Source organism: Nicotiana tabacum, chromosome 16, assembly GCF_000715075.1.
Source record: "Nicotiana tabacum cultivar K326 chromosome 16, ASM71507v2, whole genome shotgun sequence".
Taxonomy (NCBI): domain Eukaryota; kingdom Viridiplantae; phylum Streptophyta; class Magnoliopsida; order Solanales; family Solanaceae; genus Nicotiana; species Nicotiana tabacum.
In genome coordinates this window covers 158,303,479-158,375,285 of record NC_134095.1, presented here as the reverse complement: position 1 = coordinate 158,375,285, position 71,807 = coordinate 158,303,479, and the positions used below count along the sequence as shown (strand labels likewise).

At 38.2% G+C, this 71,807-nt stretch overlaps 6 protein-coding genes across 8 annotated transcripts in view; 1 reads left to right on the top strand and 5 right to left on the bottom strand.

Moving 5' to 3' along the window:
• Positions 1-190, top strand: part of LOC107820667 (zinc finger BED domain-containing protein RICESLEEPER 2-like) — a 1,021-nt gene extending 831 nt beyond the window's left edge. The window contains exon 2 of the mRNA XM_075232406.1: positions 66-190. Coding sequence (XP_075088507.1) covers positions 66-190 — 125 coding nt within the window. The remainder of the gene's footprint in view (positions 1-65) is intronic.
• A 7,972-nt stretch (positions 191-8,162) lies between these two features.
• LOC107820668 (KH domain-containing protein At1g09660/At1g09670-like) lies at positions 8,163-8,767 on the bottom strand. Its single transcript, XM_016646992.2, has one exon. The coding sequence runs from the start codon at positions 8,676-8,678 to the stop codon at positions 8,163-8,165; it is 516 nt and encodes a 171-aa protein (XP_016502478.2). The 5' UTR covers positions 8,679-8,767.
• An 11,406-nt stretch (positions 8,768-20,173) lies between these two features.
• Positions 20,174-21,869, bottom strand: LOC107820663 (putative membrane-associated kinase regulator 4). The gene has a single exon (XM_016646985.2). The coding sequence runs from the start codon at positions 21,782-21,784 to the stop codon at positions 20,711-20,713; it is 1,074 nt and encodes a 357-aa protein (XP_016502471.1). The 5' UTR covers positions 21,785-21,869; the 3' UTR covers positions 20,174-20,710.
• A 3,457-nt stretch (positions 21,870-25,326) lies between these two features.
• LOC107820666 (uncharacterized) lies at positions 25,327-45,356 on the bottom strand. 3 transcript variants are annotated; one of them, XM_016646989.2, is made up of 18 exons: positions 45,025-45,356; positions 37,377-37,586; positions 36,872-36,967; positions 36,449-36,501; positions 36,221-36,317; positions 34,594-34,667; positions 33,598-33,709; positions 32,571-32,681; positions 31,205-31,281; positions 29,245-29,311; positions 28,825-28,890; positions 27,702-27,809; positions 27,435-27,565; positions 27,201-27,267; positions 27,044-27,111; positions 26,870-26,966; positions 26,260-26,330; positions 25,327-26,169 (listed from the first exon to the last, which is right to left on the bottom strand). In XM_016646989.2, exons 1-18 carry the CDS (start codon positions 45,169-45,171, stop codon positions 25,674-25,676), a joined length of 2,148 nt encoding a protein of 715 aa, XP_016502475.1. In that variant the 5' UTR covers positions 45,172-45,356; the 3' UTR covers positions 25,327-25,673. The 3 variants fall into 3 exon arrangements, with proteins under 3 accessions (XP_016502475.1, XP_016502476.1, XP_075089627.1); XM_016646990.2 differs by having other exon boundaries at positions 26,870-26,963; XM_075233526.1 differs by having other exon boundaries at positions 37,377-37,578; positions 45,025-45,313.
• A 7,718-nt stretch (positions 45,357-53,074) lies between these two features.
• Positions 53,075-54,402, bottom strand: LOC142170484 (uncharacterized). The gene is made up of 3 exons (XM_075232405.1): positions 54,286-54,402; positions 53,810-54,135; positions 53,075-53,393 (listed from the first exon to the last, which is right to left on the bottom strand). Exons 1-3 carry the CDS (start codon positions 54,400-54,402, stop codon positions 53,075-53,077), a joined length of 762 nt encoding a protein of 253 aa, XP_075088506.1.
• A 1,024-nt stretch (positions 54,403-55,426) lies between these two features.
• LOC142170483 (uncharacterized) lies at positions 55,427-56,806 on the bottom strand. Its single transcript, XM_075232404.1, has 2 exons — positions 56,528-56,806; positions 55,427-56,350 (listed from the first exon to the last, which is right to left on the bottom strand). Exons 1-2 carry the CDS (start codon positions 56,804-56,806, stop codon positions 55,427-55,429), a joined length of 1,203 nt encoding a protein of 400 aa, XP_075088505.1.
• Between the last annotated feature and the right edge of the window lie 15,001 nt (positions 56,807-71,807).

The window sequence follows — 71,807 nt, the reverse complement described above, 5'->3', positions numbered from 1 at the left end:
TTTGTAGTTTTGTTTTATTATCATCAAAATATAATATTCTAACTTATGATTTATATTTTTTTTAGGTTCAAGTGCAATCATGCCCCGTGCTCCTGCTCAACGCTCCGATATTTGGGAATACTTTGTGGTGAAAGAAGATAACGGAGAAGTTCGCAAAGTAGAGTGCAAACATTGTGGTATACACAATTGAACCAAAATAAGAAATACCGAACCGTACCGAAATATTTTGGTATGATATTTGGTATACACAATTGATAAACTGAATACCGAACCGAAATTCTTAAATACCGAATGCCCACCCCTACCTGAAACGCTAAAAAATGAGGAACGGTCATGGCGAGACAATGACTATTGTTTCTTAGGTCATTTTTTATGGTGCGGCAAAATTTTTAGGCGATTCGGGTCCGGTCGCGGAGCAGTTTTTACCCGATTTAGGGTCAGGATCGATTTTCACAGAGAGCTAAAATTTGAAATCGAGTATCTATCTAGTGTAGAGTTGCGTAAGTGTTCCAAATTGCACTTTTACTCATTTTTGGGGTTTTCTTTTTTACTTCTATTACTATCAAAATACAAATGGTAAATACAACTAGATTGAGCTAAGAGTTAAACTAAAAAGGGTTGTTCAAATGGTTTAAAAGGCACTAGGGTAATGACTTTCACCTAGATGGTTAATTGACTGGTAATTGAATCTAAGACACGATTGACATAATTAGGGAGTATGATATAACCATTGCATGATATTACCCACTATACACCTCTCGGTGGTTCAAGTGATTTTGCCCGATTTGACTTTCTCAAGACCAATTGGGTATGCAAATATGCACAGGCAACTAGGGTTCAAGTCGGGTATTACTCTCTCGAGGTTTAACCCTTTAATTGAGACTATCAATCTCTTGAGTATGCCCTAATTCCTTGTTGGACCAATTTCGGAGACTTAGGCTCTCTTTCTCAAGAAGAGCCCTAGTCAACTAAACACAAACTAGTGTTTGCAACCACTAGTTCAGCAATTAACCATGAAATTGGTATCAAACACCCATAGTCAATCTAGCCTTAAAATACACGACCCATCAATTACCCACACTAGGGTTGAGCCACAACCCTAGCTTATGGGTCTAGCTACTCATAATTAAAGAAGAAAAGCAAGAAATAGATGAAGAATAACTCATATTAATTAATCACCAAGGTAAATAACAAGATTTATTGATGAAAAGTAGATAAAATTTCCCAAAATGGCTAAAAAAGGCGAACCCACGAGCGCAACTACGTTACAAAACTATCTCATACCCTAAAAATGGGAAAATAAATTATTTATACTAAGCTAAAAGTTCTGGACAAAAATGCCCCTGCGGGGTTAGTGTAGACCGCACAAAATGGTGTGCGGCTGCACTAGAGCTCTGAACTTGAAAATACAGCTCTCTGAACTTAGGCAATGCGGACCGCACATAATGGACTGCAGCCGCATAGGCTTCTAGTGCGGTCCGCATAAAATGGACCGCGAACCGCATATGCTTCAATCCTCAAATATGGCACCTCTCTGATCTTGGGTTCTGCGGACCGCACTAAATCGAGTGCAGCCGCATTGCCTTCAGTGCGGACCGCACAAAACCTAGTGCGTCCGTATTGCAGCTTTGCCTGGAAATCCACCTCTCTGAATCTCCTAATACGGATCGCACAGAATGGTGTGCGACCGCACTGGGCCTGCTTTGCCTGAGCTTGTCTTGTTGTTGGCACTTGTGCAGGTTTCACTCCTTTTGAGCTGATTTTTGACATCTTGTCACTTTGTTGATCAAACCTACAATCAAGCATAACTTGTGATCATTGTAAGAAGCAAGAAGGAGTATAAAATGTATTAAAATCCCTAGTTATCATTACCTCCCAAGAAGCACCTGATTTAACGTCGCGGCACGACGCAGGTTACCATCAATCACTTGAGATGGATCATTGCCACCACGTGGCTGTCATCAAACTTGCCAAGATAGTGCTTGACTCTGTTCCCATTAACTCTGAAGATCTCACCATTTTTTTCTCAAATCAAGAGCACCAAATGGAGTCACAAGCACCACTTCAAAAGGTCTACTCCATTTTGACTTAAGCTTTCCCGGAATCAGTCGTAACCGAGAGTTGAACAAGAGAACCAAATCACCTACTTTGAACTCCTTGCCACGAGCATACTTGTCATGTAAATACTTCATCTTGTCCTTATATAAGGACGAGATGGAATAAGCATGAAACCGGAACTTATCAAGCTCATTATGTTGCTCCACCCGAAGATTTGCTGCAACATCCCATTTAAGATTTAACTTCCTCAAAGCCCACATGGCCTTGTGCTCTAACTCAACCAGTAGATGGAAAGCTTTCCCAAACACCAACCAGTATGGAGACATACCAATCAGAGTCTTGCAAGCAGTCCTGTAAGCCCACAAAGCATCATCTAATTTCTTTGACCAGTCAGTTCTATTTGCATTGACGGTCTTTGACAATATGCTCTTAATCTACCCGTTGAAGAACTCAACTTTCCCACTAGCCTGAGGATAATAAGGGGTTGAAACCTTATGATTGGCACCATACCTTGCAAGCAAAGTATCAAATGCCTTATTGCAGAAATGAGAACCCCCATCACTGATGATTGCTCGAGGAGTGCCAAAGCGAATAAATATACTCTTCTTAAGAAAAGACACAACACTCTGGGCCTCATTATTGGGTAAAGCCACGACCTCAACGCACTTGGAAACATAATCAACGGCCACCAGAATGTATGTGTTACCACATGTACTTACAAAAGGTCCCATGAAGTCGATGCCCCACACATCAAATATGTCAACCTCAAGAATAGTGGTGAGAGACATTTCATCCTTCTTTGAAATTCTACCAGCTCTCTGGCACTCATCACATCTCTTCACAAGATTACCCGTATCCTTGTACAATGTTGGCCAATAAAATCCATAGCTAAGCACCTTTGAAGTCGTCCTTGCCTCACCATGGTGACCATAGTAGGGAGAGGAATGAAAATCATCAAGAATACTCAGTTGCTCCTCTTCTAGAACACATCTTCAGATCATACCATCATTGCAAATTTTGAACAAATAAGGCTCATCCCAGTAGTAGTCCAAGCTATCCCGTTTGAGCTTCTTCCTTTGGTTAGAAGAGAGCTCACACGGAACAATACTAGTCACAAGAAAGTTGGCAACATCCACAAACTAAGGCATGATATTCATAGATACAGAGAGGAGTTGCTCATCAGGGAATGAATCATTAATTTCAAGGCCATCACAAGGCCTCCCCTCTTCCTCCAAGCGGGACAAGTGTTCCGCCACTTGGTTTTCACTCCTTTCCAATCAATAATCTCAAGGTCAAACTCTTGAATTAATAGAACCCATCTCATCAACCTTGCTTTGGAATCCTTCTTTGTCATCAAGTAGCGGAGTGCTTCATGGTCAGTATGAACTATTACCTTGGGCCCCATGAGATAAGGCCTAAATTTCTCCATTGCAAACACAATTTCTAGCAACTCTTTTTCCATCACCGTGTAATTCACTTGAGCATCATTCATTCTCTTGCTTGCATAATACACCGGGTGAAACATCTTGTTGACTCTTTGACCCAAGACAACTCCTACCGTAACGTCACTTGCATCACACATGAGCTCAAAAGGTAAGCTCCAATAGGGTGCGATAATAATGGGAGTGGTGTCAATTTGTACTTGAGAAATTCAAAATCCTTCATGTATTCATCATTAAACACGAACTTGGCATCCTTTTCTAATAACTTGCACAAAGGGTTCACTATCTTAGAAAAGTCTTTGATGAATCTTCGGTAGAACCCCGCATGTCTAAGAAAACTTCTAACCCCCTTGACAGAAGTAGGATGAGGAAGCTTTGAAATCATTTCAATTTTGGCCTTGTCCACCTCTATACCATGCTTTGAAATCTTATGGCCAAGGACAATACCCTCCTCGACCATAAAGTGGCATTTCTCCCAGTTAAGCACTAGATTTGTCTCCTCACATCGGGTCAACACTTTGTCAATGTTCCTCAAACACTCATCAAATGAGTCCCCTACGTCACTGAAATCATCCATAAATACCTCCAAAAAGTCCTCCACCGTGTCGATAAAAATAGCCATCATACATCGCTGGAAGGTAGCTGGTGCATTACACAAACCAAAAGGCATCCTAGAAAATGCAAAGGTGCCATACGGACACGTGAAGGTTGATTTCTCTAGATCTTCCGAAGCAATCAAAATCTGGTTGTAACCTGAGTATCCATCCAAAAAACAGTAGAAGACACGCCCAACAAGTATATCCAGCATCTGGTCAAGAAATGGCAATGGAAACTGATCCTTGCGGGTAACTTTATTCAGCTTCTGGTAGTCCATGCATACCCTCCATCCGGTGACAGTCCTGGTGGGAATCAACTCATTCTGCTCATTGGTAACTACAATCATACCACCCTTTTTTGGCACATATTGCACCGGCAAAGTCCAAGAACTATCTGAGATGGGGTACACAACCCTTTTATCTAGCCACTTGATCACCTCATTTTTGACAACCTCTTGTATAACCTCGTTCAACCTCCTTTGATGTTCCACAGAGGGTTTGGCATCATCTTCAAGTATGATCTTGTGCATGCAAAAGGCAGGGCTTATTCCCTGAATATTAGCTAGAGTCCATCCAATTACCTTCTTTTTTCTTTGGAGCACCTCCAGTGTCGTATCTACCTGCACGTTAGTAAGACAAGACGAAAGAATAACAAGTAAAGTTGAACTAGGGCCTAAGAATTCATACCTAAGATGTGAGGGCAAAGGCTTCAACTCCAAAACGGGAGGTTCCTCAATTGAGGGCTTTGTTGGTGGAGTCTTTCTATTCTCAAGATCCAAAGAGAGCTTTCGAGGCTCATAAGAGTAAGAGCCATTCCATGTAAAGTATTGACACACTCCACCCCGACTTCATCCTTATTGACATCAAGGTTCAACAATACTGCTTCTAGAGGATCCTCCACATTGATAAGTGCACTAGTATCATCAACTATCACTTCCGTGACAAGATCCACAAAAGAGCACACTTCAGTACTGTTGGGCTGCTTCATTGATTTGCACACATGAAAGACCACTTTTTCATCACCCACCCGGAAGGTGAGCTCCCCTGCTTTCACATCAACCAATGGCTTCCCAATTGCAAGGAAAGGTCTTCCTAATATGATCGGAACCTCATAATCAACCTCGCAGTCCAAAATCACAAAGCTAGTAGGTAAAATAAACTTGTCCTCCCGAACAAGGACATCATCAATAATACCAAGAGGCCTCTTTATTATTCTATCCGCCATTTGCAACCTCATTAAAGTGGGTCGCGGTTGACCAATACCCAAATTTTTGAACATGGAGTAAGGCATCAAATTGATGCTCGCTCCTAAGTCACACAATGCCTTTGCAAAATCGGCACTCCCAATGGTACATAGAATGGTGAAAGCGTTGGGATCTTCAAGTTTTGGAGCCATCGAATGCACAATTGCACTTACTTGATGAGTCATTTTGATGGTCTCACAATCCATGAATCTCTTTTTACTCACCAAGTCTTTCATGAATTTGGTGTAACCCGACATTTGATCAAGAGCTTCCATCAAAGGAACATTGATTGACAAGCTTTTTATCATCTCTATGAACTTCTTAAATTGGTTTTCATTCATTTTCTTCGCAAGCCATTGAGGGTAAGGTGGAGGAGGCCTTGGCAAGGGAGCCTTAGCCTTGGGCAACACCGTTTCCGGCATGTCTATCACGTGTTCCCTAGACGGGTTCATAATTATGCCCTGATCCCCTATTAATTGCTTTCCCCGTATTTTTTTCTGCTTTTTTGATTTGTCGGGATGTTTGGTTTTGAGTTTCGGAGAGTTTTGGGACACTTAGTCCCTAAATGAGAGTTTATGTTTTAGAAATTGGATCGAAGTCGGAGCAGTGTAAAGACGGACTTGGAATAGAATTCCGTTGGTTTCGTTAGCTTCGTTGGGTGATTTTGGGCTTAGGGGCGTGTTCGGATTATGTTTTGGAGTTCCGCAGATAATTTAGGCTTGAAATGCCAAAAGTTGAATTTTTTGAAGTTTCCGGTTTGATAGTGAAATTTTGATATTGGGGTCGGAATGAAATTCTGGAAGTTGGAGTAGCTTCATAGTGTTAAATGTGATGTGCTTGCAAAATTTTAGGTCATTCAGACGAGGTTGATAGACTTTTTGATCGAAAACGTTATTTGAGAGTTTTGGAGTTCTTAGGCTTGAATCCTATGTTAAATTGGTATTTTGATGTTGTTTTAAGCGTTTCGAATGTTGGAACAAGTTTGAATTATGTTTTAGGATTGGTTGACATGTTTGGTTGAGGTCCCGGGGGCCTCGGGTATGTTTCGGATGCTCAACGGGTCATTTTGGAACTTAGAGAAATTGTAGAAAATTGCAGCAGCCCAATTCTGGTTTCCTACTTCGCGTTCGCGAGTGGGGTCTCGCGTTCGCGAAAAGGAGCTGGGGCTGGGGCTGAGGGAGGTTTAATGCTTCGCGTTCGCGATGCTTTCCCCGTGTTTGTTTCTACTATTTTGATTTGTCGGGATGTTTGGTTTTGAGTTTCGGAGAGTTTTGGGACACTTAGTACCTAAATGAGAGTTTAAGTTTTAGAAATTGGATCGTAGTCGGAGCAGTGTAAAAACGGCCTCAGAATGAAATTTCCTTGGTTCCGTTAGCTCTGTTGAATGATTTCCACGTTAGGGGCGTGTTTGGACTATGTTTTGGAGGTGTGTAGCTCCGTAGTGTTGAATGTGGTGTGCTTGCAAAATTTCAGGTCATTCGGACGAGGTTTGATAGATTTTCCGATTGAAAGCGTAATTTGAGAGTTTTGGAGTTCTTAGGCTTGAATCCTATGTTAAATTGGTGTATTGATGTTGTTTTGAGCGTTCCAAAGGTTGGAACAAGTTTGAATGATGTTTTAGGATTGGTTGACATGTTTGGTTGAGGTCCCTGGGGCCTCGGGTATATTTCGGATGCTCAACGGGTCATTTTAGAACTTAGAGAAATTGTAGAAATTTGAAGTAGCCCAGTTCTAGTTTCCTTCTTCGCATTCGCAAGTGGGGTCTCGCGTTTGCGAAGAGGAGCTAGGGCTGGGGGAGGTTTAATGCTTCGCGTTTGCGAAGTTTCTCCCGCGTTCGCGAAGTTGAGAGGTCTTATACCTACGCATTCCGATGGTGTTCCCGCGTTCGCGTAGGAGGAGGAGATTGTCCATCCCGTTCGTGACTAGGCATCACATTCGTGATAAAGAAAAGCTGGACCAAGCGAAGTTGTGCTTTGCGAATGCGAGGGTCCTTCCGCGTTCGAGAAGAAGGAAATACCTGGGCAAATTGTTTAAGTTCAAAATTGAGGGTTTAGCCATTTTTGTGAAAACTAGAGCTTGGGAGCTCGGATTTTTTTTTATATCAAGCTTATGTTCTCAATATATTTATTCAGAAGTTAAAGCAGTTAGTCTGCATTAAAATAATACATGAAACAATGTGAGTATTCAATAAGAATGAAATTATTGTAATTGCTTTAACACATTGACCACTAAACCTAGATTAAGACTAAAGGTCAAAACCTCTAGGAAAGATGGTTACAGAAAAAAGCCATTAGACCTATCTAAAGAAGCTGCCTGGGGGATGCCTGCATTCCGTACCAGAAGTAGACTCAGAAGTCGTACTACTCAGGTGGATAAGCTATATTTTGGGCCTATCACTAGACAGGCAATCAACATTCCAGCAATTAGGGGTCCCCTGATGACCAAGAATAGGTGTTATCTTCCCGTCTTTGCTCGTTTCATTCCTGTATTACTAAATGGAGACATGCTAGGGCTCATTCGAGGATTCATGCTCGGGCTTTCTTCCTTTAATGTACCATTTAGCATGGACAATTCCCTTAGTTGTTGTTTCTTATAAACATCCATAGATTCATCCACAGGCTTTAAGAGGTTCTCTAGGATTGAAACTGCATGATCGATACGGGCATCAATGATGTCTTCCGGAAATTCAGCCTCCACCAGGAGATGTAGTGGCTCTTTGAGGTGCTCGTACCCAGGTTTATCTTTCAATTTCTCTTCCTATACGAGGGGGAAGAGAACAATGCAAAATTGCAAAAGACAAAAACAAATACACCATGAGCAATTTAAAAATTCCCACGTGGTCCCAGAATTCGACCGACAAAATTATAATTTGGGAACTTCTCCACTGGAACATCCAGTCTTATGACTTTCTTCACAACAAGAGTGGTTGCAGTTCCCGGCACAACATGCCAATCCAGGGGGGAAGGTTGAAACAGAGCCATTTTCTGGAGGAGTCTGTTTTCCTCAGTTTGCATTGCACTCCATGCCCCTACATTTATCTGACCTCCATTCATCTGTTGACTGATCGATCTATGTGGACTCTCTTGTCCCATCCTTTCCTGATCTACAAACTGATTTGACAACAATGCCGATGCTCGCATGATTTCTTGGTTTAGAAGCCTACTGCATATAGGCAGTATCTGCATGAATGGCCCCAATTTTTGCCTCTCTCCCAATAAATCGGCCAAATATCTTTCACGATCTGTAAGAGAAGAAGACCTCTGAAGTGGATCATGGATTCTAGTAGGAGAGTACTGGAAATAACTCCCAGGGGGTATTCTATTCTCCATATTCATCATCTGATAAAAACCCAACTTTTCCCTAGGAACAGCTGTGTTGATGGTTAAGGAAAAAGATGAAGGTGGGGGAAGAGAAGCTGAAGTCTGCTTCCCCCTTGATTTGAGGGTTTGAGCGAGGTTTTGAGGGATTTTCAGAGATATCGATTGGGTAACAATTCTAAACTCCTTTTTGCTTGTAACCCATTAATCTAAACATGAATTCATCATTTAATTTCAGAATTTGTATGAAAATTGGGGGAAAGTTCTTAGACCAAAAATTCAAGTTTTGATTGAGGATTTGACATTGGATTTGGATAATTTTGGTATGGTTAGACTCGTGAGAGTATGAGGATTCTGAAAATATAAATTTTACCCAATTTCGCGATGTGGGCCCGAGGGGTATTTTGGTCATTTTACCTAATTTCGTGTATTAACTTAGAAGTTATTTGTGGAATCAGTTACTTGAAGTTATATTTACATTATGCAATTGAATTGAATAGATTTGGGCCATTTGGAGTCGAGTACTCGTGGCAAGAACGTGGTTTCGAGTTGATTATTGAGCCAGTTCGAGGTAAGTGGCTTGCCTAAACTTGTGTAGGGGAAACTCCCTTAGGATTTGGTATTATTGATATTTGGAATACCTTGTACGTGAGGTGACGAGTGCGTACTTGTGCTAATTGTTGAAAATCCGATTTTCTTTAAGTAAATTTAATTATGTTCCTTTTCCTGTTTATACTACTTGCAATTTAAGCTTGTTGTTAGCTTAGAGAATCATGCCTAATTGACTTAATTACTTTATTTGCTTAAACTGTCTTATTTGGACTACGTGAAGTATGCTAGGTTAGAAATACCTGTTAATCTTGGTGTAAAATTGAATTAAATTGTGTGTTTCTTCGTGTTGTTACTGCGTGTTTACTTTGGGATTACGGGGCGGACACACACACACACACACACACACACACACACACACACACACACACACACACACACACACACACACACACACACACACACACACACACACACATATATATATATATATATATATATATATATATATATATATATATATATATATATATATATATATATATATATATATATATATATTTGCAACAAATAATAAAACCACTTTGTATTGAGGATACCGAGAGATCCTTAACATAGATATTGAGGATACTAAAAGATCCTCGGGATACTAAGAGATCCTCGGGATACTGAGAGATCCCCGACATCCATATTGAGGATACTAAGAGATCCTCAGTTGTTATCTCTTTGTTGAGCTATACTTCCTTCCGTGATTATTTTGTTCCGTTGTAGTTGTTGTTGTTCTTTCTATTCTATGTTATTTCTTACTGTTGCACTTAATTTTACTGTCTTATTCTACACTGTCATTCCTTATATTTTATTTAATCTTAGTAGGGCCCTGACTTTCCTCGTCACTACCCGACCGAGGTTAGGCTTGACACTTATTGATTACCACTGTGGTGTACTCATGCCCTTTCTGTACATATTTTTCATGTGCAGATCTAGGTACTTCGACTCAGTCCTATCATCCTTGAGGTGAGGTGACTTTCCCAGAGACTTCAAGGTATATCTGCCGCGTCCGCAGACCGAGGAGTCCCTTTCTATTCTCTCTTTAAGTATTAGCCCTTCTGTATTTACTTGTGTTAGACATTCTAGAGTTAGATACTTGTAGACATTCAATTGTACTTACTCCACAAATTGTTTATTTTCCGCATTTGTTAGGCTTACCTAGTCGTAGAGACTAGGTACCGTCACGATAGTTCACGGAGGGCGAACTGGGGTCGTGACAACTTCCTTTTGCTTGGAAGTGTTCACTTTACCACCTCAACCGCTTCTAGTAATCACCGCCATTGCATGCCCGGTATTGTTCCCACCCTTCAGGTTTACTACCATATCACTAGGTAGATCCCCCTTAGGGAGAGTATTCAAAGATTGTGAAATCTGGCCAAGTTGAACCTCCAAGTTTCGGATTGAAATATTATGGGATGCCAACTGAGCATCAGAGTCGGCATTCTGTTTCATCATTTGTTCAAACATCATCTCAATCCTTCCCATCTCATTATTTGACGAGCTCGGACCTTGGGACGAAAATGGAGGCGGGTTGTTTGGTTGTTGATATATCGGAGGTCTTTGAAAACCTTGCCCCCGATTTCCTTGATTGCCATTATTCCAAACCCCTTGGTTGTTGTTTTCTCCCCAATTGTTATTATTGCCACTCCAGTTGCCCTGGTTGTTCTGATTGCCACAATTCTGATTTTTGTTCCCCCAGTTGCTATTGCCTTGTTAGTTTTGATTCCCCCAATTTCCTTGGGATATCTACTGTTATTATTGGTTAGGAGCATTGCCCCTCTGTCTTTGGTAATTTTTTACATACTGCACTTCTTCATTTTGCTCATCATAGCCCCCATCTTGATTGAAACCACCACTACCTTGGTCATATTGATCCGGACTATTTTGACCTTGTTGACCTCTTTGTCGCCTCTTGTTGACAAACATGTTGATACCTTCCATAGAATTTACTTGTCTAGGAGCTTGAACTTGTTGCAATTAAGCTTTTGCCAACTGGTTCATTGTTGTAGTTAACTCTGTTATTGTTTGGCCATGGTCATGGAGCTCTTTGTGCAAGTGAATGACAGTGGGGTCACCCTGTGGCACATTAGCTCGACTTTGCCAAGCTGAAGAAGTATCAGCCATCTCATCAAGACTATCACAGACCTCAGCAGAAGGTAGCTTTATGAAATTATCCCTGCTAACTGGTTCACCATACATTGATTGGTCGTGTTTATACCCCGATAAAATATTTGTTGAATCATTACTTCAGTCATATCATTGTTGGGGCATTCCTTGACCATAGTTCTATATCGATCCCACATTTCATGAAGAGGTTCATTTGGTTCCTGTTTGAATGCTAAGATTTCATCCCTCAATGTCGTCATATATCCTGGTGAGAAAAACTTGGCTATGAACCTATCAGCCAACTCATCCTATGTAGTGATAGAATGGTTGGGAAGCCTCTCGAGCCAGTCCAAAGCTTTCCCTCTAAGTGAGAAAGGGAATAATCTCAATCTCAATGCATCCTCCGACACATTAGTGTGTTTGCTTCCCCAATAGGTATCCACAAAACCTTAAAGATGTTTATATACATTCTGATGGGGAACACATGTGAAATACCATTGCTGCTCTAATGCATTCAGCATCACATTTGTAATTTGAAAATTGCCCGCCTGGATTCGGGGTGAGACAATTGCACTTGCATATCCTTCATTTGGAAGCACCCGAGGAGCGACTCTTGGAGGAGCGGGGAGGGTTCGGAACATTATCATTGGCCTGGAGGCCTCTCCTTTGAGCTTGAGTCACTATGGATACCTCATCATCAATATTAATATCTACCTCCTCCCCCGGAATAACATTTCCAACATTATCGTTGTTTGCAATTTTGTACCTAAATTGATGACATACACAAATTAGTAACACAGAAGGAAAGAAAAACAAAACACAAAACTAGTCAGATAGATAGCCAAAACCGTTTAGCTCCCCGACAACGGCGCCAAAAAGTGATCGGGGCCAACCCTACACCACTATAGAGTGGCAAGAGCGGTCGATGCAACTTTTACACGAGAAGTTCGGGATCGAACACATGGAGCTAGATATATTTGGAGTTGGATTTCTATCTAATCTAGCAATGTGTAGTGCTCTTGATTACACTTCCAATCATTCTTGTTTGTTTTCTATTTCTAATTTTAGACTAATGATGCACGAAATTAAGCTAAGTAGATACGTTTGTAGGGTTTTCTAAATGGTAAAGAGGCACTAGGGAAGTGACTTTCTCCTAGGTGAGTATCTAACGAGATCTAGAACTTAGGGCAATGATGTTATAGTTGGGGTCATGACGCTACTCATTCTATACCTCTCGGTAGTTTGAGTGACTTTGCCCTAATTGGATTTCTCAATCCCAATTGGGTGTTCAATTTGTGCAAGCAATGTTGGCTCAAGTCGGGTATTACTATATCTAGGTTTAACCCTTTAATTGGGGCTATCAATCTCTTGAATACACCCCAATTCCTTGTTGGCCTGAAATTCCTAGACTTAATCTCTCTTTCTCAAGAAGAGCCTAAGTCATAAAGGCACAAATTAGTGTTTCCAACCACTAATTCAACATAGAAAGCATAAATCAAGCCAAATATCAATCATCCATAAACATCTAAGCCCTAAAATAAGAGACCCATTAAATACTCACACTAGGGTTGAGCCACAACCCTAGCTAATGGGTCTAGCTACTCATAATAACTGAAGAAATCAAAGATTGAGATGAAGAATAACCCATAAAAACTAATTGCAAGATAAAACTCTAAGATTCATTGTTAAACAAGCTACAAAATTACTCTAAATAGGTAAAAACGGCGTTCACGTGTTCTACCGAAGATAAGATGACCTAAAAATCTGAAAAGTATTTATACACAGCTAAATTTTTCGGACAAAAATGCCCATGACGGAGATACCACTAACAACGGAAAATGGACCGCTGCAGCGGTGAGGCTACCGCGCCTACATAAAATCAAGCGCGGACCGCGGTCTTCAACATTTGGCTCAATTGCAGGCTCTCCGAACTTCTTCTCTGCGGACCGCGATAAATGGACCGTTGTCACGGTAGAGGCACCGCTGTTGCATAAAAGCACAACGGTCAGCGATGACTTGAAAATCCCCAAATGACAACTCTCTGATCTTTGACACCGAAGACCGTGAGAAAAGGACAGCTGTTGCGGTAGGTCCTTCGCGTCCGCGGTTGATTTTTTGCTATAGCGCTCAGTTGACTCAGCTTTGACTTGTGCAGGTTTTACTCCTTTTTAGCTGATTTTGACTTTCTTGTCTCTTTTTGACCAAACACTGCAAACAAGCACAACAAGTTAGCTTTTGGGAATACTTGTATACACTTTTAATCTAAAACTCAAGCAAAAAGGAGCATAAAATAGACTAGAATCCCTAGTTATCAACTATACCTTTTTTACTTTTCCAACTGGCTCACAAAATCCTATTTTTTTCACCTAGCCCTTAAAAGAATAACATGATTTTGACATTGCAAAAATGGTATCGAAAAGGAAAGATGCTCTTGCAGTACAAAAACAAACCAAGAAAAGGCGAGATAATGGTGAAAGAAAATTTGGTGGAACGAGAAAAGTATATCATCCTGTCAGAACTCACTTTGCGGTTCTTTGGGATTCTCAGAGATTGGTGGAATTCACTTGGAATTCAAGACAAAAACACTTTTCTTACTTCCCAAGACTTTGCCTTCAACATCAGAATCATACATAAAGTTTTCGGTGGAGATACTAGCTAAAGACAAGGAAAGATACGAAGACAACTCTTAAAGATAAAGTGTGTATCATTCGATAGAAATGACATTGACAAGCATTTTCAAAAAATGGCAAAGATATACTTCGAGATCGGTGGAGACATCAATCTAAAGCAAGCCTTTGTCTTTTCCCTTCCAAAGTTGTTGGCAAGCCGAACCATGACCATCATTGAAGAAAAGTTTCAGTCCATAACAATCCCACAAGTTGGCTACATCAGGCAAGATATTTTTGTTGCATTGGATGACATTTGTACAAAGCGCTCTTCCCCAAAACAAATTATCCAACACAATCCATAGCTTGACAAAGCATGCTGCAAATCTGATCTGATCACCGAATCAGGATGTTCCTACCACATATCTAGGCGATGGAGAGGATTTACGAGGTTCAGATGGCCAAGAATTCCATATGGGAAATCAAGGTCCAGGAGGCGTACAAAATATTTCCGACAAAGGAGACCAGGAAATTTTCACAAAAAGAACAGATGCTTTATTTGCCACAAGATTGGACATGTCACAAGAAATTGTCCCCAACCGAGTAAATCTGTCCAACTCTTGCAAGAAATTGAAGATTACACTGGCATACATCTTGGAAAAGAAGAAGACCTCGAGTCCATATTCTCTATGGACGATGAACCCAATGAAGAAACTCTATTCTCTCTTGATATATACGAAGATCATAGTGATACCACTATCAAATTTCCGTACCAGCCGCTAAAGCCCAAGAAGGGATCAATGCTATCACAGTCATCCCTCAAGTGGAACTCAAGGTTTATTCATCCAAACAGGATAAGCCAACTCGAGTCATTGCTCTTATTAACACTGGAGTTGCTTGTTCACTTATGAATCCTGTTGTTCTCCTTGAAGATCAATGGGTTCCCCACTTTAAGGATTTCAACACTGCATCAAATGGAATCTTGACTACCACCGTCATCAGAAAGCACCCAGTCACAATTGAGTTCTTTCCAGGATTGAAGTATATAACCAAACTGATAGGGTCAAATGTGCCAGGGAAAGATCTTATTGTTGGATTCGACATTTTCAAACAACTAAAAGATCAACTCAAGATCAAAGCTAATGGAATAACCTTCAAGAAGCAGTTCAAACCTTATTATGAAATTCCAAGGCTATTCCAAATTACCAACGATGAATAAATCAAGAAGATTGAACAAAATCTCATTGAGCATTCATGTGCTAAACCCCACAAGGATTTTATGAAGAAAAGAAAAAACCCGCTATGGAAGAACGAAGAGTTTTTTGTCAAGTTCCCTTTCAAGAAGAATGACAACATCAATCTAACAAATGCCAGTCATTCATGCATGAATCCAGATCATCTTCAACTTGCAAAGAAAAAATGTGAAGAACTTTTAGAATTTGATCTGATAGAGTTGTCAGATTCACAATGGGCATGCAAAGCATTTTATGTCAACAAAAGAGCTGAGCAGACAAGAGGAAAACTCAGGTTAGTCATTAACTACCAGCCACTTAACCATTTCCTCCAAGATGATAAATTCCTTATCCCACTTAGCCAAGGCCAAATATTTTTCCAAGTTTGATCTTAAATATGGATTTTGGCAATTGGGAATCCACCCCGAAGAAAGAGCCAAAACGGAATTTTGCATCCCCGACCATCACTTCCAATGGAAAGTCATGCTTCCATTGCACCCTCCTTATTCCAATTAAAAATATTTAATTGCACCCTCCTTATTCCAAAAGGCCATGATAAAAATATTCCAGCCCATCCTCCATACCTATTTAGTTTAAATTGACAACATCCTGTTATTTAATGATACATTGGAAGAACATGTCAACTTGCTTTGTCAATTTGAGGCATTGTACACAGTACAGAATCATGCTTTTAGCAAAAAAGATGGTTCTTGCTCAAAAAGAGATTGATTTTCTCGGAATGCATTTTGTCCAAGGTGCATACAGTCCAGGACCCCATATATATCAGGAACTACTCAAATTTCCAGATACCAGCCCCACAACAAAGCAAATCCAACAATTCTTGGGTGTAGTAAAATATGTAAGAGATTTCATCCCAAATATCTCTACATACATTTCTCCGCTCACAGAGATGCTCAAGAAAAATGCTCCATCATGGGGAAAGAAACAAGATGAAGTAGTCAGGGAAATAAAGGAGATATCTAAAAATGTTAAGTCCCTCTACATCCCTTTAGAAGGCAAGAAGATACTACAAACTGATGCCAGCAATGAATATTGGAGTGCCATTCTATTTGAAGAAAAAGATGGACAGAGGAAAATATGCGGATATGCCAGCGGAAAGTTCAAAGATGCCGAGCAACATTATCACTCCACTTTCAAGGAAATTTTTGCAGTAAAGAATATAATCAAGAAATTCAATTTTTTCCTGATTCATACAGAATTTCTGATAGAGATGGATATGAAGGCCTTCCCAAAGATTATCCAGATAAATGCAAAAATTATTCCCAATTCTCAAATTCTCAGATGGGCTCAATGGTTCTCTCCATACAAGTTTCAAATCAAGCACCTGAAAGGAAAAGATAATATTCTCGCAAATTTTCTATCTCGACCGGAAGAATTCTCAAAGAGATTTTCCCTAGCAAAGATGATGTCAAAGCAAAAGTTGATCAGCCACATCTTCATATTTTCAAATGTACCAGGAACAAGTTCATTAAAACTAATGGATCATCCACCGGAGTTATTCAACCTTATGGATCCCTTTGATCTATCAATTTTAATAGAAAGAAGAACTTATTATGAGCTCCAAGTTTTCCAACAATATGGAGGATCCATTCTTAAGCCTTATGGAGTCAACCCAGAATATCCATTCTACCGTATATTCATAGCACAAGCCAAGGATTTTCCCCAAGAACTATTATGATTTTTCTGGTACCTATGACATCAATATTATATTTTCATGGAATTCAAATGCAACATCTTCAAAGATTTTGATAACATTGAACCATCTCTTAAAGTATTTTTACTATGGTTCAAGCCCAGAAGATATTGGATAAAATGTTTCAACAATTCCTACACAACAAAGTTATTTATGTGCTATAGGTCAGTGAAGATTATTAATGGAAAAGTCCATGCGCAAGCAGAGGCATCGTTCTGGTGGAAATTTTCTGTGTCCATTTTATCCATGGAAGAAGAATATAGCGAGGCATAAAGAATTCTTTTCAAACAAAACAGGTGCATCCCGAGAGAGATATGACCAAAAGATTGGGCAAGCTAATTATACCAGCACTCATCCGCTCTGGGAAAGGGTCCGGGAAGTAGTAAAGGAATATCAAACCCCATACGAGGTCATCCGATAAAAGATCACTCACGACATTTCCAGATTAAGGTTTGCGGATGACATCTCAATCCAAAGGAGAAGGAACGCAGTGAAGAAGGACCATCAAGTTCCAGGCGTTACTACAGAAGGTCTTTGAAAAGATGCCTAGAAGACAAACCCAAAAAATTAATGGAAGATAATTATCTAAGTCTCTGCTAATCCCACCATAATCCTACATTACCTACCAAAAAACCCTAAAAAATCATCTACCCATACCAAGATAAATTTTTACATCTTTCTATACTATCCGGACCCCACTTTCACATGCTTTCACATGCTTAGTCACATGCAACACCCTACTTTCACATGCCATCACATGCTCCCGCATACTTTCACATGCTACACCATGTATATTTCACCTCTTTCACTTATTTTGAGGAGCTTTTTAGTTGCTTTGCCTAAGGTCCTTCACATGCCAAAGGGACCCACTTGTAGATACGTTTGCCATGTAAGATAGGTTTATTTTATAATATAGGTTTGTATTGTAATAACCTCCTAGTCCTCTGTAAAGGAGGCCATGTAGTAGTTGTAAGATCATTTGGTAACCTTTGTAAATCCTTTGTGATATATTACATATGGGTTCTTTCTAAATTTTTCTCTTGTTCTTTCTTTCGAATGGATGGAAAGGCCGGTCCATGTATGAAAATAGAGTAAGAATACTCTTTGAAAATTAGCTTATTGTAGTACGAAAGTTTTCTGAGGTATAAACAGCTAATGTTGATTATAGTACAAAAGTTTTTTGAGTTGTGTATCTTGGCAAGCCGTCCCTTATGGGCTGTTGAAGCCAGCTCCTTTGTAGGAAATCATTTGTGACTATAAGCAAATTAACTGTTTGTGTAGCTTGGCAAGTCATCCCTTATGAGTTATTGAAGCCAACCCTTTTCGTAGGAAAACTTTCATATCTATGATTTAATTTGCATACTTGGAGTCTCTTGCTCTGTTCTTTATACCATGGTATCAGAGCCACGGTATAGTTCCATATATCATTTTTATGTGCCGACAAAATTTTAGGCGATTTGGGTCCGGTCTACCGGATGCATGCAGATGGCGTGGACTATAGCACACGAAAATCTAGAAATTGTCCTAAATTCCTTTTTTTGGCCCTAAAATGACAAAAAATGAAGAATGGTCATGGTGAAGCGATGACTATTATTTATCGGATCATTTTTATGATCCCACAAAATTTTAGGCTGTCCGAAGCCAGATACCCGAATTAATGAAGATGACATTAGAAATGACCTATTGTTCATCAGGTCATTTTCATGTGCTATAGTCCATGCCATCTTTATGAATTCAGGCGATGGGTTTCGAATCATCCAAGAGTTTGTGGACCCATCAGAATCGACCTAATGAACAATAGTAATTACTTTGCCATAGCAGTTCCTCTTTTTTTGGGAATTTAAGGGTCATAAACAGGAATTCTGGACGACTTCCTATTTTTCGTGTGCTAATGTCAACATCATCTTCATGAATTCGGGCGACAGGCGACAGGCTTAGAATCGTCTAAGATTTTGTGGGCCTATCAGAAATGACGTAATGAACAATAATCATTTATTCACCACGATCTTTCCTCATTTTTAGTATTTTAGGACCATAAAATAGGAATTCAGGACGATTTCTAATTTTTCATATGCAATTGTACACATTATCTTCGTGAATTCGGCGGCTCCGAATCGCCTAAAATTTTATGGGCTCATAAAAAATGACCTAATGAACAATAATCATCGTTTCACCTTGATCGTTCCTTATTTTTGGTACTTTAGGGTCATAAATTAGGAATTTAGGATGATTTTCAATTTTTCGTGTGCATTTTGTCCACGTCATGTTCATGAATTTGGGCGACAGACTCTGAATCGCCTGTAATTTCTTGGGTCTATTAGAAATGACCTAATGAACAATAGTCATTTCTTCACCACGATCCTTCCTCATTTTTGGTATTTTAGGGTCATACAATAAGAATTCATGATGATTTCAAATTTTTCGTGTGTTAATGTCCACACCATCTTATGAATTCGCGCATCGGGCTTTGAATCGCCTTAAATTTTGTGAGTACATCGGAATTGGCCTAATAAATAATATTCATTACTTCGCCATGTCTGTTCCTAGTTTTTTGGCATTTTAAGGCTATATAGTAGGAATTCAAGATAATTTCTAATTTTTCTGGTGCTAATGTCTATGCCATCTTCATGAATTTGGGCAACGGGCTCTGAATCGCCTAAAATTTTGTGGGCTTATCGAAAATGACTTAATGAACAATAGTCATTGTTTCGCGATGGTTGTTCCTTGCTTTTGCTGTTTTAGGGCCATAAAACATGAATTCAGGACGATTTTCAATTTTCATTTGCTAATATCCATGCCATTTTCATGAATTCGGGCAACGAGCTCCAAATCACCTAAAAGTTTATGGGCCCATTAGGTCGTGACCTAATGAATAATAGTCATTGCTTCGCCATGATCGTTCCTCATATTTTGGTGTTTTAGGGCCATAAAATAAGAATTCAGGACGATTTTTAAATTTTCATGTGTTAATGTTCACGTCATCTTCATGAATTCGGACGACAGAGTACAAATCGCCTTTAAACATATAGTTGAAACTTCAGGTCAAGTTGAAGGGATATTTATGTATTTTTCCTAAAGACAAACCCTCGTTTATTTTTCTTTTGATATTTCAAAGGTAGGATTAATGTGCTTGGAAACTACAATATGCCTTTGCCATGCATATTATGGATTTATATGAGTGCTCAATATAATATACAAATTTATAAAGGAGAAGAAATTGTGAGTAAAGCTCCAACTGAGCTAATTAGCGACAGAGAGAAGAAGGGAAGAAGAGAAATTATTTCTATTATTCTGAAAAAATGTATTGAATACATACCAGTACAAGAATATATATAGGCACATTCCTAATCATCACTTAATTAAGCTAAGTGACCCCAATTAGGTGCAACTAATTCTGACAAATGTAACTAATAGTGACAGCTGGCTAACCGTCTCCTAAACACAGTTAACTATTCTCACAGAAATATACCATAAGACGACAAGTTAGACTATAACAATTATTACATCTCAAACCCAATTGCTCATTAGTTATGTTCCTCGTTTAAATTCATCTCAGGTCAAAAACACAACATGAGGCAACTATAAAAAATTTAATTTGTCCCCCCCCCCCCTCTCCTCCCCCATAAAAAATATACGATATTATTTTCCCAACTCACAGATATAAGCGCTATGGTATAGTATTGATTGGCATGCTTTGGTGTAATGGGGGGCTGGAACCAAAGAAAGACTTTTCTAATCGTCGAAATTATCTCCCCCAAAAAAATCCAAATTTAAAAAAGAAAATGAAAAGAAAGGTTTCTAACCCCTGCAAAGTCCTGATCTTTCTTGTTCTTGAAAGATCAACTTGGAAGCTGACACTGAGCTGCCAAGTCCAAGCTCACTTCCATTACTCTTTCTTGAATGGAACTTCTGTTGTTGAGAATTTTTACAGTGAGCAATTGCAGCCTGAATTGGATTCTCATCTTCAACCTCGGAATAATACACATTTCTCCTCCTCATTAACAAATTATGCACATCTTGATTAATCCCATTTGAGTTATTTGAGGAGCCACAAGAAGAAGAAGAAGAAGATTTAGATGTCAAGAACCTTTTAATAGCTCCTGAGAATGATGACTTTCTTTGATTATATGCACCTTTATTATGAATAATTTTCCCAAATATTTCATTCTTGGCTACTAATTTAACACTATTATTAATCAAACACTTGAGATAACCTTTTGAAGACTTAATTTTTGAATCAAATGAGAGGTTCTTGATAAGCCTAAGCTTTCTTGAAGTCCACTTTGATTTTCTTGAAATAATTTCATCATCTGTTGAGTAGCCAAACAAGTAATCTTGTGGATTATTGAGTTCACAACTAACATTACAAGATTGGAAAAATGGGGTGTTAAAAGATTGTTCAAGATCATCAAAACTTTTGCTAATATGAAGAGATTTGTTTTTGCTTGAATTGCGAAGGATATTGCTTACACGAGCTGAGGGTCTTTCAGAAACATCCTCTCTACCTGCATAAGATAGGGGTAAGGTTTGCGTATTCGCTACCCTCCCCAAATCCCACCTGTGGGAATAGATTGGGTATGTTGTTATTGTTGAATTGTGAAGGATATTCTCAAGCATTTGTAAACGAAAAGGGAGGTGAAGTGGGAGGAGTTTGCCATTGTAAAAGAGTTCATCAGCTGTAGATATTGATGTATTAGTGTCTTTACTATCAATAAAATTACTAGACAACATTTGGAATTCAAATTCTGATGATCTTGGTGCTTGTGGTGGAGAGTTGGTTTTGAAATGGAACAAAGAAATGGTGGAATTTGATGAGTTAATTACCTCCAATTCTATGTAATCTTCTTCTGCATTATTTTGTGCATCTTCCATTGTAAAATCACTCTTTCTCTCACTCTCACTCTCACTATGTGTGTGTGTGAATTAGAAAGTGTATTGAGTTTAAGAGGCAAATGAAAGAGAAGGGGGACATTTTAAAGATGAGCAAGATTTCACTCTTAGTGTAAAAAGAATTTTTACGCGGGTAGTGTATATAAGTTAAATTCGAAAAAATGGGACAACAACGACAATAATACATTCAAGAATTTTCGATAGATATAATTTTTCTCAGGATATAAAAGGGTCTTGTTCCTTGGTCATAAAAATGTGTATACTTTTGTTAATCTATATACATCAATAATGTAAATGATTTTTACGTGATCACATCATATTTGCCTATTGTATCAGATAATATGCCATATTTTCAAGAGTACAAATCTCACTTTTTATGAAAGGTTACTTACAGAGGCGTATCTAAGATTTTAAAAACATGACTACACCATTACGTTAATTCAAAAGGGCAAGGGAATTAGGAATTTATTTATTTATTAATTATAAAAAAATTAATTAAAAAGATCTATATGGATATCGGACCCCTTACCCGAGGGACAAAAGGGACATTTAGTCATTAATGCACTAGAATAATAACTTGAGCATGGGCAGCTACAAGTATATTTAAATATATAACTGAAAAATTAGTACTCTATGCATAGCCTAGGGGGAGAGCATGTGTGCATGTACCCCTCCCGCCTCCACATAAATCCTTCCCCGATTACTTATAAATATTTTTCGTGCTAAATATTATGTAAATTTTATTTTAACAATATCAAAAGATTCATGTCCAAATTAAGGTCGAAAATTAGAACCCCGTACCCGAATCTTTGGTTATTTTATTAAATAAAGATATACTAAGATCGAATAACAATTCTACTGTTTTTGGTTAAGGCTCATTTAGAACACTGTTACTCGTGGAGTTATGTACTTTCTGGACCTACGTATTAAAAGTCTCTTTAACAATTCAAGGTGGCTGAACAGAATACATTTAGAACATATTAATTAATACATCAAAATATTGCTAGACCCCCACCCAACACATTGCCTTTTTTCCTTACAGGGAATTAAGTCTAGCCTACGACAATGACATAATTAGCTCATCTGTATACTTAATTTCCTAGTTGAAACTTAACTAACTCATTAATGTTATCTTCATTACGTTATTTAAGCGTGGTAGAGGTATAGGTGCAGATTGAACTTCTTGATGGTTCTGTAACAATTGTTACTAAGTCATTTAACCAAATTTGAAATTTAAGCTGTTTCAAATATTACTGCTATGGCCTCGTGTACGTGTTCGATGTACCACAACAAATAGTCCGGGCTAGCTAGCTTTCGGACCGGTAATCGAAAAATAGCTAGCATTTGCAAATTCATTGAAAAATAGTCACTGTTTTGCTGAAACACGGGAAGTTCCAGCATATTGCGGGATTATGAAGCTCATGTGTATAAACTTCCAGCATATTATGTTGAAACTCCAGCACACGGAAAGTTCCAGCATAATATGCGGGATTATGAAACTCCTGCATATAAATTTCCCGCATATTATGTTGGAACTCCAGCACATTATGCTGGGAGCTCATATATAAGAAATTCGAACTTTAGCATAATATGCTGGAATATTTCCGAATTTTTAAGGGTGTTTTTGTTAAGATTTTATCTCTATATAAAGAAAGGCTAAATTTTAATTACTTTTAAAACTGTGACTATTTTTCAATTACCAGTTGTAAATCTGACTATTTTTCATTTTTCCCCCAGTATTTAGCTTTTATAAAAAGGTTACACACTATAAGGAATAATAGTAGAAGCTGATGTGTTTCCTACTTTTAATGGATTCTGATTCTGATGGCTGTTTAAATTCTATTTATGGTTTTCTTATCTTTGGGGAAAGGCCCCCATCAGTTACCACTTGTCCAACTGCATTGTCTCCTCAACTAGCTAAACAACTTATCCCTGGCAATTTGAACTTCTTGATGATTCTGTCACAATTGTTACTAAGTCAGTTAACCAAATTTAAGCTGTTTCGAATACTTCTGCTATGGCCTCGTGTACGTGTCCGATTTACCATAACAAACACAGTATTTAGCTTTATAAAAAGGCCACACACTTATATGGAGTAATAGTTGTGTTTCCTACTATTAATGGATTCTGGTGGCTGCTTAAATTCTATTTATGGTTTTTTTTTTCTTTGGGGGAAATGCTCACATCAGTTACCACTTCTCCAACTGCATTGTCTCCTCACCAGAGGCGGATCCGGGACTTCAAGAGGATGAGTGCACTATTGTGAAGAGGTGGATCTAGAATTTATATTTGACGGGTTTAACGCTAGTCTCTTACCATAAATTTACTACACTTTTGAAATTATAGGTTCAAAACTATTTTCTTTTTAAAATTTTAGTAATTTTCACATACATATCTATACTACATGCCGAAAACAAGACAGTTCAGAGTGGGATTTGAATTGTCAATTTCACTTATAGAGGTGCACCCAATAATAATTACACCATAATAGTTTTTGAGCATGGGTTACACATAATATATTTAAGTAATTTTGAAAAAAATATAACATTGTTATACACGGTTTAGGGAGAAGAGTATGGATTCACGTAAACTCATATCCCTCGACTTGGACTCATAGCCTGTTTGACCAAGCTTCTTTTTGGCCAAAAATGCTTTTTCCCCCCCCAAAAGCACTTTTGGCCAAAAATTGAGGTGTTTGGCCAAGCTTTTGAAAGAAAAAAAGTATTTTTGAGGAGAAGCAGAAGTAGTTTTGGAGAAGCAGAAAAAAGTAGCTTCTCTTTAAAAGCACTTTTTTGAGAAGCACTTGTGAGAAAAATACACTTACAAGCAGTTTTTTAAAGTTTGACCAAACACTAATTGCTGCTCAGAAGTACTTTTCAAACTAATTAGCCAAACACAAACTGCTTCTCACCAAAAATCTTTTGAGAAAAACACTTTTGAAAAAAAAGCACTTCCCAAAATAAACTGATTTTTACAGTTTGGCCAAACGGGTTATCAACTTGGGTACGCCGCTGCTCCTCGCCTAGCTAACGGCTCCTCACCTATGCATATAGAACGACCATATAATAGATGATTTCACTTATTATATATTTGAATAGAAGAAAATGACCCTAAAATAATCTCCTTTGTTTTATTTACAGATCTTCTATATTAGTTTTAATTGATTTCAAGTGAAAAGGATAATATAACAAAATACTTTTGTAATGAACTCTACAAAACCACAAAACATAAAAAGGAGAAAAAAAAGAGTTAATTTTTATAGGGCGAAAGTTATATTTTCAACTTTGTCTAAAGAAAAAAATGCTCTCTAATTTTATAGACATTTTTCTTCCCCGATTTTAAGATCCCACCATTGACCAGTCTTAAAAATACAAAACCACCTAATGACAAAGCAATTGCATACCAAACTCGTGGTAATAGATTCAACGGACCGATGCCTGCTACTTCATCTAGGAGAGGAAAAAGACAATCGATATGCGGTCGTTAGAAGTAAGAATAGCCATAAAAAGATTGTCTCAACATAATTCATCAACGGATATTGCATCCAAAATTTCTTTGTATTTTGGCATTAGAAGTGGACTTGGCTAAGTATACCTGATCTTCACAGACTCATGAATGTTGCATTATGAAGATACATTTGACTGTTATAATCCTAACAAAGTTCCTAAATGGTTCTGATACAATGCAGTTCTTTCACAACTTCGCAAATTTACACAAATAATAAATACATGGAACTACATCCAAAGATACAACTTGTAAGGAAAAGTCTGCTCAAGTTAGGAGGTTCGGTCTGGAAGTTTCTTATCCTGGTGTACATACATGACTGTCCATTCATTATTCGATATGGATCAAAGATTTCTGTGTTTTGTGTTTAGGTGTTTCTATCTTTCTGAGGTTTGCCCGAGTCCCCAAGATTTAACTCTTTTTCCAGCTCATCAAATTCCCAGCCACCAATCTCTTCTGCTGAGTAATCCTGGTTAATGTTTTCAGATTCAGATTCCAATTTTGCCAACTCTGCTTCAGACACCTGCACGGCTTTAGTAGCAGCTGGTTTCTTTTCCTCCTTTTCCCCAGCTGCAGGGGCTTCTGTTGCCTCCCTCGCAGGAATTGATACACTTTCATCTAGCATTTTATAGGATGGGGCATCAGATACCTGCTCCGGTTTGGTAGAAGTTGCAGTTGCAGGGGCTTCTGTTGCCTTCTTTGCAGTATGTGTACTTTCATCAGGAATTTTATGGGATGAAGCGTCCTCTTGGGTAGGGACCTCCGGGACCTCCATTTCCAGTTCTGGCCTCTCAATAGACTCAAATTCTTCTCGTAACTTTTCAATGTTCTCAAACAGCTCTTTAATCGTTGGCTCATCTTTCCTGAATGAAAAGAGAACAAGTAGCTCACTGGATAGAGTTTGAACCAACAAAAGCTACGTGAAACAGTTAAATTATCAAGCAGAAGCAAACCTGGACACTTTCCCTTGTTGAGCATAAAACTGTTCCATCATGTTGTCGACTACACTGAAGGTGGTGATAATCTGCAATAAGATGAGACATATTACCTTGGGAATCTACATTGATATTGCAAGGCAGATAGAAGAAAGTAAAAGGGGAGAGCAACACAAACAAATGGCCTCTTTGCTGGTTTTTCCAAAGTGAAACGCTTGGATATGGAAACTTAGAAGCATAAAGGGTTATGTGGGATTTGGAATGATAAAGAAGATTTCCAACTCACAAACAAGGGGAAGGTGAAGATAACAAGCTTCAAGTCTCAGAGACAAGGATTGTGCCATGTTGGCTACTCCAATAAGTGCAGCGTGCACAAACATAAAATATCAAATAGAAATCAAATTCTAGCTGTTGCTCCTAACTAGGCAATTAAAGCACTTTATAATTTTCAACACTAATCACAAACCAAGGCGCAAGTTGGAACAGATAAGGCTTGCAAGTCACCAATGACCTCCACCAGATTTAGGTCTTGGACAGAAAGAGTGGAGGCAGCTCGAAACTTGTGAATTGAAATGAATACCAATTTCATAAAGATTCATCAGATTGGTCTCCTGTAGTCAATTTTTACCTTAGCTTCATAGTCCAGGTACTCCAACTCCAGATTTTTCCTAGGGATCAATGCTTTTGATTCCCCAGAAACCAGACCAGATTCTTCTGCTGAGCTGCTATATGAAAACAAAATAAGCGTCAACAATGTGACCACAAAAATGTACAGGCTTATGAATGCCAAGAAAGACCTTACCCTTCACCTAAACTCTTTAAGTTCTCCACATATTTTCTAATACGATCAACAGAAGGCCTCAACTCTTTCTGTACAAGCAACAAACACATCATATATCCAAGAGTTATTCCAATGACATGATAGACAAAGCAACTACGATCATTTTTCAAGCAAGTACCTCGTAAGCAGAGAGAAGTTTCAAGACCAAGTTCACAAAATAATCTTCATGCCTTTCCAATTCAACGCTACAGGAATGCAAGGCAGCAACAATTACAAAATAAAGCATGCTCCAAGTATATCCATGAGGATAAGGGTTAACCGTTTAAAAAACAATAATATTAGGTGTAGTACTTCTAACATTTTTTTTCCTGAAATTTGGAAGAATGATCATGTGGTAAATCCTGTAACATACTTGGCCTCCTTCTCTTTGGTCTCTGTAAAAGAGGACTGAAGAGCCCAAGCGTCCTCCAAAAACTTGATCCACGAACTAAGAACATCTGCTTCCACTCTACATGAGCCAATGGACTTTGATAGCTCGTCTTCCTTCAATGATATAGAGAACTCATGACCAAATGTAAAAGAAAACAATTGGAGATCCATATTGGTGGATACAGCTTAAGAACTGGAGGTAGAAGCTAAGCAAAGAAGCATTGATTTTAAAAAGAAAAAAAAGACATACTCTAGTTTTTAGATGAGCAACAATCTCATCATTAGCGTCATAGAATTGGTCCCTCTCTTCTCGGACATTCTGAAGGCGCGCACTAGCTGCTGCCAAGGAGATATTGACCTAAAAGCAACCCAGTTTAGTCAGGACTGGGACATGGGAAATTAGAACAATTTGAATGCAAAAACACTAAAGCAATGTCAAGCTCTTTTCAGTTAGTGAAGATTGAACATCAATACCTTTTGCATTATCTCAACTTAAGAGGTATCAAAGATATAATGGAAACTTGCGTGGAGACACAGGTGGTGCAATTCAATAATCACATAAGTGGTTAGATATTAAAGTTGATTGAAGAATGCATTATTTAACCTCATAAACTATGTATTGCAGTTATCCACAGCACAGTCACATTGGTATTTAGGCTATGTTCCACCAGAACCTACATACAGTGAGCATTTACCACCATAATTTCAGAGTCAGCTTTTTGTCTAAATATCAAATCTTTTACATACAGTAACCTAAATATTTTTGTGGAAGGTATGTTACTCTTCTTAAACTAACCAAAGCTTACTATGTCAGAAACAGTTAAGAAGATAGGAGCGGAAAGGTGAAATTTTTTAATGTCATCAATAGGTTAGAAGCTTTCCTTCACAGATGATAATTTTTCTTGTCAAGACCTTGCCTATCTATCGTACCACCCCACATCATCAAGACAAATGATGCACCCATATTTCTAGGAATTTCTTTTTCTTTGATTAGCTCAATTTCACAACATGAAACAATTATTGCAGTATTAGGGAGAGCACAAAGTATCATATTATCTGAAATTAATAGATGAGCGCACTTGTCTTCATCTAACATATTAAACCCGTCTGTCTCTGGCCTACATCAAACTACATTAAATGTAGTGTCTAGCATTCTCCTTTAAAATACAAATAAGCATGAAACTTCATACACCTTTCAGTTGATATGATGAAAAGAGATTGTCAAAGGTAGCGCATACGTTAAATAACTTAGCTTAACTCCAAAATGTATGTTACTGTATGGAGGAGGGAGGATTTGTTCTATTTTTATAGGTAAATAATTAAAATATTTAAAAACAAAGCACAGATGGTGTCTTCCATGAAAAACTGATTACCTGTTTCAATTGAGCTTCAATCTCGTTCCTTTGTTTCTCCAGAGCTGAAATCTCGGCTGCTAATTCCTGAAAAACAAGCAAAGGAACCAAAACCTCAAAATTTTCAGTCCAAGCAAAGCTCAAACTGCTTTAACTAACTTGTAAAGTTTAATGCGGCAAATACACAGAAAACATTAGAATAAATAATGAAGGAAGACTGAAACTTCAGTAGACATAGTATAAAGGGTATTTCATATTATTATTTTGCGCAGGGTAATTCATCTTCTTATTCTCTTCTCGAAACTTATGACTACATATTGAAAACCTTCAGCCACGTCAGGAAATTCCAAGAGTAGTATGGGAAACCTATTTTTTTAATGTAAGTACACTTGAACATATGAAGCATTCCAACAACAAGGAAATGTCCTATAAGCACATTACCTTCTCTACTTCACCAACTTCACCGGTCTTGGCAACACGAAATTTTAGTGCTTCCTCTTTCTGAACTCTGTCCACAGTAAGAATTGACCATAAAACAATTAGATATGTAGATATATATTGACATTTTTTCCAAGAAGCAGCATAAAACACTTAATACAAGTCATCTTTGGATGGAGGAAATAAGGTGTTACTCTATATGAAATCATCAGAGATTTCATGCCCATAATCCCTTTAACACACATGATCATAATAGAAAATTTACTCACTGAGATACTTTGATTTGACACTCAAATCACTTCGCAATTTTCTAAAGAAAATCAGAACCTAATTATTAAGGAGAAATAATTTCAATTCTCTAGCATCTTTTGCATGGGCACCAACAAATTAAATTCATCAGGTCAAGTACAGGTAGCCTGACCAGTCTGTGATTAAGAATCCATGCAACACATTGGTAGGGTCCAGCTTCTGTGGTGGAAGATAACCCCAGTAATTTCGATGCTATTCTCAACAGGGACCGGTACATTGACATAATAATTTCAACATCTCTGAGCAAAACAAAATATTTTTGGGAAAGAGGCATAATAATCTAGTAAGATATTATATGAAACTTCTCAAAAAGCAATAACTTTCTTTCAAGCCTTGTTAAGGTGAGGAGCTTCCAGTTCTTGAATGCATACAAAACTAATCACAGAAGTGGATGATCAAAGCCTAAATTCAATTCCGACCTGAGAAAGCAAAATACATGGTTTTTAACCTAGAGCCAGATATTACCCCAGAATATATGATGTTATTGGTCATGCTTTACCAGAAATGTTGGAAATAACCTCTGAGGTTGTTTTGAAAATGGAATATGCTTTTCATAACAGTTCCAAATTATCCAAAAAGATTATAATATGCTAACTTGGTATAACTCACCCAAACTAGAAAGCCCAAGTAATTTCATAGAAATGAGGCCATTGTGCTTTATCTAGCAATACACCGAATATAGTAATACAAATGCTCTTTTCTTGCTTAAAGAATATCTAAACTTTACTGAAGCATCAAGTAACCAATTAAATAAGTTTGCATTCACCTCCTATGCAGTTGATGGATACCCCCTGCATCACCCTTTTCTTTATTTGAGTTTTAGTATGACATCAATGACATTAAGTAGATGCAAATAGTACAAAAGATAATAAGAACAAAAGTGAGTTTATTAGCCCCATTACAATGTGCCCTATGCTAAAGATAAGGAGCTAACAAAGTCCAAAAAAATGTCAGGGGAGTTTATAGAAGACACTTAGTCTTGAGAATGTGATTAGGAGTTGATATTCCATCAAAACCTCTTAGATTCCTTTCTGTCCAGGCACACCAAAATATACAGGAAGGAATCATTTTCCAGATTTTCCTGACGGATCTACCAACTTTCCAAGAACTCTAGCATATGTAGGAACATCCTTAATCCTCTCAGGCATGACCCATAGTATTATTTTATTTAATTTGAGTTTTTTGGCAACTTATGGCATATTACGTTACAAAACCCTTCAGTTCATCTCTAATCCAATGAACCTAACATGTCACTGAATTTTCCAAGTCTCATCCGCAATCCCCTCAGAGGTAGTCCTCTCGATAACTTGTGTACTATTTTCCGAATCTCAGTTGCACAAAATGATCTCTTGGTGTATGAAATTTAGTAGACGTGCAACATGGAAATAAAGAATGAGATCAATTACAGCATAAATCTCGAAGTAAGTTCTGATAACAAATGAACTAGCTCAAGCCAAGAATTGAAGCAAAAAGAGTGCAGATTCTTTCTAGAGGCAGGGTACTAACATAATGCTACATACAGAAGGGATGAAGATTAAAAAAAGGAATATATATGAGGCCAAGGTCTTGGCCTTGTTAGTGACTAATCAAACAATTTGCAGCTTTGTCAACTTCCAAAACACCGAGACATAGAAATTGAAATAAGAGTTTTAACCTGTGATCTGAGATCTCCGTTTCAGCTTTGTTGGTGGAGCTAGCAAGAGATTCAGATAAGAGTTTCAACTTATCAACCTGCAAATAGTCAAATATTGCTTGAATCTTGTGGAAGATGAAAATCACCTATTTTTAAGAGGAATGGATGATTTGCTAGAAACAATGTGCCTCATCAATGTATAATGGGATCTCCAATTGGTGTTTGTGCTAATAAAATTTATGCAAACAGAAATTAACAGAAGCATGATGTTTTCTAGAGCAAAAGTAACTAGGACACACAGACCTTAAATTTCAATCATATTGTACAGAAGACAAAGGAAGACAAAGTGAAAAGCTAGATTCAAAACTGATAAGAGATGCCTTGATATCCACCATACCCTAAAGGGTCGTTTGGTTGGGAGACAAGTTGTCCCAGGATTAATTATCCCAAGATTAGTTATTCCGTGATTGTTATCCCATCCTCCCATAGAGATAAAAATAACATTACAATCCCAGGATAACTGATCACGGGATTAGTTATACCGCGATTTTATCCTAACCAAACGTGGGATAAACTCATCTCAAATTTAATCGCGGGATTAATTATCTCTTATCCCTCGTACCAAACGAGCCCTAAAAGATAATAGATGTTCCCAACAGATGCAAGGGAAGAACCAAAGCAGCTAATTCACAAAATGTAGTTGTGGAAGTAGAACTTTAGAACACTAAGCTCCTCAGCAAAAAAGTGTAGAACACTAAGCCACAAAAACAAAATAAAAAATGAAAAACAAAACAAACTAAAAAGATAGAAAGAAAGATTTTATTAAACCAAATCACTCATGAGTGAAATTTTGAAATATGGCAAACTCAACCAACAATGGCATGCCTGACAAAAAAAGTAGGTCATAAGCTTGAGCCTAAAGGAATCTTTACATTGCCGTAAATAAGTGTCTCAAAGGTGGGAGTTTTACCTATTCATAGGAGAAGGCACTAAGAAGTACATAAAAATATGGACTGATGGGAAAAAACCCTTAAAATTGTAAAATTCAAAAGGAAAAAATGTACAGAAGTTAAATATCAAGGCCCATAACAATATCAAAGTCAATGAATTCTAAATTAGAGAACAAAACATACAATATAAGTATTTCGCGACATACGGGATAGACAACCCAAGGTATAAAGCATGTGCAGTCAGAAAATCTCACTCATTGCGGCACTAGGCCCAGAGACTTTCAAAACACGAATGTACATCACATATTAACAAGGTGTTTGACTGACAAGTGACAACATATGAAACAGAAGAGAAGCATGATGCACTTCCAAGCAGAGAGAACCAGGCCTTTTGTTAGAGAAAACAAAAACATAATCAGATTAAAGGGGTAATATACCTTTTGAGAATGAACTTCTGGAGAGTCCCCATATTTAAGAGTTTTTTTCTTCAGTAGAAGCCCTTCTAATCTGGAGCAGACTCTAATATGTGCGAGTGCCGCTTTCAGAGCCTATTGGAAAAATAACAATGGCACAATCAACTATGTCATAAATTTCTAATTATAAAAGATAAGTAGGTTTTCCTAACACATGCAGTGCTAGGAAAATTTCATTCATTTTAGTCTCTTATAATGTTCTTGATTAATGAAAGCCCCTAACACAACATCCATCTTAAATAAGCAAAAACTCATAAAATCACAGGGCTCTGAGTAATACTGTTTGTGGTAAGTCAATACACACTCATTTACCACTTATTATAATCCATTGCTTATGCAATGGAAATGAATCTCATGCAGTAACCTCATGTAGAACTCCTCACTTGCATAACAAAGCACTACAATGAAAAAAAGGCAATGTAAAATTCTCCTTCTAGATAAGGCCTACAGAAAGAAAATAACTCGCCAAGCCAGTAGGGTGAAGTATGCTTCTTCACTGATGTGAAACATATGTTACCATCTTATTACACAGGGTCAGACCTCATTTGAAAATTCTGAACGAGTGATCAGATTTGTGAATTGGAAGTGAATGTAGAGGAATGCCTGATAATTCCATTGCTTTCCTCCTATATAGAGCGCATTTCCACTTTATAAATAAACCAATTATATTTTATCAAATACTTACATACATATAACAACTCCTTCCCAGACAATATTCCATTCTGGGACATCTCAAAGTGTTTTGACACACTTCATCAAGTAACAATATTTCATAAAACTTTCATCTAAACTCATTTAACAATATAAGGTTAAATCAAGATGTGTAATTACTTGGTCAATCCAACTTTAACCAACAAATAGTTTCTTTATTCAACTGCTAACATAACATGCGTTTGAATTAACTTCTTAAACCCCGTGCCAGATTGATTGTGTATGACAAAATAGGGCGGGTGGAGTAAAAAGGGAATAACAGAACACCGATCAGGTTCACCTCTATTGAAGCAGCAGTCTCCTTGGAAATTGTTTCATGACCCTCACTTGCATCCTTTACTGTTTTTATTTCTTCAAGTTGTTTATTCAATGTGGAGACTTCAGCATCAATTCTGCAAGTGGAAAGCAATTATCACAACCAAAAAAACTAAAAATCGAGGCCGAAAGCAGAGATCAATGGCACAATATCAAGGGGTTGAGAGGTAGCTCACTTGTAAGCTCCTTCACCTTCAAAAGTAGGTGGAAGGTTCGAACATCACAAGTAGCATTCCCTCCCCCTATGTAACAATAAAAAGTTTCTAAAATGGCAGGATATCTAACTTATTACCTGTATTTTACAATCATTAATCACCAATCAAATTGGTTAAAAATGGTCAAAACGAATTCTTTGCTTGGTAAAAAGGTTATTGAAATGAGCTGGACTTTTACATATATGGCATTGTCCAGGACAGAATAGGATCATAAACAAATTTAAGATCACACAAGCCTCAAAAGATTCCCTGGTCATGTTTCAAGGGTTTGACTACCTCTGAATGATGTATCTTAATAAAAGAACACCTGAAATTTCCTGTCACGGCAAAAAATAAAACACAAAAAAGAAATGCCTTTTAAAATTGTATGTTCCATTTTTCACTCTTGATAGCGCTACAACTATCATTTCATTTACACCGAAGGAATCTTAAGGAATCGAAAGGAAATGAGACACCGTCATGTTTAAATACATTATCATCTTCTTCCCATCCTAAAGAAATTAGTTAGTAGGAGCTTTCCCATCTCTCGACTTTTTTTTGGATGATAGTGGTGTCCGAGCCAGCTTGCGCGCATATTAATCATAAAAATAATAAGATGCAGTTACTCATCGGCTAAAGAACTAAGTTCAATCAGCCAAAGCTCTAAAAACAAGGGAGAAATTCCACTTCAAATTAATTTGGCTCCACGCAGGGGGTTCATTCATACACATATGTCAAAGAATTTCAGGTGTTATAAGAAGTAATACCTTCCAAGATCTGCGTTAATTTTCAACCCTGTGATGGCACTTTCTGCAAACTGCAATAGCTCCTCACGTTTTACCTGTCAATGGATAGAATGGTTGCATAGGCTACGAAGTCATGATAATAGGTGTACATTTTGATGTTTGTTTCTTTGATAAATAGATACTGAGGGACAATATCAATGAGGAAAATTACCTAAAATCTAGGTGGATGTGGAGACTAATGTTAGGCAAATGCAAGTGTTAAATAGCATGAGAGAAAATTGCTTCAGGCAAATGGAAGGGGGTTGGAGCAAGAGCTGCATCAATTCTTTGAAAAATGCAGCACAGAGTGTTCAAGACTTAAAATCACATGAAAACATCTTCACCTGAGCACAAACAGAAAGCAAAAGAAAGTATAACGAAGTCTCATGACACTCTAAGTCTCCGCATGCAGTTAACTTTGATTCACGGGATCAGAACAAAAGCTGCTGCAGCGAATGTAGCAGGAAACAATTAGCCTGACAATTTACTTAGCTAATACAAAATAAGATACGTGTTTTGAGTTGCAAGCTGTGTTATGACTATCTGAATGACCTCCATAACTTCCATCTGAAGGCTATGCTCATGCATTTTCGCGTTAATTAGAAGCCTTGTGCTTTTTGTTGCATCAATATCTCAAATGAGACTCACTGTCTATAGCAGCTTTATAATTCACTCATGCTTTATCTAAAAGTCTTCATGTGCAGGCCTGACTCTTTTTCTTGAGAAAAACATGTGAATGTTTTTTCAAAGGTGTGGCAATGAAACTTGAACCAAGGAGATCTACCTACTCTGATACCATATTTAACTTATTGCCTACCTCGTTTAAGAGCTTAAGCTGATAGAGAGGGGATACATTTATTTATTTATGTAGTTATGCAACAGAATCAATAAAGTTTATTCGTTCTTACTTCAAAAGAGAAATGGAATAATCATTGGAAAAGCCCCTGTCAATTCACAAGCTCATAAATATTCCCTTTTAACAAAACTCTTTCATTTATCTTGATGGAATAGAGCTAAACATTCATGAAGGAGAAAATAGAAGTAAATTACGCATCCAAAGGTAACAGACTTCAGGAAACCAAACTTCCTAGAGTAACTGCTAATTTCAGTAGTAGTGTAGTCGACTCATAGTTGGGAAAGGATTTCGGTAAATCTACGCTACAAATCTAGTGGCCCATGAAGAACATAAGTTCACAATATGTGTCAGGGAAACAGAATTTTTCTCTCTCAATATTGCAATGAGAGATCTGGTGATCTGGAACTAAAGCTTGTTGAGGTGCTTTTTAGAGTGATTCTATTGTTAAGATATAAAATACAGAATGCTTTTTAAGGATAAAATAGTATTCAAATTAACTGGAGATCCCGGTTAGTTAACCAAACCAACAGAAGATATTAAAGAAATATCTGGTAGATGATTTACCGCAATTGAACTTCACACCAATTTTGAACTTCAGCATAACACAGATTCAACTAAAAATTATTAAACAGATATGAAGGACCATACGTCATTGATTGTCATGATAATACAACACAATGAGGAGAGCCACCAAAATCAAGAGCTTATCAATTATGGCATATGCTTATAGAAAATAGAAAGACTTTTCCTTACCAATACTTCATCTTTGTAGCTTGAGAAAGCTTTTGCCAGATCCTGGATGCTGCCGACTATTGCATTGTGAACCGCTTTTCCTCCAGTGAGACAGAGTCTGCACGCAACCAAATACAGTAAAGTTTCTGTCAATAACTGTACCTACTGTCCACATACCACGTACTGGACTACAGTTTACATATATGTTATCAAAATCAGATACATGCCATCAAAATCACATAAACTCACCCAAATAATTCAAGGAGGAGAGAGATTTCCTCTTCATTTGGCGTTTCAAGAATCTGAATCACAAAAAAGAGTTAACCTAGGCGATCAGCAATTTGAAATCCACGCGACAAGCAAGGTACATGCTAAAAGTCCACGACCAAAAGATATTACACAACCTGATGGACTAACTATAAAGCACTAACTATTCTCCAGAGGTATCATCATCCAAATATAACTTTTTATATAAATATTGTTCAAATAAGGCATTCCCCATAGATGTCTTTACTCAAATAAAACAATAGCTGTAAGACTTTTTGAAAAGATCAAAGCAGTCATGAAGATCAAAATTGAGCCAAAGTGAAACAGGAACAAGAGTTACAAGAGAAGCCAAAAATTACTGCAGCTTCTTTATCCAAGCAAGCAGGACTTGGAAATGTTACATACCATACAAATTGATATGCCCTCCAAAGCTTTACTGTAAAGAAAGACATCACGAAAGTTCAGTGGCTCACCACCCATCTCAGAATCATAATAGAGAACCTATAAAATTGTAAACATGGTCTAAGTCAATCTGTATGAAACAAAATATCACGAATGTAAAGTTTTATGTCAAGGATGCAGGAGAAGAACAGACATTAAGATCAACCCTTCAAAAGATAATTCCCTAAGATGAAACAACGGCAATGAAAATCAATTAAGTCAACCTGTTAGAACATTATCTTTAACCTCATCTGAAAATCTAAGTGGTGAAAAAAGCATCTGAACTGCCTGGCGTCTAAGACATGGAAACCTTAAAAGAAGAAAAACTAGTTCACTAAGATTTTTTTTCTTATATACCATTAAAAGACAAAAATGGAGAAATTTTGTCAACATGGAGCAAACTCAATCCTGTTTCATGGTAATAGGAGAAAGATAACAGACGGAGAGCACTCAAGATCAATCTACTCACCAGTGATTGTTTTCTTGGTTCCTCAGAAGAATGCTGCTGCTCGTTGTTCTTCTCTTTATCTTCAACAGAAACCTCAAACATGTTATCAATTGCCTTAAGTGCAGCTAACCACCTTTTCATCAACTGAACTCTCTCTGGTCCCTTGCAAGAACTAGAAGCCTCTTCCAATCTTTGGACCGTCTGTTTAAAGCTTTTGAAGTTCCTATTCCCCTGTCACGAACAAATGAATTATCCATGCACTTTTTACTTCACATTAAAAAAAATGACGTGCAATCACAAGGGTGCCTAGCCACAGAATTGGATAGTTTGCAGTTTACAAAAGGTTTATTAACTGAGCTCCACTACAGCTCTGTGCTTATATGTGATAGCCCTGTAGCATTTTTTATTGGTCTGTAGCATTTCTTACTTTTACCAACCGTATCTTTTCTTTTTTTTAAACTCTTTTATGATTGATGTACCGCGACATGCTTGCTCCCCTGTCAATCATTCAGACGTGTTCTATTCTATTTGAACTTTATCTTTCCAACAACATCAGCCCCTAAATAAGCAGGAAAGATGTGGGAAGTAACTTAACATCATGTAGAAGTTCATGAAGGTTCAACTTCACTACCTAGTAAATAGAGAAAATTCCGAACGAGCTTGTTAAGTTTGATCCTGGACATAAATAAATCTAGTTTCCCTGATGAAGAACCTTCAGGAAGATAGAGGACTAGTAGGCAAAGTTAAAATAGCACTCTAGAATGCAAAAGAACAACTTAACATCCGTTTCGTTTCATCATTGCTGCAGACCTAAATAAATAAACCCTATCTAACAACTATGCTATTTACGTGATGGTCACACAATTCAACATGATATAAGAGCACATAAAGATCTTAAATTCGAGTTTCACCACTACCAATCAATATAATATTTTCACATGCTTGGCCCAAAGAAAAGAATCAAACGCACACGTAAGGAGGTGAGGAGGCATGTTGCATATCTAAAACAATTTAATAAATAAATAAATGTGTCCTCTCTCTAACAACTTAATCTTTTACCTAAGGAGGTCACATAATTCAATAAAAGTGACTAAACAAGAATATTCAGAAATTCTTAACACGAAAAGAATCATATTTCTGATTATAAGAAACATGCATACGACACCCATTTGCTTCCTTGAATTAAACTGCCAATAATTTGCAACTCATCCTATTATCATTAAAGTGTTCATAACATGATTAGTTGGCACCCAACCCTTCCATTATATTGCTGCTAGTGTGAGCTTATGAAATTTCTTCTTTCTTTTTTACCATCTATAAAGAACTTACATGAATATAAAAGGCAAAAGACATAGTATTGCAATGGTGTGCTTTTTTAAAAGGTTGATTGAATTGATTTGTAAAGAACTCATATAGTCAATCTCTATTTACCTAGGATTGAGGCTTGGTTGATTGATTGATTCAATTAACTACAAAATATCACGTTAAGCTTAACCAGCAGGTTTAAGGGGCTAAATGCTCAGAAAGGCAAAGCTGATTTTACTCAAATCTTAATTGCTCGACATTCTAAAAAGAATGACTTGCTACCAGCACATCACATCTCGACAGACTACTTCACCAAACAACGATATACTTTTTTTGTTAGGATGGTGGTGTCCTAGCCAGCTTGCGCGCACCTCAACTATTCCACTGGGTACTTGCTACCACTCTCCAGCACAGATACCGGATAACTCTGCCACGGCTTAGGCAGATGGGAAGAAATGACCTAGTATTTTTTGCCTCTGCTCACCTCCCACTTCATTGACCACAAGGCCTAGACCACTGATGGTAGACTATAATCCCGTGTTTTAGTCGCTTATTGCACTCTAATTCACTGCACTTTACTTGTGTTGAGCTTTAATTGATAGTGTTTTTGCACTTATTGTGTGTTTTATGCCTTGTAGGAGTGATTCCGAGTTATGTAGATGCTGTGGAGTTAATTCGAGCTATTTGGAGCTTTGAAGTTTGAGTAGAAGCCCAAGCAATTAAGCCGGGATCACGTCCGGGGGTCGAAGACCAAGTCTGGATGTCAAAAAAATGAGAAAACGAATTCACTCTAAGAAAATTGCACTACTACCCCGCGGGGCATGTGCACAAAGTGGCCAGAAATAATTTCAAACGCTTTGGAATTTCCTAATGCGCACCGCATGGGGCGGCGCGGTAGCACAAAAATGTTAGAGTGACTTCCTATTTCGGCTAAAAAAGGGTAGTTTCGTCCGGGATTATTTTGGGACGGCTTAAATACACCAGAAAATACCATTTTCGAGACTTTGGACAGATTTTAGATCTAAGGAAGGTAAGGAGGAGTAGGAATAACATAAGCATAAGGATTCCATCATTCCTTCCTCACTCAAGATCCGGGTTTAGATTGAATCTATGTTTTCCTATACTTTAATTATATTTGTGATGAATTTCTCCATGTCTATGGAGTAATTCCTTTTGGGGTTTGACGGATTTGGTGTATTGATGATTGTTTGTGGATTATCTCTAGTTTTATGTATTTGAATCGTTTTCGAAGTTTAAATTGTTGCATCTATATTCACTAGTTCATGTAATATAGAGAGGCATAACTTGTGATGTTTTTGCATCATTTTGTTGGTTGAATTCATAGATTCTTCTAAGTAGCCGAAAGAGGCTAGTTGAATCATTGATTAAACCTAGTTAGGAGAATAATCGAAAGAGGTTTTCCTAAAGATCGATCCACTACACATTCTTGCACATCTTCACAGTGCCTAAATCAGTGTTTAGAAAAGCATGTGCTTCGTCGCTTTAAGCGCGAAGCGACGCGACCCACTGTCGCTTCCCGCTCCCTGAGGCTACTCGATCTGAGGAAGCGCGCGCTTCACTTGGAAAAGCGAGGAAGCGAAGAAAGCGATGAAGCGATCGCTTCTGTGCAAAAAGCGCAGGGGGGTCTTTTTTTAAAAAAAAAAACTTTGGGTATGTTATTCTATTAGACAAAACAAACCCTAAATCGACAAAAAACTCCTTCCCCTTCGACAAAATAGAGAGTCACAAAACCTACGGTTTTTTACCTGCTGAAGCTAAAATCGAGAAAACAGAGACGCCATTGCTGACCCTTTCTCTCTCGCTCGAGCTCGACCCATTCTTCTTTCTCGCTCGCGACTCGACCAGTCCAGGACCCAGGTAATTTCTTCTTCTGTTCTTCAGTTTTTCTCGTTTTTTTTTCTTTCTTCTTCTTCTTCTTTCTTTCTCGGTTTCTCCAGTCCAGAATAGAGTAACCATTTTTTTCTTTCTTTTTCCTTTTCATTTGTGTATATTTCCGCATATAAATTTAATTATTATATGTATTACATTTTATTATTATATTTCAGCATATAAAATTAATTATATATATGTTATTATTACTATTATATTTCAGCATATAAAATTAATTATATATATATGTTATATTTTCAATTTATTTGATTAATTTTATATGTATTTCATTTTAGAAAATTCATTATTATTTATATATATTATATGTATTTTCAGTTTATTTGATTATGTATTTTCTTATATCTTAATAGGGATTTCAAAATGTCTCAAAGTTCTAAAGAGAAAGACCCAGCTTGGCAATATGGTGATAGAGTTAATGAGAAGAATACAAATGTTGTATGCAAGTTTTGTAACAAAACGACAACGGGCGGAATTTATCGCTTTAAATACCATCTTATTGGTGGCGATAGAAATGTCACAAGTTGTCTGAAATGTTCGCCGAAGGTGAGGGAAGAAATAAAGAATTTTGTTGAGAAGAAGAAGGAGCAAAAAAATCAAATGAGTCATCAACCAATGGTGACAAATCTTGATGATGATGATGATGATATTGAAGAATTGTCACTTCCAACAAAACGGGGAAGAGATGGGTCAAGCCATGGATCATCGACTAAAGGTCCTATAGATTGCTATTTCCCAAAGAAGCCGGAAGCAAAGAGCGGTGGAAAAGATGTACAAAAAATTGCTAAAGACATTTTGAGGGATCGTGCAGTTAGAGCTTTTGCACGATGGGTCTATGATGCTGGGCTCCCCTTCAATTGTGTCAACTATGACACTTTTGGAGACTTTATTGAGGCCGTTAGTCAATACAGACCTGGAATGAAGCCTCCCACTTATCATGAAATAAGAGGTCCTTATCCAAATAAGGAAGTGGAGGAGATTATAAAATTGTTGAGGAGCATAAAGTTGTGTGGAACAAGTATGGCTGCTCCATTATGATGGATAAGTGGACGGCAAGAACGGGGGAAATGATTATTAATGTGTTGGTGAATTCTCCCCAGGGAAGTTTGTTTCTTGAGTCCATTGATGCTAGCGACTCATCCACTGACCACATCAAAATGTTCACCTTGATTCAGAACACCATCGAAAAGATTGGCCCAAGCAAAGTTGTTCAAGTGGTCACTGATAATGCAAGTGAAAATGTGAAAGCGGGTGGCATGATTGAAGGAGCGTACAAGAATGTCTATTGGACTCCATGTGCGGCTCATTGTATCAACTTGATGTTCGGGGACATTTTCAAGGAAAAACCCTTCTTTACAGTTTTTGGCCAGGGCATTAGGGTACATTCTTATATTTCTCAGCGACCCTTGTTATCGAATATGATGAGAAGATTCACCATGCAAAAAAATTTGGTGAAACCGGGCAAGACAAGGTTCGCCGCTGCTTTCTTGACTTTGCATAGTATCCACTTGCAAAAACGCAATTTGAGAAAGCTGTTCACTTCAGAGGAATGGAGCAAGAGTAAATTTGCAAAGGAAAGTGCGGGGAAAGAGGTTGCACGCATTATTCTTTCTTATTCTTTTTGGAATAATGTCCTTCATGCTCTTAAAATTGGTGGCCCTTTGGTTAAAATACTCCGTTTGGTGGATGGGGAGCAAAAACCACCAATGGGCTACCTCTATGAAGCTATGGATAGGGCCAAAAAGGCTATTTAGCATCATTCACTGATGAGCAGAAATATGCAAAGGTCTTTCAGATCATTGATGCAAGATGGAATGAGCAACTTCATAGACCTTTGCATGCAGCTGGACTTATTCTGAACCTGTCACTCTTTTATGATCAGTATGAGAATAATTCATTGGGTAAAGAAGTGTGGACAAGATTTCATCAGGTTGTTATCAAGTTGACCCCAGATGAAGAATTGCAAGAAAAGATAGTAGATCAGCTTGCTACTTACAAGGCAGTTGAAGGACTTTTTAAGCTCCGACTTGCTATTAAACAAAGAAAGACGAAGTCGCTAGGTGACCAAGTATTTCTATATTTTATAGCTCTAACTTCAATGTATTTTTTATACTTATTAACTCTTGAACATTTTTTTTGACTTCTATAGTTGAGTGGTGGGACCAATATGGTGAAGAGACTCCGGAGTTACAAACTTTCGCCATCAAAGTTCTAAGTTTAACTTGTAGCTCATCCGGATGTGAAAGGAACTGTAGTATTTTTGAACACGTGAGAAATAAAAAGAATTATTTCGTGTTTTGAGATAAAGTAAATTATATCTCAATTGTCCAAACTCCTACTAATTAGTTGACACATCTTGTTTGCAAATTCATACAAAGAAAAGGAATCGACTAACCTTGAAGCGCCTCTATAATCTAGTGTTCATAAAATACAATAGAGCATTGAGGCGTCGCTACAACCACCGCAATATAATTGATCCAACTCTTTTGGACAATATTGACGAGGCTAATGAGTGGCTAACCGGAGTTCCCGAAAATTGTGAAGATGAAGAAGTATTTGAAGGCGACTCCGATTTCACTTGGGGTGATGTTGCGGTTGGTAGTGGAGTTAGGGAGAATCCTTATGGTTTAAGAAGATATACTCCAAGTTCAAGCTCGATTAGGAAGGGAAAAAGTGTGGCTACCACAAGTCGATCCTTATCCCTAATTGATGAAGATGAAAGAGGAGGGGGAAGAAGAAGATGACGAGCAATATGAAGATAATAGAGGAATTCAAGATTTTGACAATCTTGAAGAAGAAGAAGAACAAGAATAGAAGAATAAGATGTTGATTCTAGTAATTTAGTAGCTTTGATTTTGCTTGTCCTATGGTTTGTGGATGATTTGGTGGTATCTAGTACCTACTTTTAAGTTTTTAAATTGAAGTTTTTGATTATTTATAATTTTACTTTATGTTTTTTAAGAATTGCGCTTCACTTTAATAAAGCGTGCGCTTCGCTTTTGAAGCGAGGCGGCCCTTGTCGCCTTTTTGCGTTTCGCGCTGTCAAAAACACTGGCCTAAATTGGTTCATCTCATAAGGTTAAAGACTTAATCGAGAGAGGAGTTTCTGTTGAACGTTTGAACTAATAATAAAGTGAATTCAAGAGACTCACTTGAAGATTGGAAGTGAATTATTTAGAGTTAGATCCCGAACAATTATGTTGCACCTATCCTGTCAAGACCCTATCTTCTCCCACTGATAACCTTAGTTGCTTATTCCTTGTCTCGATAGTCATTAGTCAATAGTTTTAGATTCTTAGTTAATTTCAATTCTTAGTCATATAAATCTCAATTGTTGATCCTCCTGGATAGCAATCAAGCTAGAAACTACGAGATTACTGTTTAAACCCAATCCACGTGGATATGATATTATATTATGCTATCTTTGATTAACGAGCACAATTTAAGTGTGTGTTTTGCGCTTGTCAACCACAACCTTGGGTGCACCAAATAACGACATAGAGCCCGTTTGGATTAGCTGACTGTAAATAGTTGATAAACTTGAAGTGTTGAAAAATATTTTTAAGTGCTGAAACTGATTTTTTAAATAAGCATTTACGTGTTTGGATACACATGCTGAAACTGATAACAATTAGTTGATGTGTTTGGTAGAAAAGTGATGATAACAACGGCAACAACATACCCAGTATTATCCCACATTGTAGGGTCTGGAGAGGGTAGTGTGTACGCAGACCTACCCCTACCTTGTGAGGATAGAGAGATTGTTTCCAATAGACCCTCGGCTAAGGAAGAAAAGTGATGATAAGTTGTTCTTTTATTAAAATGACTAAAATATCCTTAAAAACTTTACAAAAGATTATAAATTAAAAAGTTTTTTTTAAAGAAAAAGATGAACAACGAATATGGAATGAAAATAAAGTTAGAAAATTTATATTGGGAATAAAATTTTGTGAATCAGAAAATATTATTAAAGATAAACTAGTAAAAGCCTTGGTCAAACTAAAAGTGCTTATAAGTTAAAAAGTCATAAGTTGGTCACCAACTTATGACTTATGACTGATTTTAGCTTATAAGCACTTGACTTATAAGCATTTTGGGTGTTTACCAAACGCGTAGATGAGCCAAAAGGTGCTTATAAGCCAATTTTACCAGCTTGTAATCTTAGCCAAACACCCTCATACTTGCTTCTCCTTCTAATTTAAGTATACACACAAGCACAGTTTAAAAAGTGCAGCAAATTTGTTCCCTTCACACATGTACAACTATCAAATACCAATATCACTTAAATGTACTACATATTCATCCTCAAGAAAACAGTCTAGTAGCTAAGAGTCCATAACGATTTAAAAAAAAAAAAAAAAAAAGGAAAAACGCACTATGTTTTTTACATTTGATTCTAACATGTATTTACTAACTCAATAAATCGACAATAAACTTGAATAGTGAAGAAACTTACAATGCGATCCTGTAAGATTTTAGCGCCCTCGGCAACTGCGTGACCGGCGTGTTGAACGACGGAGTCGGCGTAGTTCTTAACAGTGCGTGTGAGGTTGTTATTCCCAACCTCCACCGCTTTATTCATGGCTGATCTCAACCACGACATTTTCAATTGAAAATTTCAGCTTCAAATTAGGGTTTCACAACAGAGAAGAAAGAAGGAGGAGGAGGAATTTAGAAAAATGGCGTCGTTTGTTGATTTTTATTATAGTGAAGAGGAAGAGTAAGATCGTGCATGCAAATGCTGCAAAGTGTTGCGCTGTGGACAAAGTTGGGATTATTGTGAATTGCGTGCGAAGAGCACTGTTTTAGACATATTCATGGTCCACCACCATGGGAAATTCAATTTTTGTAAAATTACACTTAGACCACAGAAGTTTTATTTTACTCCAATTTCCTTTTTTTTTTTTGATAAACTAGAAATTTTATTCATTAGAAACTACTTAATAACAGTCCTTTGATCCATTGGATCATTACATAAAGAAGATAACCGATGCATGGCATGGAGATTACCAAGCTTAGCTAGTTGCCTACAGACATTAATAGAAACAGTCTTAGCATAAAAATCACCCACTATGTCCGCCAGCATCGTGGTCATGACATAAGGTGGTAGACCAACAAGACGATTAAGTTTATTAACACTTGGGAGCATAGTTGCATTCTTTGCCAAAAGATGAGCCACTTCATATCTTGACGAAAGTTATGTCGGATCATCACTATCTCCCTTCTGGAGGTTAGCCACTTGCAATTATTAATAAAAGCGTCGTAAGTTACACATCATGGTTAATGTAATTTAATATCCATGTTGCGTCTGTTTCCACTTCCAGTGGATATAGTTTCATATCCCAGGCGAGTTGTACACCTCGGTATAGTGCTTGTAATTCAGAGTGGATAGATGCTCTTGAGTAAGTTTTTATCTGGAATCCCACAACCCAATCTCCACTGGAGTTTCTAATTAAGCCCCTACTCCAATTTCCTTAAGAGTAGTAGCATTCAAATTATACTCAAAACTGTAAGAAGTCTTGATTTCTATTGCAGTAACAAGGTTAACTATAGTACTCCCTCTATTTCATTTTATGTTAATCTGGGTGCGAAATTTAAGAAAGACAAAAGAACTTTAATTTATGATTCAAAATATGTACAGCTAAATGATACGCTCAAATTACACTTTAATAAATAGTGTAAGGCGGTCGGTGTCAAATACAATAACCCAACAAGGTTGGGGTCGAATCCCACAGGGAATAGGTGTGAAAAGGTTACTTGATTAGTGTGTTGCTCGACTAGAGTCGTAGTTCTATCCAGTTAACGGTAGAGTATGAATTGAGTTTGATTTGAAGTAACAACTAGTTGAAATATTGAGAATGTAAATAATTTGATTAAAGAAACCAAGGTTGTGTCCCCTTTAATAAAGTGTAATTCTATCGGTGTTAATATGATATATTTCTAATGGAAGGTCTTTTTGATATGCAAATGATGTCTAAATGTCTACCCAATATTTTTCAATAGTTGGGTAGTACTTCCTCTTTATGATTTTTTTCCAAATATAAAAGAGTTGCAATTAAGAACAATCAATATATGCCAAATAAAATTCACTTATTCCTAAGCGATTCTATTAAACAAGGTTTAGAGCCTTGAGTCTTTGATATTTACTTCTTCCAAATTCCAACCCACTTTCCCAAGCAAAGCAAGAATTTAATGGCACTTGTTAATGTTTGCAACCACCAACAATAAATGAAGAATGAGAAGTAAATAAATATCACCCAACCATTATATATATATTCAATGTTAAACACCCATTAACATAACACACATTTAGGGTCCACAACCTTAGTATTTAAAGTTAGCTACACATGCTAAAATACAAAAGGAAGATACTATTTAATGCCATAAAGCTTACAAAGTGAAAGATTCTTGACCCAAAAGCTTCCAAAAGAGAGGAATATTAATGCATTGTATTGTAGCTTCAAAGTCAGACCCGATGAGCCCACAAAATCACAATAAATCTATTTATAAAGGGCCAAAAATCGAGACAGAAAACGGACAAAAATTCCCTTTCGGGTCAAGTGTGCGACCGCATTTCTGTCGCAAATCAGACATGCGGTCCGCATTCTCTTCATGCCCATCGCACTTCAAAATCCTAATTTCCAGGCCGTCGTCGCATTGTGGGTTTGCGTACCGCATTCAAGCTATGCGATTGCATTCTGCGTCGCATTTTCCACCATCAGCACTTCTCTTCATGAGTTTGCGGTCCATTATGCGTCCGCAAACCTGTTATGCGATCGCATTCTGGACCGCATTTCTTGCACCAGATTTTGGCTAACTTTCTGTTTTGATTTGCGATACTTTGCACCTTATGCGGCTCGCATGTAGGATTTGCGATCACATAATGCGTCGTATATCCACATTTTTGCTACATTTTGCTCTTTTCTTGTCTTTTTGTGGCTTTTTACTTTCATTTCCATGCTCTTGGGCCCTTAAACCTCATGTACTGCAAAAACACTAAAATTACATAAGTAAGGGAGGTAATTGCATTCAAAACAAGCTAAAATCTAAGTAATTAGTATTGAAATGTGCCGAAATTCTCCGGCACATCAACACCTCCAACTTAAACTCTTGCTTGTCCTCAATCAACTAAAACAACACTATTCTAGTCTAGACTCCATCTACCAAACATGAAACAATAATGACCATGGATGGTGTTTGTTGCTAGTACTTCAAGCATGCATCTTCGGTTGTTTTACCCTTCCTGAACCGTCAATATATACAAGGAAAACTAATCAACTTGTGAACTTTGAGCCTCAGACAATATGACAAAATGCTACCCTCAACTGAGTGCACTTGCATTTGACTCAGCAACTCAACTTGTGTTCAACCTTACAGTTCATGTGCCTTCACTAGAAAGAAAGTCCCAAAATCACAATATGTACAATAACAACAAAAAGGGACGAATTCACAAAGACACTCACTCTCAGAAAATTTCAAGTGTTTCAACATACTATACCATAGACTTGCCCTTATTTTAATTCATCGCTTTATTCTAAGAACGCTCGGTTGGGGATCCCATAAGGACTTTTTAAGTTTGTAATGTAGGCTTAGGGAAGGGTCGGATAATATTTGGATACAAGTGACTTCATCCTCCTTGAACACTACTCATAATTGTCATTCTTTTTACACTTTTTTTTTTCTTCAACCCCCATAGCCTCATTGGCATCTAGTTCCCAATATAGAACCACCTTAACTGCCTCTCTAATTTTCTTCAAGGCTCCATAATTTATATACATACAAATATTTCTCTCTTTTTTTTATAAATTTTTTTCTTTTGGAGCTTGAATAATTTCACATTTTGAGGTTCACTTTCCTACGCTCATTGTACAATCTTGCCAATTTCTAACTTTACACCACACCCCCAACTTAGACTTTTAGCCTCACTCTCAATGCTCAAGGAGGGACAGGTTCAAAAGAGGGAATTATTTCACAAAAAGGGAAAGTTTTGTAATGAGGTAGCCAAAGAAAAGGTTAAAGGCTCAAATGGGGTAACTAGTGATACTATCTGTACAATTGGTGGCTTGAAAGGCTAACTGGGTTTCCAAAAAAATCACAAAGATTGCCTAAGGTCATTTCTCCAACCAAGTGTAATTATTATAAGCATCGAAAAACCAACGGGGCAAGTTCTAGATGGCAGAAGAAAATACAAGAATTATTTACACAAAGAACTCACACACATGGCACACGAACTGTTTGGCTAACATAGTTTGAAGCCCTCGAGTCAACACTTGGCAACTCAAAACTTTCATCAGATATACAAGTATAACTCTAGGTAGACATAGAGTCACAGAGCGAGCTTTAAGTTCACACAGTTGATCTCTTTTTTTTTACATATATATGGAAGGGTATATGCTATATATAGACACACCTGCTTGAGACTAGACAATTACACCAAACCGGTCAATATGTTTCATTCTACTGTCCTGGTTCTACTATTACACCCTTGGAAAAGAACCTGGCAAAGAAAAACCAAGGGAAATTCATTGCTAATTCTTTTTGTTGTTCTTTTTGCACAAGGATAGAATACTTTATGCACGAAGATCACAAAGCACTAATATATACAAATTACGAACTACACAACATAACTTATGTACGGAAATCACAAAACACTAACATACATAGAATCACAAAATACACATGAGTACATAAGTTTGTTTATAACATAAAGGCATAAATATGTACAACAGTTGCTAATGTCACAAAAGTATAAACAAGGCTACCACCCCCAACTTAAAGGCATGCATTGTCCGCAATGCATAAGAACATAGAGTAGAGTTTAAGGGGCTCCCTGACACGCACTAAGCGCTATGGGAGTCGGCAACCGGCTGAGTGATGGTGGGGTCACCCTCTGATGCTGAAGCTGGGACCGATGAGAGGTCGGCCTGAGGAGTGACCTCCACTGATGGAGGAGGGATCTCTGGCTGGTCTAGAACTAGAGCTGGGGCCTGTGAGCTGCTAGCCTCGCCCACTGAGGGCTGAGTGGCCGAAGGATCTACATGGGCGGCCAAATCTGCTAGCGAATGTTTGATTGCTACCTGAAGTTCTGCTTGCTCCACTTCCTCAACTGTAGGAGCAGCAATCTACTTACCCTTCTTCTGAGGGCCATCATCATCCGAGGACCATGAACTCTCCTCATCCTCGCCCTCATTTGCCTCCTCCTCCTCGGCCTCAGTAGATCGTATGGAAACCTCCGCATTAGGAATATCAATACGTACCGGAGGAGCTGGAGGCTTGGGAGTCCCAACTATCTGAGGCGCAATGTCTGCCATTAGGGTAGTGAAATCAAGACCCAAGTCTGGAGCTGTTGTGCCTGCTCCCTGCTCATCATCCTTGGGCAGAAGGGATGATAGATCGAACTCCAAAGTCTGCATCTTGTGGAGCTCGGTATTCATAGAAGCAACCTCCTCCCTGAGTGTAGGCAAACCACTAACCTCACCGCGCTCTACCTTCTCAACCCTTAACTCAAGCTACTGCAAGCGATCCCCATACACTGTTTGTTGTTGTTGGAGAGCTGTCATGGAGGATTGTATAGGAGTTAGGGCTTGTTTGATGAGGTTGGGCAGGGTATTCAAAAGTTGGTCTACTTTGGCATTGTCATGCTGAGCAATGAGACCAAGCCTCGAGACTGTTGGTAGTGCAGCAGAAGTCTGAGCAATGGTGGACTGAGAGGCAGGCTGTGCAGTGGAAGTAGATGCAATCGGGGTCTGAGGGGACACAGGAATCTGGGACTCTGAGGGCTCTACTGGAATTGGGGTCTGAACCTCCGGGGGAGTGACAACATCACTAATGTGAGTGATGTCAATATCTTTTAGCACCTTCCCTGTCTTGTCGGAATGGGACATGAGTGGGACGTTTACAGCCTTGCAGAGGGCTGTGATTAGACGGGGGAAGGGCAGTAAAGTGGATTTTTGCCTTGCTCGGATCCCTAACTCTTGGAAGATAAGGGCACCTGCATCGATCTTGATGCCCGTCATAATGCATGTAATGAGAAGAGCCTTCTCAATGCTGATGTCAGTTTCATTTGTGGATGGTATCAGTCGAGATGTGATGAAACTGAGCCAAAATCGACCCTCTATAGTAAGATCCTCTTTGTAGATTTTGTGCACAGGGTTGATCCATGCAGGGGTCCCCTTTGCGATCATAGATGCTATCCAACCCCGCTCATTCTCCTGGTTCACCCATTTGGCTTGGTACTCAGCTGTTCCTGGGCTCTAGTCAGGGATGTAGAATTTGTTGATAGATTTAGCGCTGCAGCTCACTTCTTTCCCCCGAACTAGCACAATATCATAGAAGACCATGTTGCGTTTGTGGTGAGCAGTCCGGGAAGCTCCGTATGAGGCATAAAACTCATGGACAAGAGTTTCATTATAGTCATCTGGCAACTCAGTGAAACACTCCCATTTTCTAGCTGTTATGTTCTCCCAAATGTGGGGGTGTTGTTCCTTAAGTCCGTTCATGCTCACTTGCTTCTCGAGAAGAATTTTTCTTTTTGTTAGCCCTTCTCGATAGAGTTCTCTAGAACCTTCGACTGCAAACCAAAGTTGGTAATCATCTCCTCTCTTTCGTCTTGCCTCTGCCTGTAGGTCTACTACAGGTAAGGTCTCCTCATCATCATCAAACTGGAAGGGACGTGGTATGTTAGGATCCGTCCAGGGTCGTTTTGATTGTAATGCTTGACGACTGGTGGAGGCCCTTTTTAGTGCAGAAGATGCATATTTCTTGGCAGCCATATCTGCACGAAAGTGAACTGTGAGCGACATGGCAAGCAACAGTGCGAAAAAGATAGAAAAAATTAAAGAAGAAGTTAAGAATGTGACAGGTATGCGATCGTATAACCACTATGTGGACCGCAAACCTGTCGTAAACTTGCAGCTCCCGAAATGATACAAATATGCGATGGGTTATGCGATCGCATAACCACTAAGGGACTGCATAACCATCGCAAACCTGATTCCGCAGAAAACCAAAACCTAAAATGCGATCGCAAATCCCACCGCAAAGTAGGAAATGCGATCGCAAAAATCATGTTGAGAAACTGGGTGCACTGAATCAATATGCGTTGAGTTTGCAGTCCGCATATCAACTATGCGATTGCAAACTCGCCGTATTTTGTCATCTGCCTTAGACAACCTAGGGTTATGGGTTTTTGCGAGCCGCATAGTCCATCGTCCCAATAAATTCAACCTAACCTTTAACAATGGCGGCCCTGTTTCTTGCTACCCAGCATCCCAATTACATTTTCTACCCAGAATCGACAACGATATGTACAAACAACTACGAAAAACAACACGATCAAAACAAGAACGAAAATAAAGAAAAACACAGAAGAGATAGACGTGAAATTGGAACTAGAGAATTAGAGCAAGCATACATACCAGTGAAGATGAGTACATTCCTTATGGAGATTATGAATGGTTGTTCATCCTTTGTCAGACTTGATCACTAGCCGTTTTTCCCCTTTTTTCGGTCTGTGTTTGCCTCTCTTTTCTTTTCGTTCCTTTTTCTCTCTCTCTTTTTTTTGTTTTCTTCTATTAGAAAAATATTTTTTTTGTTTTGTTTTGAATATGTGAGAGATGAGAGAATGCGACGACTTACCTGACCACTTTACGGTTGGAAAGTCACCGCATAACGCACTATGCGACCGCATAAGTGTTATGCGATGGATTCAATTAACTTGCTGAAGGGCGATAATGCGGTGCACAATACGATCGCATAGTTGAAATGCGGTCCGCAAAGTGCACCACCTTGTCGCATTCTGACCAACAATTTTAGCCAAACTCACTGTTTTGGTTTGCGATAAAAATGCGGTCCGCATAGTGAAAATGCGACCGCATCTTTGCAGCAAACTTCACACAGTGGTTTTTCTTCCATTTCTTATGCATTCTTACCCAGTGTTGTGATCTTTTGGATCCCCTGCACTCTACCTCACACTTTAAATTGCTCCAGGAAACTTTAAAGAACAAAAAGGGTGTTACCACACATGGGTTGTCTCCCATGAAGCACTTGATTTAACTTCGCGGCATGACAAAGTTGTTGTTCTTTTGGATTCATTCAATGGTCCGGCACAGACCATCTTTGAGAGCCAGCTGCTCCACCAAATGTTTTTCTCCATCTGTGCGCAAGTAGTGTTTGATTCGTTAGCCATTTACTTTGAATGTCCGGAGCCCATCTTTCGATGCTAGTTCCACAGCTCTAAAAGGAGAGACAGTGACCACTTTGAATGGACCAGACCATTTTGATTTGAGCTTGCCCGGAAATAATTTGAGCCTTGAGTTAAAGAGCAATACCAAGTCACCCGACTTGAACTCTCTTTTTAAGATCTTCTTGTCATGGACGAACTTCATCATTTCTTTGTACACAGCTGCACTTTCATAAGCCTGGAAACGGAATTCCTCCATTTCATTGAGTTGTGTTAATCTCAAATTTGCAACTTCAGCCTAGTCCAAGTTTAACCTTTTCAACGCCTACATAGCCTTATGCTCCAATTCCACAGATAGATGACAAGCTTTTCCGAAGACTAACCGATAAGGAGAAGTACCAATAGGAGTCTTGTACGCCGTGCGGTACGCCCACAATGCATCATCTAGCTTCCTTGACCAGTCGGTCCTGTTTGCATTAACAGTCTTTGCTAGAATACTCTTGACCTCCCGGTTGGAAACCTCAACTTGACCACTTGATTGCGGATGATAAGGTGTGGCTACCTTGTGCTTGACGCCATATTTCTTAAGTAGCCCCGTGAAAGCCTTGTTACAGAAATGAGACCCACCATCACTAAGAATGGCTCTAGGAGTGCCAAACCGAGTGAAAATGTTTTTCTTCAAGAATGTGGTCACACTCCTTGCCTCGTTGTTTGGTAAGGCAATCGCTTCAACCCATTTGGACACATAGTCCACAGCCACCAAAATATATTTCATCCCCCAAGAACTTACAAAGGGCCCCATGAAATCAATTCCCCATACGTCGAAGATCTCTATCTCCATCACAAAGTGCATTGGCATTTCATGCCTCTGGAGATTGAACTTTGTCGTTGACATTTGTCACAAGCCTTGACCATTTGATTGGCATCATGATAGATTGAAGGCCAATAGTAACCACATTCAAGAACCTTAGCCGCTGTTCGATTTCCTCCATGATGACCCCCAACCGGTGAGTCGTGGCATGCCTTTAGAATTGGCATAATCTCTTCTTTCGGAACACACCTTCCGATAATATTGTCAGCACAAACACGGAACAAGAATGGATCCTCCCAATAGTATTGCCGATAGTCTCTCAAAAACTTCTTCTTTTGATAGGATTCCAATCCATTCAGGATAAGGTCACTCACTAGATAGTTAGCAATATCGGCATACCAAGGAGCAAAAGTGCTAGATAGTGCCAATATGTGTTCATCAGGTAATGCATCGTTGATTTCAAGATCTTCCTTTGGTCTCTCTGCCTCCTCAAGCCTTGACAAATGATCCGCCACTTGATTTTGAGTTCCTTTGCGATCTTTGACTTCGAAGTCAAATTCTTGCAACAACAAGACCTATCGAATCAACCGAGGCTTTGCATCCTTCTTTGCCATGAGGTAGCGAAGAGCCGCATGATCTGTGTACACTATCACCTTGGATCACAACAAATAAGCCCGGAACTTCTCAAAGGCATAGACAATGGCAAGAAGTTCTTGCTTTGTTACCGTGTAATTCATTTGTTCCCCATTGAGTGTTTTTCTTGCATAGTAGATCAGGTGGAGAACTTTGTTGCGACGTTGGCCAATCATTGCTCCAATAGCTACACCACTGGCATCACACATGAGCTCTAAAGGAAGGGACCACTCGGGTGTGACAATAATAGGTGTCGTGGTGAGCCTTTGCTTCAATTCCTCAAAGGCTTTGAGGCATTTCTCATCAAACACAAACTTGGTATCCTTCTCAAGGAGTTTGCACATAGGGTTTGCAATTTTGGAAAAATCCTTGATGAAGCGTCTATAGAACCCGGCATGCCCCAAGAAACTTCGAACACCTTTCACGGAAGTAGGTGGAGGAAGCTTAGAATAATCTTGATCTTTGCCCTGTCGACCTCTATGCCATGCTTTGAAATTTTATGCCCCAACACAATGACTTCGTCCACCATGAAGTGACATTTCTCCCAATTGAGCACAAGGTTGGTTTCTTCACATCTCTTAAGCACTTGTCTAAGATTGTGAAGACAATGCTCAAAAGAATCACCAACTACCGAGAAGTCGTCCATGAAGACTTCTAGAAAGCCCTCTACCATGTTGAAGAAAATGGACATCATGCATCTTTGAAAAGTGGCCGGAGCATTGCACAAACCAAATGACATCGGGCTAAAGGCAAAAGTTCCATAAGGGCAAGTGAAAGTCATTTTCTCTTGATCCTCCAAGACTATGTTGATTTGGTTGTAGCCAGAGTATCCATAAAGGAAGCAATAGAATGACCTTCCCGCTAGCCGATCAAGCATTTGATCAATAAAAGGCATAGGGAAATGGTCTTTGCATGTGGCACTGTTAAGCTTCCGATAATCCATGCATACCCTCCATCTGGTCACCGTTCTTGTTGGGATGAGCTCATATTTCTCATTTTCGATCACGGTCATGCCTCCCTTTTTCGGCACACATTGCACCGGGCTCACCCAAGAACTATCGGCAATGGGGTAGACTACCCCGGCATCCAACCACTTGATGATCTCCTTCTTTACCACCTCTTGCATTGAGGGGTTCAATCGTCGTTGATGTTCCACACTTGGTTTTGTCTCGCTCTCTAGTTGGATCTTGTTCTCACAAATCCCCGCGGGAATCCCATGGATGTCTGCAATTGTCAATCCAATGCTTGCCTATGCTTCTTCAAGACTTCCAACAATCGTTCTACCTGCACATCATTCAACAAAGAAGAAACTATTATCGGTAAAGTATCATTTGAGCCAAGAAATCTATACCTCAAGTGTGGTGGAAGTGGTTTGAGCTCTAGTTGTGATGGCTCAATAATAGATGGCTTTGCGTGAGGTGTGGCTCTATTCTCCAAGTCGAGAGAGAGCTTTTCTGGAACATAAGTGTAAGAACCAAGCCCCTCCAATGCCTTTACCGATTCCATATATCCCTCCATATCCTCACCATCAAAGTTCACCAAAATAGCCGCCAATGCTTCGCCGAGGCATTGTTCTTCCATTTTTATTTCAACCGCATCCTCTACTTCATCAACAATATAGATCACCGAGATGCTTTCATACTCATGCGGTAGTTTCATACCCTTTCTTGCTTGGAATGTAACCTCTTCATCATTCACACGAAATTTAATCTCATTCTGTTCCGAATATATGAGTGCTCTTCTCGTGGCAAGGAATGTTCTCCCCAAGATGATAGGGATCTCTTTGTCAACCACACAATCAAGGATTACGAAGTCGGCGGGTAAATGAAATTTTCCCACCTTCATAAGTACATTATCAATAATTCCCACCGGGCGTTTGATGGAACGATCGGCCATTTGCAATCTCATACTTGTGGGCATTGGCATACCCAATCCTGCTTTATTGTAAATGGCAAGAGGCATCAAGCTGATGCTCACTCCATTATCACAAAGGGCTCTTGCAAAATCATGTACCCCGATGGTACAAGGAATGGAAAAAACTCTTGGGTCCTCTTTCTTTTGAACAGGTGATGTTGCAATGATGGAACTAACCCGGTGAGTCACATTCACCACTTCATTTTTGGTGGTTTTCTTCTTGGTGATCAAATCTTTCAAATACTTAGCAAAACCCGACATCTCTTGAAATGCTTCCACAAATGGGATATTCACCAATAATTGCTTGAGAATATCATAGAACTTCTCGAGTTTGCTATCATCAACCTTCATAGCGAGTCTTTAAGGGAATGGAGGAGGAGGTCTAGGAATAGGTGGAAGAGTTTTTGGAGTCTCTTTTACCTTTTCCTTTACCGCTTCCCGGTTCTCTTCTTGCACTTGCGCATCTTCCAAAATTTTCTCAATTTCGACAACACTTGGATCTTCAACCTCAACCCCTTTCTTGAACTCTTCTATCTCAACCACTTGTTCACCCTCTCCTTGTAGTATCTTCCCACTCCTAGTAGTAATTGCCATGACATGAGAAGTTGGGCCACTCCCACTACCATTTGGGATTGCAATTGTGTCACTAGGGAGTGTTCCCTTTTGCTTTGGATTTTTCTCCCTAGAGAGGTCTCTCATTTGCATCTCCAATTTTTGAATGGATGCGGTATGAGAGCCAACAAGCTAGGTCATGTTCCTCATAGAAGTGTCAGATTTTTCTTGATTTTGCAATACCTGTTCAAGCATACTTTCCAACTTAGACTCGCTTGAGGAACCTTGATTTGAATAGTGACCCTTTGGGGGGACATAAGGGTTTGAACTCTGGTTTGAGAAGTTGTTGTTGTTCCAATTTCCTTGGTTTGAGCCACCTTGGTGATTTCGCCATTGTTGGTAGCCTTGCCCTTTGCGGGTTTGGCCTCCATTGGTTTTGTTGTCCTTGACCTTGGTATTTTTGCCTTTGGTACCCTCCTTGAGAGTTGTTGACATAATTTGCTTCCTCAAAATCCTCATTGGATACGGGTTGCACATCCTCAATCACATTTACCTTCTTTGTTTGGCTTTCAGTGAACATCTTTGTCAACACATTAACATTTGTAGCAAGCCCTGCAATCACTTGATCTCTCTCTTGATTTTCCTTGATCATGTTGCTCAAGGAAGGAGAACCATATGTAATTTCACCTTTGGTATCCTCGGAGTGTCATGCTTGATTATGCTTTGTCATTTTGTCAAGTATTTGTGCCACCCTTGCGAATGATTTGTCCATGAAAGATCTGGCAGCTGCATTCTTAGCTATAGATTGGTTCATAGGATCCTAGCCCATGTAGAATTTCTCCAACAAAATAGAATCCGGAAAACCATGGTTGGGAGACCTCACCAAATATAATTTGAAACGATCCCATGCCTCATGTAGATGTTCTCCCGGTACTTGCTTGAAAAAGAAAATTTTATCTCGGAGCTCCGACTTCTTACTTTGCAGGAACCATTTAGACAAGAAGGCTCGGACAAGTTCGGCCCAAGAATGAATGGAGTTTGGGGGTAGATTTTGGAGCCATTTCCTTGTGTCCCCAACTAGAGAATACTTGAAGCATCTCAACCTTAGGGCATCATCAGAGACATTATTCTGCTTATGCATTGCATACACACCCAAAAAGTTTCTAAGATGTTATGTCGGATCATCATCAGTGGAATTCCTAAAAAACCCATTCGCTTTGAGCATAAGGATTAAACCATGTTCCACCTTGAACGTTGTAGCGCCAACAACCGGAGGTACAATAGCATTTGTATCCTCAATGTACTCCTCAATGTCCGCAAAAGGATTTTCTCACATTTCTGCCTCTACATCATCACCATACTTAGACATGTTTTCCTATCAACACTAAGCAAAACAAGCAAAGTGTGATGGAATAGAATAAGACGTAAAGTAAAGCACACACTAATTAGTAATTTCAAAACCGTATTCCTCGACAATGGCGCCAAAGTTTGATACACTCAAATTACACTTTAATAAACAGTGTAAGGCAGTCAGTGTCAAATATAATAACCCAACAAGGTTGGGGTCGAATCCCACAGGGAATAAGTATGAAAAGGTTACTCGATTAGTGTGTTGCTCGACTAAAGTCATAGTTCTATCCAGTTAACAGTAACAAGAGTATGAATTGACATTGATTTGAAGTAACAGCTAGTTGAAATATTGAGAATGTAAATAATTTGATTAAAGAAACCAAGGTTGTGTCCCCTCCTTAATGAAGTGTAATGCTATCGGTGTTAATATGATATATTTATAATGGAAGGTCCTTTTGATATGCAAATGATGTCTAAATTTCTACCCAATATTTTCCAATAGTTGGGTAGTATTTCCTCTTTATTATTTTTTCCAAATATAAAAGAGTTGCAATTAAGAACAATCAATATATGCCGAATAAAACTCACTTATTCCTAAGAGATTCTATTAAACAAGGTTTAGAGCCTTGAGTCTTTGATATTTACTTCTTCCAAATTTCAACCCACTTTCCCAAGCAAAGCAAGAATTTAATGGCACTTGTTAATGTTTGCAACCACCAACAATAAATGAAGAATGAGAAGTAAATAAATATCACCCAACCATTATATATATATATTCAATGTTAAACACATAAATATCACCCAACCATTATATATATATTCAATGTTAAACACCCATTAACATAACACACATTTAGGGTCCACAACCTTAGTATTTAAAGTTAGCTACACATGCTAAAATACAAAAGGAAGACACTATTTAATGCCATAAAACTTACAAAGTGAAAGATTCTTGACCCAAAAGCTTCCAAAAGAGAGGAATATTAATGCCTTGTATTGTAGCTTCAAAGTCAGACCTGATGAGCCCACAAAATCACAATAAATCTATTTATAGAGGGCCAAAAACCGAGATAGAAAACGGACAAAAATGCCCTTTTAGGTCAAGTGTGCGACCGCATTTCTCTCGCAAATCAGACATGCGGTCCCGCATTCTCTTCATGCCCATCGCACTTCAAAACCCTAATTTCCAGGCTGTCGTCGCATTGTGGGTTTGCGTACCGCATTCTAGCTATGCGATCGCATTCTGCGTCGCATTTTCCACCATCAGCACTTCTCTTCATGAGTTTGCGGTCCATTATGCGGTCCGTAAACCTGTTATGCGATTGCATTCTAGACCGCATTTCTTGCACCAGATTTTGGCTAACTTTCTATTTTGATTTGCGATCCTTTGCACCTTATGTGGCTCGCATGTAGGATTCATATCCACATTTTTGCTACATTTTGCTCTTTTCTTGTTTTTTGTGGCTTTTTGCTTTCATTTCCATGCTCTTGGGTGCTTAAACCTCATGTACTGCAAAAACACTAAAATTACATAAGTAAGGGAGGTAATTGCATTCAAAACAAGCTAAAATCTAAGCAATTAGTATTGAAATGTGCCGAAATTCTCCGGCACATTACTAAATCACATCATTAAGAATAAAATAATAATTTAAAGGTTGAATGTTTTTAAATATAAAAAAAAAAGTCATTCATTTTTAAAGGACTAAAACAAAATAGTGTAGAAATTGGATTACTGGGAAATCAGTTGCTCTAATTGTTTTATATATAGTCTAGCAAGAGTTTTCCTTGAAGGACATATTTATCTTGAAGTGAGCAATTTACGCATTGGATGATAAGATAAAGATATATACTCCACTTTAATATGCAGCTTCCACAAAATTTTAGATAATAGAAATAGTCTCAAAGAGAAGCATTATATATATATATATATATATATATATATATATATATATATATATATATATATATATATATATATATATATATATATATATGAATGATAAGATTATTTCATGGATAGTTTTATCATCAGTTTATTGATATTAAAACACATTATGTCTGTAGTAGTAAAGTTTATCTGATAATTTATGAATGACTCAAACATGTCTTTGTCACTTATATATGCAAAGTACAATATAGTCTATCTTGATGGTCTCATCATGGTCCGCTAGGAGTAGGGCATAGGGATGTTCAAACCGAACCAAAAGATCGCACCAAATTGAAAAATCAAACCAAATCGATTAAAAACCCAGATTAGGTTTGGTTTGATTTGGTTCGACTTTGGTATTGATTAAAAAAATCCAGACCAAACCGACATATAAATATATAATTTTTATACATACTTTTAAAACTTTAGAATTTTCTTATCAAAAAAAAAATTTAGGATCCTCTAATGGGATGTAATATTTAACAGAGCTGTGAAGTTCATTCATATTTATTTAATTTAAATAATGGATTGTATCACTTTTTTATCAAGTATTCTTGAAATGCATCAATCATTTTTTGTTCTTCCATATATATATATATATATATATATCATGATTTCTTATATATTTTTCGAATTTGAAATAATATTTCGATAATTCAAATTTAAATAGGACACATCATTAGTCGAGTATCATATTATATTTAATTATTAAATTCGGTTTACCTTGAAAAGCGTACATCAACAAAAAATTATTGTTAGACGATTAAAAAATAACTATCATGTATTACTAAAAAAAAATCTCCCATAAGAATATTCTAATAGATCATATATTTATCAATTTTTTAAATTTTTACTAAACACTTCACTTAGCAAAATTTTATTTATAGCTTTAACAAAGTAAGATTGAAATAATATTCATGTAATAAAAAAAATCCGAAAAATCTGACAAAACTAAACCAATCCAAATCGATATAATGGGTTTGGTTTGGTTTTGATAAAAATCGAACTAACCCGGTCTATGTACACCCCTAGTAGGGCATATGTTTTTTTTTCACTCCCACTACAACACGAGTAAATACCTTAGGGTAATGCACAATTTTCCATAGCTAATCAAGTAGCTCTAAAAGCATATGTACAAGCTCGTAATGAAGGACATGATCTTGCTCATAAAGGTAATGAAACTATTCCCAAGGCTTGATGCATTTTATATATAGGTCAATGAGGATTAATATAGCTGATCCAGACTTATTTAGAATCGAGGCGCAGTTGTTGTATTCTACAGGTCAAAATGTCGCCCATGGGTTCTGTTTAACCAAAAAAATAGATTTTTCAATTAAGTCTATATTTAGAAGAAAACGGGTTACTGATAACCAAGCTCTACTTCACTTTCTCAATGATATTTAAAGAAAATTTACAGAATGAAATAAGGAATAAATTAATGGAAAAATTATAGAATCAAGGCTGGGAACTTCGAGAAAGTAGAAAAGTAAAGAGTATATTTCAATAGTACTTGGGATCTGTCCTTACAAATAAAATTATGTATCCTTATATAGGAATGCACAATCATAACAGTTTTCTCACATAATTTGGGTTTATTATAGGCATTAATTATATTGATTGTTCATTACCACAGGTAGCCATAACTAGCGTATTTACTGCTATAAATGCCCTATAACTATTCTGATTCACCTTCCTTATTTATTTCCAGTTTATGTATCTTTCCTTCTTTTTAATCTTTATTCATTCTGTCCGCACCTCTTCTTTGATAACTATTAGGCCCGGTTCTCTTCTTTATATTGTCCTGTGGGTGTTTCTCCCGTGCCTTTATCTCTTAATTAATAGAATTAATTGAAAACACCACTTGTCGCTATATTATTGATCCACGCATCATTCTTCGTTAGCATACTAATATTCCACGTGTAATGCCCTTTTTACACCAATACAGATAATCCCCCCCCCACCCCACTTTCTGAATATTCACTACTGAATATTCGGGAAGTGAAAAGATTTTACGGCGGGAATTCTCTGCCGCCGTTTTTCGAATATACTCATGCCTTCTTAAGAACTGATGCGACGTACATCACATCTATTTAATTCTCATGCCACATGGCCTCTGTCAATTAGTTCTACAGTTTCTCTGTGCTTTTTAGGGATTTTCTGCGGCCGCGTCAGTCACAAAATGACGGTTCCATTATGACGCTTCATAATGACCAATTTTAACAACGACCATGCTTCCTTATAAATACTCCACTCCTTTTCATTTCTTAGAGTCTTTTCTCTTCCATATCTGTCTCCTTCTTCTTGCTTTTCATTTTTCTGCGTCTCCCTTTTGTATCTCTCTAAACAGTCATGTCTTCCCTAGATCCTCGTAAGGTTGTGATTGTTGACGAGTTTGCTCCTTCTAATGCTCCCACTAGAAGTAGGAGGAGTGGTAGGCTTTGTAACCTTGGTTCAATATCCAATCGTGGTTCCTCTTCTCAGAGTAGTGCTTCTAAGCCATCTTCCTCTAGACCTAGGGCTCCTTTAACTCCTAGGTCTTCTTTTAGGAATAGAGACTCAACTGATACTGTGCGTGAACCCACAATTGTAGATATAGTTCCTCAATAATTTTCTTTTGTCACTGATCGTGAAACCATAAGAAACCAAGTTTCTTCCGTGGCCTCCTTAACCCTATTGATCTTTACCTGAGTTTAATTACTACTGGTCTTCTTTCCCTCGTCCGAAGAGAGTGTTACTGGAAACAAGATTTTCCAATTTCAATTCTTGGTGCCAACTAGAGAATTACTTCCTACTATATTGGTTTTTCTTTTGTCTATACCTACCCCTTCACTTTAGGGTTCAAACCCCCTATTGATCTTGTAATTCTTGAATTCTGCCACTATTTCAACTTGTGTCTTGACCAGATTGACCCTATTGTATGGAGGGCTGTTGCATGCTTTCGTTATTTGGTAGAACTAGTTTCCGTGCCTTTTACCTTTCAGCACTTGCTTCATTTATACTACCCCAAGTTGTTTCGTGAAGGTGTTTTTACTCTCGTGGCTAGAAGTAAGAGAGTTTTGGTTAGTCCTGAAGATGATCGAGATCGTGAATGGTATGCTCGTTTTGTTGCTGCTCCTACTAGTGGGTTAGTGGGCGAAGAAAACTTGTCTTTTCCAAAGAAATGGAACTTTGCACGTAAGTTCTTTTTCTTTTGTTTTTGAAATATCTCAAAAGATTTCATTATAATAAAATACCCAACCTTTCAGCATCCATAGAAGTTTTTGATGAATTTCCCAACTTCCATGCTTGGATAGAAAAGATGCTGACTGCTGCACCTATAGAGAGAGGTCCTGGAAATACCTTTCTCAAAAATTTGGTTGGAAAATGAATACGCACGATGATTTTTACCTTTATTATTTCTTTCTTCCTCTCTCTTGTTTATTCAGAATTTCACATCTTTCCCCTTTTTACTAGGGTTTCCCATTCGTGGTATTAGTCACGTGTCTGTTTCCTCAACCAGGCTTTTTGTGAGTCTTGCTCAGGAAAGAATTTTAAGTGCTTCTACTTCTAAAAGGAAAACTGATGGAGTCCGTGGCTCTGAGGGTGAAGAATGTGGGTACGTGATTTTTGTCCTATATGAGTTACTCCCACAAATTCAAAACAAAATAATCTTTTCCATTATTCGCAATTTCGTAGATTTTTTGTAGCATTTTTCATTAATTGTTTGCATTTGTTTGCACATTTTAATTTTTGTTTAATTCATGAAAAATACAAAAATTTGTTGCATTTACATTTAGGATTTAATTTTACATTTTGGATAAAGTAGTAAATTAGTTATTTTATAAGAAAAGGAAAAAATCACAAAAATAGTCTTTTTCCACCTTTTTAATTTTAATTTTGAATTTTGGTAGTTTTTTCCTTTAATTGGTTTTTAATTAATTGTGGTAATTAATTAATTTAAGTTGTTAGGATTGATTTAATTTAGGAATTAGTATAGGTTTTATTTCAAAAAAAAAAGAGAAAATTTGAAAAGAGTTTGAAAATCAAAGAATTAATTTGAAAAAAAGAAGAAATGGAAAGGAAAGGAAAGATTTCAGGTTTTTGGGCTTTTCATTAAATCTTCCCACAAGCCCAAACGATTTATTCCCCTGTACCCGTCCAAGCCAACCAAACCCGACCCAAGAACCGTTCCCCGACCCGGCCAGCCCTTTTACTCCAAAACGACGTAGTTGTGTGACAAAACTACGCCGTTTCCTTTATTCCCACCCATTAAATGACCAATGCCCCTTCTGTCTTCATTAGTTCCCATTTCTAGACCAAAACCTAATTCCCTCCACTTCTCTGAAATCGCCGCCCATCTCCACCATAGCCCCGCTGTCTGGAAATCGCCTCACGGCAGCGGAGAACTCCCAAATTCATCCAAATTTTGACCAGACAACCCCCATTGTCCCCTCTTTCATGTCCCACCACCAATTTCTCCAAAAGACCACCTGATTTCTCCGAATTTCAAATCAAAGAATAAAAATCCAAGCTTTTCCTCCTTTTCTCAAATCTTTCGGATTAAACCTTCAACCCATAGTCAACACTTCGTGAATTACCCAGCCTTTCAACAAAATAACTCTGTTTGAACAATTAAGAAGGTCTTCTTATAAATTTGGTCAAATTTCAGAAATCTGGTGCTTGAAGCTTTTCAGCCTTTCGAGCCTTTGTTCCTTTTTCTCCTCGGCACATGGTGAGGATTGCTGCATGAATTATTAGCTATGAACGAAAGTTCGGCCAATATTCGTGTTACAATTCTCACCGTTTGGTCGAGTTTTTGGATTCGTCGGAGTTCGAATATGAGTCCTCTTTGTTCTTGAAAATTCTGAGCTTTAATTGGACTCCAATGGTATTTTCTTGTCCCTTTTTTCTCTCTTTAAATTCAATTGATAGTCATAAAATTTCTTCTCCTTTTCTGTAGATTAAATTAGATTTGTTGGTCATTAGTTTAGTGTTAGTTTGCATTTTTCTGTTAAAATGTTTTATTCAAAAAAAAAAAGAAAAAGGAAAAGAGTAATTATACTATCTCAGCCACGACTTGGTTTACCATTTCTTTTCTCTAGTTTGTTTTTTCCATTTGTTTGGAATGGGTTTGGGGGTTTGTCAGTATCAACCCATTGAACGAAAGTCCAAATTTGGAGACCCGTCCGTTGGCCCAAGTTTGGGATTGGGTCTTTGGTCAATTGACCCAGTTTGGTCTTAAGGGTAAATACCAGGGATTGTAAGGGTAGTTTAGGGATTATATGGGAGGGAATAATTCTGTAACAGAATAGGAAGCTTCCAAGAAGCTGGGGTGGGGACCCGAGAGAATTTCTAAATTTTAACTTAAGGACTCTCCTAAGCAAAAAAGAAAATTCAAAAAGGGTAGAAGTACAAATCTAATTTCTTTATTGCTGCCCTACTTCCTTGCCCATAAAAGCACACTTCCTTCTAATCCAAGGCAGGGGGAAGAGAGAAAAAGGTTCAGAAAATCAGAAACGACTGGAAAAATATTAGAAAATTACTGTTCCATTGAATATTTCTGTAATTCTTGAGGCTCTCAACTTCTGAAGCAATTTCTGGTTCACTAGGTATTGAAAAATGGATTGAGAAGTTTGGCTTTGAAGTTTGCTGTGGTTAATACTCGATTGAGACTGGTTTTCAGATTGTTTCACACTATTTTTCTGGTTTGAAACTGGTTTTGCTGGTGCTGGGTTCTGCTTATTGCTGCTGATCTGTACTGACTTCCATTTCCTTATTTCCTCTCTTATCCCAGGTATATTTTGGCCCTTATGGACATCACTTAAGTGTAACGTGAAGCATGAATCTGGAAATATGACAAAGTTGTTGTTGTTTGTTTTAAGTCTTCTCTTCCTTTTAATCTCATGTTCTGGTTTCTAGTTAGTTTCAATTTTGTCTAAGTTATATAACTTTGAGCTTATACAATGCCCTGCAGCATGTTAATTGCTAATGAGATCCCTCTAAAGGGCTGTATTTGATCTGTACTTAATAAGGATTCATTTTTTCCCCACTTTATAACTAGATGTTTGGTTTGTAATAATTGGACTCTCATTATAGCAAATCAGTGAACTATTTTTGACTAAGTTTTGTGTTCAGCTTTGTTAAGTAGTATATATATTGTATTGGGATCCTTTATTGTTGCAAATTTCAATTGAATGCTATAACATAGTGCAATGTTTGTGCAAGAGGTGGTTTGATTTCTTTCTTAGATAATAATTAGTAGATGTCGTGTTATGAGAAGGAGAAACAGGTTTAGTCTGCTTAAAAAAGGAAAACATGCACAGATTTATCTTTGAAGGGTATATGAGTATTTTCAGAATTGGTATTTGAAATCTAGAACACGCAATTAGTCTGTTCAAGTTTGAAAGGTAGATCACGATTAGTTGGTTTTTTTTTTAGAATAAAATTTTGTTTAGAAATGTTGGTTAGTTTAAATTGGCGCTGGCTGTGAATCGAAGCTGCATAGCTGATACCCTTTTACTCTACCAAAGTTGGGCTCACCTTGGGCCCACGCCCGGAACGACTTGTAACGATTGTGCCTATGATGTGGTCTCATTTAGGCTGGTGCTGCACTGCTGGCTCAATTTGCTTCGTTTGGTTGGCTGTTGAAGAAACAACTTTGATTTAGAAAACTGCCGGTTTAATAAATTGCCTACGGGCAATTGATTAAGTTCGAACTTTTAACACATAAGGTATTCAGAATTCTTTTAGGCTTTTCCTTAAATAATTTGATTCCCTAAAATGAATTGGAGGTGAGCCATATTAGGTGACACACATAGTTTATGACCTTTCAAAATTTAGTTTGAATTCCCTTGTTAAAATTGGAAGTAAGGTGCGTCGTGCCAAATAAAATTTCAATTGCCTGGCCATCGTTGAATTAATCTTGTTTATCCTTAGAAATCGAGGCATGCCATTTAGCGAATTTTCATGGCCCTAGCAAAGTTGCAAACGCGTAGATGCTTTAGGCGCGTTATTTTAATAATTTACCTTCCTAAACTCGGGTGCGCATTTATGTGACCCAAATCCAAATCTCAACAATGTTATATAGAATGTGTTGCGGACCATGGGTGTATTTATGTGACGTGGTTCAAGACATATTTTATATGACGTTAAATCTTCCTAAAAAATATTAAATTAAAATGGTTATAAAGCTAAAAAATGCACATAGTTTTCAAAGTGTTTTAAAATCAGATAATTAGGCCAATAATAACAGTTGAGCGACTGTGCTAGAACCACAAAATCCGGGAATGCCCAACACCTTCTCCCGGGTTAACAGAATTCCTTACCCGAATTTTTGTGTTCGCAGACTGTAAAAGAGAGTCAATCTTTTCCTCGATTCGGGATTTGAACCGGTGACTTGGGACACCCTAAAATTATCCCAAGTGGCGACTCTGAATTTAATAAATAAATAATCCCGTTTTGATTGTCATTTTAAGTTGGAAAAAACTCCCTTATATACCCTTTCGGGGTGTAGGAAAAAGGAGGTGTGATAGCTCTGGCGACTCTGCTGGAGACCGAATCCAGAATCTCTGGTTCAGGGTTCAAGAATTCGAGCTTAGAATAATTGTTATAGTTGGCTTTGTTTATTATCTGATTTTATTACATGTTTGGTCCTAATGTGCTAAATGTTGCTTTTTACCGCTTTGATACTATTTGAACTGTATATAAACTGCTATGAAACCCCCCTCTTCTCTCTCTTGAGGAGTGCACGCTAGCGTGACTTCTTTTTGTTAGTGTCATATCCCAAATAGAACGAGGTTCAGACAAGTTGCAAAGCCGGATAATTTTTTGGTTACCGGTATGCAGCCCCCCCTCGGCTCGAGTTGTCTGCTCGGGTAAGCCAGGTCTAGAACAATACATCAGGTTTTAAACCTAGAATAACTCAGCCTCATGTCGTATCCCTAGTAGGAACGCTTATCTGCATCATGTGCATTTGACTTTGGAGACTCAACACAGGGGTTGGGTCTGTCTATGACAGGTATACCCGAAATGAAAAAGACTATCCTGATGCATCCTACTTGCTACTTGTGCATTCATTTGCTTCGGATTTGCATGTTGACCAGCTTATATGGAAAAGGTTGAGGGAAGGAAAGTCAATGTAAGGGCTAAGAGAGATAATTGCTTGTTTTTGAAAAACCGATGTCCCAAAATATACTGAAACTCTGTTGAAATTTTGAAAAAAAAAGAGAGAGAATTTTTTGTTTTGTTTTAAGAAAAAAAAGTTCGTCTTTGTTTTGTCAAAATTACCCGAACTACGCCAATTTGAATCTCACCGGATGTGGGATACGTAGGCAACTCCCATCGGGTCCAACTTCCTTTTTGCAAAAATAGCTCAAAAGGCACCAAAATTTTATTACTTTGTTGGAAATAAGTAAGGTGAAGTCATTCTTGTCAAAAATAGCCGAGCATCCCCAAAAGGACGCCGGAAGGCTGTTTTTGCAAGAACAACCACATTTGGTCTCTTTTTTGGCATTTTGGCCGGTTAGCAAGCACAACCTTAAAATCTTCTCCCCGGAAGTGCTGAAAGGCCGTATTTGCAACGCCGGGTTTTATTTTGAAATAAAAATTTGAAAAAAAGAGAGAGAGAAAAACAATGTTAACTTTGTTTTTGAGTGAAATGAGTCTTGATTTTGCTTAATCACCCTAATAAATATGCAGAACGAGTACGAGTCAAAGTTTGCCAATAACAGTCATGAACATGATCCCTTTGGAGTTGCATATGTGGTGGGAAGATCTGGGTAAATCAGAGCAAGATAAGGTCAGTCTACACTTGGGATGTCTCACCGGGTTATTGAAGATCAAGCCTAGAGGAGATATCATAAAGGCGTTGGTTACGTTTTGGGACCCAGCTTACAACGTATTGTAGTTCTCGGATTTTGAACTCACACCCACCTTAGAAGAGATAGCAGGTTACATGGGAAGTACTGAAGGTCTGAGGCATAAGTATCCGATCGCTCCAAGAGCCGTTAATTCTCACAAATTCATGGATTTACTAAAAATAAGCAAGGAAATCCCGTACTCTGAGTTGGCAGATGGTTTTTCCACCCTACGTTTCATATACTAGAGGTACAGGTATGTAGGAGGATTCGACAACCCGGAAAGCGGGGTTTGTAGCAAAGGGAACCGAGCAAAATGGGATGAGCATAGGCGTTTCGCCTTCATGGTAGCTTTCTTAGGCCTCGTGGTGTTCCCCCGGAAAGATGGGAATATCGATCTGGGGGTGGCTAGGGTCGTCAAAGTCTTGATTACCAATGCCAGGAGCACCTTTTCCTATATGATAATGTCTAAGATATACCGAGCTCTCATAGCTTGTAAAGCTGGGGCAGATTTCTTCGAGGGATGTAATTTGCTACTACAGATGTGGATGATCGAACACCTATGTCACCGCCCTTAGTATATGAGTTATGGGTCCGCAGAGAAAAGCTGCATTGAAGAGTTCGATACAAGGATTTCAGGGTTCAAGTTACCAGAAGGGTTTGGAGATTGGGTATCCCGCCTTCGCTCCATCACTGCGGGGCAAATAGAATGGACACTGGGTTGGCTTCCTATTGAAGAAATTGTGTATATGCCCGCCACCGGTCCTTACTTCCTCCTAATGGGTCTTTGAGGCATTCAGCCTTACGCTCCATACTGGGTGATGAGACAGTTGGGAAGATTCCAGGTGACGCACCCAGATAACGATCTTAGTGTTTATGCGGTCGAGGTTAGCTCTGATGGCCAATTTCATGAAGAAATAGTTTGTTCTATTTGGAACGAGTACCAGTATTTGACAGCGAACACTCGAGTACGTGACCTATCTAGAGGCGAGGTCTCACCCGCCTACCTTGCCTGGTATAGAAAGAAGAACACTGTAAGAGCCGAACCGGAAAGACCAACCAAAAAGCCTCACATTCAAGAATTCGTTGAGGCGTCGCAAGAACAGTGGGCTTGGTTGGCCAAGAAGAATGAGTATAGGGCCACAATAGGAAAGCTGGAAAAGCAAGTCAGGGATCTCCAATTCGAGAACGGTTTGCAAGTTGCGGCGGATGAGGGTGAAAAGAAAAAGTTAGCCAAAGAAAATGAGGCCCTTCGAGCCCACATTCGAGAAATGAAAACAACAGCTGAAAATCTCGCTAGAAGTGCAAAGGATGAAAAGCTTATAAAGAACCTTAGGCAGAAGGTGGATGAGTATGATTTTGATTTGAACAAAGCAGAGGGTGAACTAGCTAGGGTTCGAACAAAATTGGCTAAGAATGGGGAAGAACAAGCGCGCCTGGTTAAACTGTTAAAAGAGAAGTACGACAATGAGGTTGCGAGGTTGAAAAAATGGTCATCACCGTTGAGAACAAAATGATCAAGCAGGCGAAAGACTTTAAGGCTGAAAGAGAACACTGTTATACAGCAATGGCACAGTTAGAAAGAGATTTGCAACAACTTCAAGAACAGAATCATGTAGCCAAACAAACTTTGGAAGCCAGGGCCCAGCAGATTGGGCGTTTGTTGCAAGAAAAGGGTGTCATAAGAGAGAGAGTCAAAAGTATCACCGACTACATCACAATGAAATGCAGTAAGTGTGAGGACATGACTAGATCCATGTTCTTCGCCACTGTGATGACCTTTGTCCGCCAGATAATGGAATATTTCTACCATTTCCAAGAGGATTTGGCGCGTAGGCCCGTGGCGAGACCGAATGATGTCCCGCGGGCCCCAGGAGTAGTTGAGGCATTGATGTATTCATGATTTTCATTGGAGTCTATTAGTCTGTATTTTCATCTTGGAGTCTGTTAGTCTGTTTTTGAGTCTGTATTTTCATCTTTCCATTGGAGTCTGTTAGTTTCTTCTTCGAGTCTGTTAGTTTTTGAGTCGTGGTAATCAAAACATTTATTTTATGAAAAAAATTTAAAAATCCCAAAATATTTTTTATTTATTTTCTCACTTATCCCCCATAACTACGCAAAGATCTAATTCATGCGGGGTCATGATACATAGGTAATCCCCATAGGATTCGATCATAACCGAAAAAGAAAAGAAAAGATAGAGAGAAAACAAGAAACTATGGGAAGAAAACAATGGCAAAATAAGAGAGAAAGATGAGAGAATAAAAAATGGCGGGAATCAAGCAAAGAAAAAAAAGAAGAGAAAAGAAAAAAAAGAGAAAAAAGAAAAAAAAAGAAAAAAATGAAAAAGAGAAGTTTCAAATAGAAATAAGGGAAAGTCGGGATGACGCAAGCAACCGATCAAATACATAATAGAAACGGTAAACTGTTTAGGTGTATTACATTCCCCAAATGTGCAGTTGCCTATCTGTTAAACCCTGATCGCTAATGAGTTTGTTTGTTGTCATCAAGCAACAGGCAGTGGTTAGTTTGTGTGGCATTCTAGCAACTCACCCATACAACACCCGGTCCAAAAACAAGTCGATCATGGCTAACCAGGAACTTGATGCGAGTGTTATCGATCCTTCGAGAGAGGGGGAAGAGTCGGATGTTAATTTGAAAGAAGAGATGTATAAGCTGAAACAACAGATGGCCGAGATGTACCAAGCATGGTTTAAAGGACACCCACCACCACTTTACCCCGCCAACCCCGCCTTTGTCCCGCCATTGGCTCAGTCCCAGGAACCTCTCACGGCCGATTCATCCTCGGGTTTTCCCGTTTACTACCATTATCAGGGCACTACTTCCCAAACACCACAGGCTCCACTACCCAAACCAGTTCCATACCCTCCTCCACCAGCTACTCCTGTCTTTGTGGTACCCCCACCCGCTACACTCCACAGATCCTCCAGCGAGCCCTTACTCCAAGCCCATAATAACCAATATTACCCCTCGGAGCCCACTTTCAAAGCTCCAGAACCCTATTCCTACACTTCTC

Bases quoted from the DNA above. Each gene is read 5' to 3' on its own strand.
- LOC107820668 (XM_016646992.2), bottom strand. From the start codon at position 8,678: ATGATGAATATGGAGAATAGAATACCCCCTGGGAGTTATTTCCAGTAC.
- LOC107820663 (XM_016646985.2), bottom strand. From the start codon at position 21,784: ATGGAAGATGCACAAAATAATGCAGAAGAAGATTACATAGAATTGGAG.
- LOC107820666 (XM_016646989.2), bottom strand. From the start codon at position 45,171: ATGTCGTGGTTGAGATCAGCCATGAATAAAGCGGTGGAGGTTGGGAAT. The intron at 32,682-33,597 runs GTGAACCTGATC...TTTTTCCAATAG, and splicing joins AGACTGCTGCTTCAATAGAG to GCTCTGAAAGCGGCACTCGC. The intron at 28,891-29,244 runs GTAATGTGCTTA...CTTGTTTTTCAG, and splicing joins AAGTTGGTGAAGTAGAGAAG to GAATTAGCAGCCGAGATTTC.
- LOC142170484 (XM_075232405.1), bottom strand. From the start codon at position 54,402: ATGTGTGATGCCAGTGGTGTAGCTATTGGAGCAATGATTGGCCAACGT. The intron at 54,136-54,285 runs GTAACAAAGCAA...TTGATTCGATAG, and splicing joins GGGAACAAATGAATTACACG to GTCTTGTTGTTGCAAGAATT. The intron at 53,394-53,809 runs GTGTGTTCCGAA...TGGCACTCCTAG, and splicing joins GCTGACAATATTATCGGAAG to AGCCATTCTTAGTGATGGTG.
- LOC142170483 (XM_075232404.1), bottom strand. From the start codon at position 56,806: ATGAGAGACCTCTCTAGGGAGAAAAATCCAAAGCAAAAGGGAACACTC. The intron at 56,351-56,527 runs GTAAAAGAGACT...GGTTTTGCTAAG, and splicing joins GGGAAGCGGTAAAGGAAAAG to TATTTGAAAGATTTGATCAC.